General features: G+C 41.0%; 3 protein-coding genes across 5 annotated transcripts in view; all 3 read left to right on the top strand.

Moving 5' to 3' along the window:
* The first annotated feature begins 17082 nt into the window (after window positions 1–17082).
* On the top strand, window positions 17083–51290 carry exo1 (exonuclease 1). 2 transcript variants are annotated; one of them, XM_079689605.1, is made up of 14 exons: window positions 17083–17701; window positions 18780–18976; window positions 19189–19308; window positions 22086–22209; window positions 23153–23290; window positions 24906–25118; window positions 25855–26042; window positions 26205–26307; window positions 26383–26596; window positions 26949–27126; window positions 28176–28713; window positions 28891–28980; window positions 30357–30455; window positions 46737–51290. In XM_079689605.1, the coding sequence occupies exons 2-14, from the start codon at window positions 18816–18818 to the stop codon at window positions 46830–46832; spliced, it is 2262 nt and encodes a 753-aa protein (XP_079545731.1). In that variant the 5' UTR covers window positions 17083–17701; window positions 18780–18815; the 3' UTR covers window positions 46833–51290. The 2 variants fall into 2 exon arrangements, with proteins under 2 accessions (XP_079545731.1, XP_079545730.1); XM_079689604.1 differs by having other exon boundaries at window positions 17084–17701; window positions 30357–30547.
* An 8910-nt stretch (window positions 51291–60200) lies between these two features.
* LOC307042780 (uncharacterized protein) lies at window positions 60201–62860 on the top strand. Of its 2 annotated transcripts, none has more exons than XM_079686874.1 (2): window positions 60201–61465; window positions 61650–62860. In XM_079686874.1, the coding sequence occupies exons 1-2, from the start codon at window positions 61037–61039 to the stop codon at window positions 62787–62789; spliced, it is 1569 nt and encodes a 522-aa protein (XP_079543000.1). In that variant the 5' UTR covers window positions 60201–61036; the 3' UTR covers window positions 62790–62860. The 2 variants fall into 2 exon arrangements, with proteins under 2 accessions (XP_079543000.1, XP_079543001.1); XM_079686875.1 differs by having other exon boundaries at window positions 61336–61465; window positions 61654–62856.
* Window positions 62861–70341: 7481 nt separating this feature from the next.
* LOC307043433 (uncharacterized protein) overlaps window positions 70342–72034 on the top strand; it is a 6773-nt gene continuing 5080 nt past the window's right edge. Inside the window, exon 1 of the mRNA XM_079687878.1 lies at window positions 70342–70418. The gene's annotated coding sequence lies outside the window, so the exon portion shown is untranslated. The remainder of the gene's footprint in view (window positions 70419–72034) is intronic.

Here is a 72034-nt window from a genome sequence, read left to right as displayed (position 1 = left end):
GTAAAGAGAAGATTTTTGTGAGTTTGTCAGAGGGAATCTGTTAATGTTTAAGCATGACAGAGGTCCTGCAAGAGGTTTTACTCCAGCCATCTCACACGGTTACACAAAGGGGTGATTTATGAGAAACTTGTGGTCAGGAGAAATGAGATGTTTTGGAGAGTAGACAGAGAGAGAGAGAAAAGTAAGGTTGTTTCTAAAATATAGAGAGTAAAAGTTATATAAAGTTAACTACTATTCGGGAGAATGTCATATTGTTGAATGAGTAACCTAAAATAAGTGAAGATGGTGAAATAGTTTGATTAAGGATACAACCGGTAACTACTGATTTAAATACACAGTGATGGTGTACATGAACATTGAGAGTAGATTAAGTTGTTTTGTTCTTCATGCTTTTCACCAGAAGTCATTTGAATTGTTATTATTTTTAAGTAGTGTTGTTTTGGGTTATATTTCTAGACTATAATGTACCCACATGCATGTGGTTTCTTTGTCCCAGTTCATTTTAAAGTCAGCCGCCTCATGGCTAAATCTATTTGACCCCATGAGGTCAAGAGTCATTCTGTTAGACCACCATCTTGTGAAAGACAAATCATTGTTCTTTTGTCACATTTTGAATTAGAAAAGAGTTCATTTTGCTAGATCAATTTATCTATAAATGTTGTAGTGGGAGTTTTGTGTTTGCTAACATTTTTAGGAACGACAACACTAGGAGATGAGTAAACTCAAGAATCCGTGGAGTGTAAATACATTAAGAAAAACACATTTTTATACTCTAACTTTTTGCACATCATAGACAAGGTATTTAGACAATATAAATAAATATTCACCAAAAGTAATAAGTAAAATGGAAAGTAGACATGGGCCTACACTTGAGTCAAAGTATATTACTGTGATCTGATCAGTGTGCTCTGCAGGTTTACTATTGTTCTAAGTAACAGTGGGATTTAAAATATTGGAGAAAGTATGGAGATGTTCTTTCGTAGTGTGTGAAATATGTAATGCTTGAAACAGGTATTTCAATTTATGGAAGAAAATGGTTTCCTGAAAGAGTCGGGTTGGGTAGATATGTAACAATGGATGAAACAATTTATAGAGGGAGTTTTTGTAATATCATTAGTAGACATTAATGGTGTTGTTTAGATGGCATTTAGCAACTAAGACATATAGTATGATTAGAAAGAGACAGAGTGGAAAGGGTTGGATTGATTCAATCTCAGTGTGCTAGATTTCTTATGGATAATGCGTCCCGGGACCTGGACTCCCCCTCTGAGTTAGAAAGGCTACGACCCCGTCCCTCCAAGCAGACAAAAGACCCAACCCAGAAGGAGGCTCCTCCTTCTCCATCAAACAGACAGAGAACCGGAGCTGAACCGTCTCCGCCTGAGGCATCCAGTACCAAACCGCTTGCTGACATACAGAAATACTCTCATCAGTCCCTCAGACAGGGCATGAAGCTGAGCCACGAGATTTGGCACAGGAGCAGAGTGGGGGACATGAGAGCAGAATCCGCCCTCCAGGAAGCAGCAGAGAGGCTGTAAAGGGGAGATGAAATGCTAAGCAGTGCAAAGAACAGTGGCATGATGTGGGCTGCAGATGTGACTGGGCCAAAGGCTGCCTAAAACAGTTACAGCGGATGGATTCAAGAGCTGATGGACTGAAGAGAAGACAGAATCAGAGGAGTTGGCATAGTCGATTTGAAGTGAGGAGGTCGGGGTCACGGCTTGAGACAACCAGGGGAGGAGAAAAGGAGAACGGGAATGAGTGAGTTTACACATAAACACACTTATTCACAAAACGCGCATAGAAGACACCACATTTAAAGAACTTGAATTGACTTGATAAATAAGTAAAGATAAAAAGAGGTATTAACCATGAATTAATCGATTGGTAAATTCAAAATAGCAGTAAAGAGGAAACTATTAATGTAAAATGAGAAAATCATCCTAAAAACACACTGAGGGTTAAAGGGGGAGACATGAGGGAAATATGCACTACACTTTAAGCAGGGGGTGTTTTGGAGTAGCACAGTGTAGAACCATATTCTTCAATCTTTCCATCATATTAATAAATTATTCTTCAAGAGATTTTTATTCATGTGTGAATAAAGCAGTGATTTCATTTGTTACAATATTGATTTCACCATTGTGGCATAGTTATTACCATAGGAGGGCTTTAGGATGGAAACTGTTTTTAATCCTTGATAGAGTAAAGGGTGATGGTTGCATGTTCGGACACCCAAGGTTCCACACACTGCTAAAGAGTTTAACATTGTTTTTAAGTAGACCGGAATTGAAGATAAATGAGTATAATGAGCTATGAAATGCAGAGCTACACAGATCCTAGTAATGTTTTGACTTAAGATAATAGTTATGTACACAAGTTTCTGAATTAGATTTCTTAGACATTTTAGTACTACTTAGGTGTAAATAAATTGCAGTAGTAGTAGTACTATTATGAAGTGAGTTTTGTACCAAGTTGCAGGAAATGTGGGAAGCAGCCGTCCCGATGACAAGTTAGAGATATCTGACTTAAAGTGGTAATCGTGAATTGATAAATGATGGCGCTCCATATATGACTGATTTTTGTAGACAAAGGATACTGGCCTATGCTGAAATATCAAAGTCTCTGCAGAGCACGACACATGGCCAATGAAACTGAGACCAAATGACCTTTGACCCTGACTGACAGTGTGACTTGAGAAAAGCACTATCAATGACTGACTCTGGGGCTGACCAAACTTGACTTTACAACCTGACAGTGTGGGTGTGAATGAATTTCTGCATGTGATCAGTGTAACTGCATGATTCTAAAACAATAACTAACCGAGCATGTCTTTGGACTAATACATTATTTTGGAGCTCCATGGGAAACACAGGTTTCCTACAATTCCACGCATTTGGAAAAATGCACATGTGACCCGTTTCTAATTCCCACAGGAGTTGGCGGTTTGCAAACGTAAAACTCAAACTAAAATCTAAAGATTCTGTTTCTTTTAGGACTGCCAGCTGGAAATGAACACTTATTTTCCCTGGAGTGTTTACTGTGAAAGATGATGGATATACTTTTGTGAATGATGTTTGGTATTTTCTTATAACCACTGGTTACCTGAAGGTTTTCTTCCCATACAGGATTTTATTACACATGTTTACATGTGTAAAAAGGGGGAGTGCGGGATATTTTCATTTAGGGACTGGAAGAAACCTGCCGCCCCAACTCAGATGTTCAATCTGACCATTGATTGACAGTTTTAGATTTAACCTGCTCCATATCTGGGGATAAGATAATGTTTGATTAATGTTGACATGTTTCTAATATTGATTGAGTTATAACAGGTAACACAGATGCAGAATCAGTGGCCAAGGGGCTACTGAGAGAGGTCATTCCAGAATGAGAATGAGAAGGTGAACTGTGATAATGAAAACAATTTTGTAATATTTCAACAGGTATTAAAGTAACTGAGGTTTGAAGTGTAGAAAGAACATATTACAGCTAAGTTAAAACATAGTAATGTAATGAGATAGAATTTAATTTAGACAACATCTTGTAACTAGCCTGGTAAAGAAGTAAAAGCCATAGACTGTTTAGATCATTATGGGGATGTACATTTAATTTAAATTCATAATAGAAAGACATTTGATGACAGTATGTTGAATTTCTGTATTCATTTTTCAGCTTGATAATATCCAAGCAGTGACAGGTAGAAGCAGTCTCGCCTGGAAATTATTCACTTTGTCAGTATCATGATTTTAGTTGTTTTTAATCCATAACATTAGTGTGTTTCTTTACCAGAAACATTAGCAGTTCATATTATATTTAGATTTTAAATGGGATCTCAAGGATTTCATTTATAATAACACAGATGCTTGTCAGGAATTCAGAGCTATTGAGATATTTAGTTCACCTGAAGATGTTGGGGTTTATTTTGTTGACACAGGCCAAGTATTAGAATTCTGAAGCGGCCTACCAGCGGTGGGTCAAACACCTGAGGGCCCAGAAGCACTGAGCGTAGACTTGAGGGGTGGGTATCAGATTTCTCCACACAGGTTGCTGACGCCAAAAGGGGGACCCGAGGAGCAGGAGGCCGACACAGCGGAGTTCGTCTAGCTGAAGGTCGTCAGGCCTACGTGACTCAACCCCAGGTTCTCCGGCCTCTACAGAGTGACCCAGAGGACATCTCATGCCGTCCGCCGAGGAGCAAAGGGGGACATCTGGTACTACTGGAGCCAGTGTGCGGCGAGGAACACTCCGGCTAGGACCTTGGAGGACATCAGGACGGACCTGGCTATCGTCAACGCGGACATCCCTACAGCAGACGACTTGGAAGCAGGCATCAGCGGACTGGAGGAGAAGGACCTCGCGGACATCCCTACAGCAGACGACTTGGAAGGAGGCGTCAGCGGGCTGGGGGACTTCTCGAGGCAGCAGAGGAGTCTACTTCTCTCTGATCAGATTCATCAGTTCCACCTTTGAAGGAAAGGCCGCATCTCCCCCTCCCTATCAGCTGCCCTTGTTGCCGTATTCCGCTGAGGGGGGGCCCTGATGATTCAACAACACGCAAGGATGCTGCCGTCTGGCACTCAGGCTCTCACTCTGATAGTTTCTTCACTGTCATTGGAGGTTGTTTTCTGTTCTCAAAGGTTTAATGAAGGGGGACAGACACAGTATCAAAGAATGACAGTAGTTTGTTTCAAATGTCTTATGTGTGTTGGTCTCGTTAATGCGAGACCAAAAAGGGGGAATTGAAGGATTATTTGAATTATTTGAAGTATTAAAGTAACGGGGTATGACAGGAAAGTAAAATCTGGTATATTCATTTTGGTGTCACCTTATATATGTTCATGTGTGTTAAATTTGAAGGGACAAAGTATCCTTTCCTCCCCCAATATATTGAGGTGAATTCTGTGTGCTTAGAGAAGAGATGGGAGCAGGAGATCTCCATATTTGGGAATAGTGCCAGACGCTGGAATGCTTCCCTCGTAAAAGAAGGGGGTTGCGTGGCACAATCTTGTAGCAGATGTGTATGTGTTTTCATTGAAGTAAATATAAATGCTACATGATTACTGGTCAACTATACCTCTGTTCTTATTCTTTCATGTGTGGGTACTAAATGGCTACAAACATTGTGGAGAAATTAGCTTAAACATCTTTTATTACTCTATATGAAATGGAAGCAGTTTTTTATGACAGGGACGAGAGAGGTGGGGGAGGGACACATTCCAGGAGTTTCAGCATGTCAATTGTCAGGGGAATCGACTTGTTTTCAATAGAGGTGTGTGGTTAGTTACTTTGTGTTAATAATAGCAGTATGTGTAAAGGAAGCTGGAAATATACAATGTGAAACCTTTTATTTGAAGTAAAGATGTGAACAATAGCTCAAACAAATGGAAGGGCCATAGGTAAGCCTGAGAAGTTTGACTATTTGAAAAGCATCTCTAATACTGCTTAAGAGCATAGGTAATGTGTTCCTCGTTGTTATTGATATGAAAGTAATTAACATGTATTACGTATATTTAGCCAACTATAACAACTATATCTTAAAACATACTTTTAACTTGTGTGTGGCAGTCAGGAGGCGGGAAGATGGACTCAGGGACACAGGGCCATAAAGGAGATGTGTGTGTGCTGGCTAAAAGCTGCTGTGTCGCACTGATTGGGTGCGACAGGCCATGTGTTGATCTCTGCCAATAAGATGACCTCTGGGGGAATGCACGTACACACCTCCTCCTGTGTTTTAGTATGAAAGCCTGTGTTTTCCTTTGGTTCGCGCTCTTGTTTTTCACCAGCCGTTCCTGAGACCTGTCTCACACACGTGGTAGAACCTGAGCCCGGAGTACTCTGCAGAGTGCTTCGTGATTTCTTTGTATTTGTATCGTTACTGTATATCATTAAAGCAGGATTATTGTTTAACTTGTATTCTGGTGTTTCTTAATCCCTCCCTTTTCCCGAATTCACCTAGCTTGTCAAACGACACGCGGAGACGAGGTTGGTTTGCAACATCCTCCAAATCTCCAACAACTCCTCCCTTCGATGCAATGCACTTCCGTTTTGGCGGACTGGGTTTGTTTTGCTAGCTAGCTCCGTTGTGCCGACAAAGCACTGATATCGCAGAGACAAAGAGGATATAACAATTACAACATGAAGAAAAGTGGTTCGGGAACTACGTGTGCGGTAGTTGGTTGCAATCACTCGAGAAAGCACCTGAACGAGTGGTTAGATAGAGAGTGCTACGACCACAAACCAGCACCCAGCACCCAGCCATGTTGTTCATTAAATACAGATAAACACAACAAATACTGCATGCATTGTATTTTTTAATATTATATATGAATATTTTCATAGTGATGTAATTGTGTGGGCTGCTTTTATATTTTAATTTGTAATACATTACATTACATTACATTACATTGCATTTAGCTGACGCTTTTATCCAAAGCGACTTACAATAAGTGCATTCGACCAGGAAGATACAACCTTTAAGAAAACAGAATCATATAAGTACATCAGGTTTCATAGAGCCAAACATTTCAAGTGCTACTCAACTGGCATTTAGAAAGCCAGCCCTTTATTAGTATATAAGTGCTTTGTTAGTAATTCTATCGCTCGAAGTGGAGTCTAAAGAGATGAGTTTTCAGTTTGCGTCGGAAGATGTGTAAGCTATCTGCTGTCCTGATTTCAATGGGGAGCTCATTCCACCATTTTGGAGCCAGGATAGCAAACCCACGTGTTTTTGCTGACGGGAACTTGGGTCCCCCTCGCAGTGCGGGTGCAGCGAGCTGTTTGGCTGATGCAGAGCGGAGTGCACGTGCTGGGGTGTACGGTTTAACCATGTCCTGGATGTAGGAAGGGCCAGATCCATTCGCAGCATGGTACGCAAGTACCAGTGTCTTGAAGTGGATTCTAGCAGTTACTGGAAGCCAGTGAAGGGAGCGGAGGAGCGGTGTGGTGTGGGAGAATTTGGGAAGGTTGAAGACCAGACGAGCCGCTGCATTCTGGATGAGCTGCAGAGGTCGGATGGCACATGCAGGTAGACCAGCCAGGAGGGAGTTGCAGTAGTCTAGGCGTGAGATGACGAGAGCCTGGACCAGAATCTGCGCTGATGTCTGGGTCAGCTGGGGACGTATCCTCCTGATGTTGTAAAGCGTGTATCTGCAGCAGCGGGTTGTAGCAGCGATGTTTGCAGTGAAGGACAGTTTGTTATCTAGGACCACACCCAGATTCCTTGCAGTCTGAGTCGGGGAAACAACAGAGGTGCCGATGTTGATTGTTAGGTCAAGAGTGGGACAATCTTTTCCCGGAAGGAAGAGCAGTTCAGTCTTGTCAAGGTTGAGCTTGAGGTGATGAGCAGACATCCACCGAGAGATGTCTGCTAGGCAAGCAGAGATGCGTGCGACGACCTGGGTCTCTGAGCGGGGAAAGGACAGAATTAGTTGGGTGTCGTCAGCGTAGCAGTGGTATGAAAAACCATGCGGGCTAATGACAGACCCGAGCGAGTTTGTGTACAGGGAGAAGAGGAGGGGACCAAGAACCGAGCCCTGAGGGACCCCTGTAGTTAATTGACAAGGGTCGGACTCGGACCCTCTCCAAGTAACCCTGTAGGTGCGGTCGTTGAGGTATGAAGTGAGGAGGGAAAGTGCAGTGCCTGAAACTCCAAGTTCTTGGACAGTGCGAAGGAGGATCCGATGGTTCACCGTGTCGAATGCAGCAGACAGGTCCAGAAGGATGATGACAGAGGAGAGGGAGGCTGCTTTAGCAGTGTGCAGTTTGTCAGAGACAGCAAGGAGAGCAGTTTCTGTTGAGTGACCTGCCTTGAAACCAGACTGGTGCGGATCCAGAAGGTTGTTCTGATGGAGATAAGAGGAGAGTTGTTTAAAGACAGCGCGTTCAAGTGTTTTAGACAGGAACGGGAGGAGAGAGACGGGTCTGTAGTTAATAACATCAGACGGGTTGAGAGTGGGTTTCTTTAGGAGAGGGTTTACTCTTGCCTCCTTGAGACTGTTTGGAAAGTGACCAGAAGTTAGAGAAGTGTTGATGAAATGGGTGAGAAATGGTAGAATATCAGGAGCGATAGTCTGAAGGAGGTTTGAGGGGATAGGGTCCAGAGAACAGGTGGTAGGACGGGCAGAGGTAACGAGGGTAAGAACCTCACTTGGAGAGAGAGGGGAGAAGGAGGTCAGTGTGTGGGTGAAGGGAGGGTCTGGTGACCCAGAGGTGAAGGAGGTAAGTGTGTGGGTGAAGGGAGGGTCTGGTGACCCAGCGGTGAGTAAAGGTGAGTCAGAAAAAGAAGAGCGAATATCATCAACCTTTTTTTCAAAATGGTTAACAAAGTCGCTTGACAGAAGGGAGGAGGGGGGAGGTGCTTTGGGGGGGTCCAAGAGGGTGGAGAAGATAGAAAATAGTTTTTTGGGATTGGAATAGGAAGTTTGGATCTTATCTTGAAAGAAAGTGCTTTTTGCCTGAGAGATGGAAGCAGAGAAAGAGGAGAGGAGAGCCTGATAGGTTAGGAGGTCGTCATGGTGTTTGGATTTCCACCATTTCCGCTCTGCTGCCCGAAGGATGGTTCTATTAGCACGCAGTGCATCATTTAGCCAGGGAGCAGGAGGGGACTGACGAGCCGGCCGCGATGTGAGAGGACAGAGAAAGTCCAGAGAGGATGAGAGAGTCGAGAGGAGAGTTTTTGCAGCAGTGTTTGGAGGCAGGAGTTGGAACGAGTCAGAGGAAGGGAGGGCTGAGAGCACCGATGAGGCAAAGGTAGAGGGGGAGAGGGAACGGAGGTTACGGCGGACAGGAGCAGAGTTAGAAGAGATGAGGTTGTTATGTTTGGAAAGGGGTAGAGAGAATGAAATGAAGAAGTGATCGGATGTGTGGAGCGGGTTTACAGAGAGGTTAGAAGTAGAGCAGTTCCTTGAGAATATGAGATCAAGGACATTGCCAGCTTTATGAGTTGGTGGGGATGGAGACAGTGAGAAAGCAAAGGTGGTTAACAGAGATGTTAGTTCAGATATCTTCCCTGTCTGGAGGTTGAAATCTCCGAGAAGTACAGCGGGAGGGCCAGTTTCAGGGATGTGTGAGAAGAGATTATCTAACTCCTCCAAGAAGTCCCCCAAGGCGCCTGGTGGACGGTAGAGAACAACAATGGTTAATTGTATAGGATGGGTTACTGTGACGGCATGGAATTCAAAGGTGGAAGGAGTGAAATTAGGTAGCTTGAAGAGGGAAAAGCTCCATTTGGGAGAGAGCAGGAGACCAGTGCCACCTCCTCTGCCAGAGGGTCTGGGAGAAGGAATATGCTGTGGAGAGAGCTGCTGGGATGGATGTGTTGGATGGAGTGATCCAGGTCTCCGTGAGAGCAAGGAAATCCAGAGACTGCAGGGAAGCGTAGCCAGAGATGAAGTCAGCCTTAGGGACAGCTGACTGGCAGTTCCACAGGCCCCCTGAAACGAGATGTTGGATCTCAGTGGAGCATGTGGGATAGACGAGAGCAGGCCGGTGAGATCGATTAGGAGAAACACGAGGCCAGTGATAATTGCGAGAAGACACATGAACAGGAATGCAGAAAATACACATGATTATAGGATGAGGGGCTAGAGAACCCAAGATAATTGAATAAAACTAAATAACACCAGCGATACTTGGCGCAATCAGAGTAGGATTTGCCTCCTCTTTGCCTCCCACGTGACTCCCACAGGACTCTTAATGTCTTTGTCAGTCTTACTCCCACAGGACTCTTAATGTCTTTGTCAGTCTTCGTCTGGCTGACGCTGAAGCTGACGCTGACGCTGCAGGAAAACGCAACCTAAGATGGATACCTGATTGCTCAGTTCTCACAGCTTTGGGGGCACGCCCCTGTAATTAGTTAACTATTTTCTGCTGATGGGCGACAGCAGAGTCTTCCTGCCTATTGAAATGCACACTTGAGGGGCGTGACTCACTGAGACCTGAGTTACGCCTGGAGTTGAGCAGATCTGAGATTTTAAAATCTCTCAGAAATCGCCGTTTTAGCTACAATAACTACAGAACAATTATACAGAGTAGAATAAATGAAACAGAGAAGTCTATTTAAACAAGAATATAACTTACAGTGATTGCTGAGTCAGTATCGATAGTGTCCTCACCGAGTCTGGAAGCACACTGAGTTATTCTGATTTGAAATGCGCTATTTAAAATGTTTTTCAGCTGGGAAGCGTTTTGCACTTCACGCAATCAGCAGAGTCTTCCTGCCTATTGAAATGCACACTTGAGGGGTGTGACTCACTGAGACCTGAGTTACGCCTGGAGTTGAGCAGATCTGAGATTTTAAAATCTCTCAGACCTGTTAATACCTGTTAGGATTAAACATGTGATCTTTCTTGTTGAAGCCATTTCTTTAGTTTCCTCTCAACAATTAATTAATTCAGTGTTATTTATGTACAGTATGAGCTTAATATGAATGATGAACTGTGTTAAAAGAAATTGTAGCACTCTAAGGAACATATGAAATGCAATAATGCAATAACAGTGCAATAATGAAATGAAATTACATCAAACTTTATTTTCACTCAAACAGTACAGGCACATATGATATATTGCACAGCATAAAGAGATCATGTAAATTGTGCATTATGTAAACAACAGAAAACTGTTGGCTCCTGTGGGCATGACCTAAATAAGGCAGTTTATTTTGGTTTTATGCTGGGCCACGTCGTCATGTTATCCTCCCAGTTTTGCACTGAATTCGGGTGGGGGAGAGTAACGCCATCTCCAGTCAAAGAAGTAGAATCGTGTTCCCAAGCTAGCATCACTGTTAGCATCGAAATCGCTGTGTTTACACCAGTGCCCGTCTGACTGTTTACATCGGTTTACACCGACAGACGCTGTGCAAAAGACTTCCGGCGGAAATGAAGTGCATTTGTGTAGTGTCATGGCGCTACCCGTGTTTTGGCGCGTAAACTTGTCTATAGCAAAAGATGAACGTAAACGACAAACGATGTTTCTTTCCTGGTAAGTCAACAATGGGTCCTCAATGTACACGCCCCGGATTCCGATGACGAAAATAATAGAATGTCGCCAGTTGTCATGACTCAACTTATACTGTAACACCGTATCGTCTTTATAATTACACTCGACGCAGCGGCGTTGACACAACATTAAACCGTTCACACACACACGCCGAAATAGTACCAAAAAAAATGTGTGCAGTTTGGTGACAAGCTATGTACTAATAATGATAGTACTAGTCTTAACATGACCCAGTTTGCGCATTAGTTTGCGCTAATTTGGTAATAAGCAGCTACGCCAGTACACAATAGGAATAACTTTAACACATTTCAGTGACAATATTAAACCAAGAGAGTAGGCTTCTACCCGCAAGCAACCAACTATCGTCATGTTTGAGCTAAATCTTGCGGTTTAGCTAACAGTGGAGCCAGTGCATCATAGCTTGGTTTGGTTTGGTTAAACAATTTAGGTGGAACATGTTATATCTGACATTGTACATTATTTTTATATAAGAAATATAACTTGTCTGAATCACACTTACCATATGTCGAAATCACGTCTCAAAAGAAAAAGGCGGCACATGTGACGGTGGAAAGATCTGGCAAAGACGTTGACGTCATGACGTCACACGCACGTTAGATGAGAGAAACTTGATTGATTTGCTTTCACTGATAACAAAATAGCAAGTCAAATCAACGAACAAAAAAATCACATGAATACAACCCACAAAAGTACATTGGAATCTCTAAAGCATAAATCTGAATCAGATGTATTAAATGTATTAAGTTACTTCAACTTCTATCAAGTACACTTTTTAGAGTGTACCACAAAATGGTTCTGAGACTTATTCAGAAATGTCAAAGGTTCATCACAAACACTGCAGCATTTTCTGCTTCTACCGTATTTCATTGCATGCTTCAGAATAGATATATATATATATATTGATATATAGTGCTTGTGAAGGAACAGGGGACACATATATAAAGAGATATATATATATATATATATATATGAAAACAAGAGGGACATAATATCACAAAACAATTAATGATGATGATTATTTCAGCCATATGTATAATAATGTTAATATCTATGAGATTTAAACTAATAATAATAATTCCCTGCAAAAGCACTAATTACAATACAATAATGGCAAAAATAGCAATTCGATATATAGTACAAATCAATCATTGTCATGTGAAGAAAGGAGTGGTTGGACCCAAATGCGGAGACAGCAGAAAACTTAACAAAAATGTATATTTAACAGGCAGAACAGGAACTCAAGTAACAACAATCAACACGGAAAAAAACAGAACTTCATGACATAGACAAACAAGGAACCGACAAGAACAGGACAGAAAACCAGGACTTATATACTAACAGGGTGACGAGGGGATGAAGTGCAAGTGGACACACAACACAGTGTGTAGCTGTGATGGAGATATTTTCAGTTTAGCTGAATGCCATGGCACACATGTATGACATACATCCCAGGTCTTAGAACACCGAATGTATAACTTTATCAGTTTAAAAAATATAAATAAACGAACCTGAAAACGTGATCAATTCCCAATTATGCATTTTCACGAGAATTTTACATTATCCGTTGCTAGGTTTTAGATTATCAGAAGGTAAAACTGGTATCAAAATTAGTCAGTCGGAATATTTTATTACATTATGGCCAGGTACTCACAAGAACATATCCTAGATGTCTGAGATCATCCAGAGATTACATTATAAACTTAATTTTAGCCTCTTCACCTTATTGGAGTCAAGAATTACTGTCAAGCTCACCAAGAAACAGCATCGTGTATGAAGACGGAAGGAAAATGGATAGATACATGTTGAAAAGCATTGTAATTAGTAAAAGAAACAAGAGCATTTTTTAAACTTCATGCAGATATTAATAGCATTTCAAGCTGTGCATGTTCTCAGGCAGCAATGCATAGTGCATTCATCTATAGCTTTTTTTTGTTGCTTTCCTACAGTATGTGCTTATGTACCGTGGCACTAATGAACAATGTTAAACTCAGGGATATGTTTTGTAATATATCAATGTCAACACATTATGTTTTCTTTAAAAAAACATTTAGTGGCTATTATTGAATTCCCCCACGAGGTCTAGACTGTTATTTGTCGAAAACACGTCCCAATGGATGACTATATAAAGCCCAGTCACCGTGGCAAAGTGCAGGCCACAAGCGGGCTAGTAACTGTCACAACATCAATGAGAGAGACCATTGTTTAAACTAAGTAATTTATTTAAGGAAAATTCACTTAAATACTGCAACATAAAAACATAGGTACACACATATATACACTGCACACTAGAAAAATGTGCAAAGTAGTAGTTTTAAAAAAGGCAATTTGTATGAGTTCAAAGGGCAAAGAACAGCCTGCAGGGGAGCCGCTGTGAAATATGTGTCATGTCCGTGACAAAATCAGACAACATTCAATGTTGCCATGAATGACAGTATATTTTGGATGACGTCCAGTCCAAGATCTCCTCTACGACCAGCAAGAGGATCAAACTGTGCGGTGAGTTGCTCCATGTCCTCATCGCTTAGCAGGTGCTGGTTTCAAGGTACGGTGACCCTCTCTGGCCAGTCCAATGCAACATCCCCTGCATCAGCTCCACCCTCTTTTTCTGGCTCCTCCTGAGCATCTCCTTGTCCTCCACCAAAGAGGCTCTGCATGGCAGAAGTGGTCTGGCCCTGCCGTTCCAGGCAACCTTGGACAAAAAGTTGTATGGGACTCTGGTGTCTTTCGGTCCTCAAGCCATGATTGTTCCACTGGTCCAAAAAACCCTGTAGGTCATGGTTTATGCGTGGGAGATAGACATAATGCAGGGCCCACATGTGCATTTCATTGTCTACGTCTATTGTGCCTTCACTTGTTGAAGAGGTCATAATAGACGTTGCTCACACCTCGCCACAGGTCACCCCAGAGCCGTTCTATTCTCTGGTTGTGAGTGCTTCTTCCACGGAGAGCACTGCCTCTGTGAGAGCCTCTGAAGATGTCATTAGGCAGACAGCGTTGTTTTCGCCCCCATGGTCGGTTCTGACCCTCGAGGGCACACTATACTTGGCCACCGCGTCCATGAAGCTCATCATCAAGCTTCATGGACAGTAGTTTGGGACAGTAGTTTGCACGAAGACATACTGTTTTGTGGAGAGCTACCAACACGAACTACGGCTCAGGAATGTTTCCGCTGCATGGATAATTACTTCACTGAGAACGGCCTGGACTGGCAGAACTGTGTCGGGGTGTGCAGTGACGGTGCAGCATCAATGACTGCCAGGCATCATGGTGTCATTAGACAGATCCTTGATCGTGCACCAGAAGCTAAATGGACACACTGTTTTCTCCAACGTGAAAGCCTTGCAGCAAAAAAGATGTCACCAGACCTCCACCAGGTGATGGATGTAAGTGTGAAAACCATAAACTTTATTAAAAACAATGCTGTGAACTCCAGATGTTTTGCTAAGCTTTGTGAGGACATAGAAGCAGATCATGTCCAACTGCTATATATCACAGTGAAGTGAGATGGCTTTCCAGAGGACTGGTCCTCAATCGTTTGTTTGAACTGAGGAATGAGGTCTTCTCTTTTCTCAGTGAGAAAAAATCTAATCTTGTAGATTACTATGCTGACACAATGTTCACAGCAAAACTTGCCTACCTCTGTGACATTTTTTCACTACTGAACCAACTGAACACCTCACTTCAAGGAAGAAACAGCAACATATTTTGTGTTGCAGACAAAGTTGAAGCTTTCAAGAGGAAACTTGCTTTGTGGACCAAGAGGGCCCAGGAAAATAGGATGGACATGTTTCCACTTTTGTCTGACATTTTGGAAAACTCCCCTCAGGTGAAGATCAGCGACTCAGTCTCCCAGCACCTCTCACAACTGGCAGAGAAATTTGGTGACTACTTTCCTGAGGATCCCAGAGAGGGAAACATGTGGATTTTGGACCCATTTTCAGTGGATCCCACTGCAAATGATGTTGCTTTGCCCTCACACCTGGAATCCCAGCTTCTGGACGTTTCCACTGACAGCACTTTAAAGCTGCAGTGGGGCAAACTGGACCTGGGCTCATTCTGGGTTGCTGTCTCAAAGGAGTACCCATGTCTTGCACTGAGGGCTGTGAAACTCCTTCTCCCATTCACAACTACGTACCTGTGTGAATCAGGATTCTCCATTGTGGCCACAACTAAGACTAAAGCCCGAAACAGACTCAGAGCAACACTGGAGTCTACTCTGAGAGTGAGCCTTTCTCCCATTCCACCCAGACTGGATCTGATTATGTCTCAGAAGCAGGCCCAAGTGTCTCATTAAGAGGTCAAGATAAAAAGGGAGTTGTATTATTGTTGTTATTGTTGTTCATTGTTGTTATTATTTGTGTCATTGTTCATTTGTCACAGATATAAAGATTATTCTGGTTCTGCCATGCAAAAATGGAGACTGCTGAAGCAATTTTCAAATAGCTTTGCAGATTATAAGGCTATAGTTTCATTTGCACTTTATTTCAATTTCATTTAGTTTATTTATTTAATTTAAAAATAGATTTATATTATTTGAATGCATTTATTTTATCACCCCCTTTTATTGATTGATTGATTATTTATATATATATATATATATATATATTTTTTTTTTTTATTAATTTAAAGTAAAATCCTAATATTGGTCTTTTTTATTATTATTTAAAAGCCTGACTTGATCCTTGACATTTTTTCTTGTCACAGCTTGATTTGGTCCAGGAATTATCAGCCTGTTCGGTGTCTTGATACAGTATGTGTAGGTTTACATACACATGTTTAATAAAAGTATTTGTGATGATCCCATTTTATCATGTCATTTTATTTGATAAGGTTTTTGCTTGTTAAACAGTTAGTGGATTTGGTTTATTATTGAATACAAATCAAACCGAGAATGAGGTCAATTAAACTTATACAGTGTTAATATTTAATGGGCCCCGGGCCACTTTGTACTATAAAAATTGGGCCTCAAGGTCAAAAAGGTTAAGAACCCCTGCTCTAAGGTGAGTGACTTGGCATTTCTAGCAAGACCAGAGGCTGAACATTTTGATATGTAACACCATGCCATGTTATAAGAAGTACATTTAAAAAGGTGATTTAAGGAGACATCTAAAAATTGAGAAAATACCCTTTACTTCACACTCCAGAGGGATCTGGTTGTACAATCTGGGATAATGTACAATTCACAGCCTCACAATGTCAGGAACTTTTCATCTACAGATTGCTTTGGTTTGGCTTTACTCTTCACTGATTCGTTACAGAAACGTTGAACTCATTGGCTATGGAAATCAGAAGGAGGGGCTCATTATCATATGAAAAACCGCGCGAAAATACGCCCGTATGTTCGCCCGTTTTTTCGCACCAACTTACGGGCCTCCCCGAAACTACGGACGAACATACGGGCGTATTATGGCACCTTTGGCTTTCGATACCGCAGTTCCTCTCCACGGGCTGCGGAGGCGAAATGCTTGATGGGAAACGAGTCGCTGGTATCTCGAGCTGAGCGCTCATTGGTGGTTTTTACCCCGTGCTGCTGGTGAAGCTTTCCATTGGCTCGGCAAAAGTTTGTTGTTGTTTTGTGTCAGTTTTACGTCGCCACTCCCATTTACATTTTTCATCATTGTTCCACAATGTTTATCATCATGAAATTAATATCTATATATGTTATACTATACTTGCACTGCTTACCGTTTTCATACTTTATATATCTTAGCATATTCATACACTTCATACTGCTCACAGGCTGCTGTGTATATTCATACCCCTCACTGTTTATTCATCATTCAATTCATTCTATATTTTATCCTGTAGATTGTGTACATTACTTTTCACTGCTTGTTGCGCTCCTGGTTGGAAGCTAAACTGCATTTCGTTGTCTCAGTACCTGTAATATGTGCAATAACAATAAACTTGAATCTAATCTTGAGCAGGAACAAATGTGTTTACTTAGTACATATCTGACATTAACGATTAAACACATGTGTGCATTCTTTATAAATGCAAAACCGAGTCAAGCCGACTCCGGAGGTGGCGGTATGCACCTTAAAGTGGTTTGCAATCCGCCAAAAAACCGAGAGAAGAAGAAGAAGAAGAAGAAGAAGAAGAAGAAGAAGAAGAAGAAGAAGAAGCCGACTCGGAGCTGTCCGACTTCAGGCGAGCTTTTTGAGACCTCCCCCGGCTGCGATCGGCTATTCTCGTCTACTTTCGAGGCGAGCCGCAACGCGTCTCAAACAAGCCTAGCTGTTTTGGACGTCATCTTCCTCCTGAGAGCGCCATGCTCATTTGCATGCTTGATATATTCACCAGTGTACCGCATTTGATATATAGACGAGGGTGGGATCATCACTAGCCCTAACATTACATGCTAAAGGTTGCACATAAAGCCATGTTATTTTATCTCAATCAGGTCATGAACAGAGAGAAACAGCTAGTGTGAGACTCGCAGAATGTAACCAAGAAACAGGTCTTTAGTAACTAGCCTACATAAACATCCTAACGTGAGTAGCCGGATGAAGCGGTTCAGTTTGGGAACGGACCTTTTCTTCCGTTGATCCCTCCCTCTCGGTCCATCCGGCCAATTGCAGCAGCTCATGTACGGAAATCCTTCTTTTGCCGCTAAAACCAAACTCGCTCCAGTTTCTGCCGTTCCAAGCTGCCTGAATGTTTTGATTACAAATAACAAAAATAAGTAAGTTTTTCATTTACTTCATTATATTCCTTGCTTTTGCATGTTGTCTAGGTCAATGTGTGTCATCGTTGACTGCTTACAGTTCACACGGACAGAGGTTTCAGGCACCGTTGAGACTGTCCACTGTGTTCAGTTAGGATACTTCGTAAGGTTATATAATATGATGAACTCATCAAGACACTAACTGAACCATTAAATACTGAAAAGTCCTTTCAAGTCATCTTGTCATAATAGCTAATTATGTAAGAGCAGGAACTAGTACACTGAACTCAAAAGAAAGGATGTCACTTTCCTACGTTACTTTTGAACGTACACTTCCGATTTAACGTTTGCTTGCTTACTAACAAATAAACATACAAAGATCTTGTTACACAAATGATAAATAATTTTTAGAGGCGTAATGCTAAATTCCTCGCACATACTTTCCCAGAGGTAGGTATTTTGTAACCTGAAAACTCAATTTTCAGAACTAAATTCTCTGTTGTTTGTGTTTGCTAGCTTTAGCCCTCTCTTGTCTTTGATGAACGAGGGCTACGTTACTTTGCTAGCTGGGTTAATCCTCAAATGAGGGAACTGGGTTTACTTTACATTAAAGCTGGGCGGGATGCGGTTAAAGGGTTGTAATGGGCAAATGAAGTATCTGTTTTACAAAAAAACTCTAATAATAACTATACATAACTCATCGTTTCCCTTTGAGTGAAACAATAGACCGAATCTGTCTCTGTCAGGAAAAAAAACAATAGATCAGGAGTTATTTGTAATCTGTTAGTAGCTCTGTCTTCAGTGGACTGCACATGTTGCTTAGATTCAAGAGCAAATTAGGTTGCATGTCCTTTGTCCTCTCTCTCCTCTGTATTGCCTATCATCTCTCAACTGAGACGTCCAGTCCTAAAGCTGAAGTGCTGGGCAGCAAAGGTCACCCAAGGGCCTAGATGGCCAGCACCACTAGGCAGCAAATCTACAATGTCCACATACTTGGCATGTGTGAAAACTCCTATATGCAGCTGTTTTGTGTCATGAATATATCTTTGCTCAATTTCGAACAGTTGTTCTATCAGTATTTCTGATTGTTCTACAGTCTCAAAATAAGCGTGGCTGAAATCACCAGCTGAACATGGGAATCTCTGGCCTGCTGCAGTTCATCAAAGATGCTGGAGAGCCTATCAGCGTGAACAAATACAAAGGCCAGACAGTGGCAGTGGACACATACTGTTGGCTGCACAAAGGAGCATTCTCTTGTGCTGAGAAGCTCGCTAAAGGAGAACCAACTGACCAGTAAGCATTTTTATTATTCTAGCTGAAATCAAAAGGAAAGTGTTCATAGCTAGGTAAATATTTTCTTTCTAACGGTTAGTGGGTCTATTATTACCCAATTATTTTATTTGTCTATATTATCTATATCCTCTTTTTTTCTATTAATGGGTAATATTGTTAGAATGGTTCAATGTTTAGAACTGATATTATAATTTGTATTTATCCAATTCTAGGTATGTGTGGTACTGCATGAAATTTGTGGACATGCTGTTGAACTTCGGTGTCAAACCAGTTTTGGTGTTTGATGGACGCAATCTGCCTTCAAAGCGAGAGGTGGAAAAGGCTCGAAGAGAGTGAGTATTAGCCTGTATTGCACTTAAGTGTATGGCTGGGTACATGACACATGCATATTATTGTCTGCGACCTCACAAGTCCTAGTAAAGCCATCAGTCGGCTTCTCTCCTCATCAGAGGTCGTCTCCATGTCCCAAACTGGGACTAAGAGCACGTCAAACTGATCACACATTTTCAACAGTCATAAACACACAGTATGGGTGTGAGCTGTCTTACCTTAAAGGGGGCGCTTTTCTCCACAAAACTATTCACCCCCTACAATCAAATATTGATGATCATTTACACCAGTTAAACTCTTTTTGTATTGTAATATGTTTTTGCTATTTTTGGAGCCGGTAGCTCCCTAGATTATGTTCCTAGAGTTAGTTTGTTGCTAACTGCTTGTTGCCCCCATTGTTGTGAAGTCTAGCTGCTGCATGCACATCACTTTTGTACTGTGCATGAGCACTGATGGATAACTGCATGCTTTCAGGCAAGCTCTGGCAAAGGCTCATCTCGTTGGAACCAGAGTTCTGTGATCAGAGAATGTGAAACACAGGAATAGGTTAAAGATGGAGGGATACGAAAAGGTTAGCCTTGAAGTTGGCAACTATAAGGCTCAGGCTATTTTAAGATGGACCAGCCACTTCAGCTTAAAGAAAAATAGCTTTTGCTTACACAGAATTGTTGTACCATGCGTTAGCAGAGATGGCTAACTGCATGCTTTCAGGCAAGCTCTGGCAAAGGTACAGACTGCAGCACAGAGAGAGAAAGGAGGAGGAGAAGAAGAGGTAGAAAGCAGGCCTGTGTTGCAGTTGTGTTGGCCCAGTGACATCATGGTTCACAGGCTGAGGTGTTGGGAAGTCAGCCTTGGCTTAGCCTCCTTAGCTGATGGCTTGACCAGGTATATGGAGCTAACAGCTAATGATTCACTCTGAGCTAACCGGTCACCATCCATGCAGTTTAAGATGCAAAAACAATGTCAAGTCAAACAACGTGGTCATTTTACAATCTTCACTTGTCATCCTGGTTAATAAGGATTAATAATCCTGTTAATGTTGCTTATCTGGGTGTTTACTGTGAACAGCTACAAACTGGCAGTAGTGGAGTATGCTCATCTGCTTAAAAACTAATAACAAATACTGAAGCTAACGTTGGGAAAGGAGCTAAAGCAGAATTGCACCATGAATCAAAGCAAAACAAACTCCACAGAGAACCCTGTATGAAAGAAAATAAATGTGACTATAACGGAAACATGACAGAGAATGACTGAGGGCCTGTTCCAAACACAATAATACAGTGGTATGCATACCTGCTAACAAACACGCTCAAACAAAGCTTGGTTTATTAGAAGGAATGCATTCCACAACCGCAACAGAGCAGCATTGTTTATGTGTGAAGGTGCAGAGCGGAATGTACCGACCTGCCAACAGATGAGACCAAACAACCCCCCGCAAACAAATAGTTGAACATCAAGGTCCTACACCTCATTATTATCTTTAACGAGGAAGCTGAGCTCTATCTGACTGTCCTACTTGTGTCTTTGCTTACAGTGGTGCCACACAATCACTCCCTCCAGACAGTTGCCTTTTAATTTTTATTTATGTCGTTCAATTTGTCCAGAAACATAGCCTTCAGTTTTAGGAATAATCAACATTCTTTAGTTAGTTTGGATTTGGAATCGTTGTTTTGTTCAAAAGAATAATCTCAACATATAAAACTTCCCTTTTAAAATATTATTTGTGTAAATGCAATCGCTAGATGTAAAAAGTTAACGTTAGGCTAAAAAGGAACTACAACACATTCACATGACTTCACGTGACCACCGCTTAGCTCAAGACAGCTAATGCGTGGTGTTATGACATTGAGTCCCCCTATTTAGCCCCTTGTCAGCAACAAAGACATCAGTCTCTGCTTCCGCTAATAGTACATAAGCAAAAGTAGAGACTGATGTGTTTATGGACTCTCTTATTTGGGGTTCCAACCCTTATGAACAACCTGTTTTGATCAACAGATCTGAAGTGTGCTTTTAAAGGTCCCATGTCATGGCCGTTTCTACTGATCATAATTCCATTGTTGAGGTCTACTAGAATAGATTTACATTGTTCAATTTTCCAAACTCACTTTGGTTTCTCATACAGCATCTCTGTATAGTATGTGTTTTCACTCTCTGTCCTACACGGCTTGTCGGAGCTCCTGCCCCCCCCTCCCTGTGCGCCCAGTGGCCGTCTGCGAGACAGCGAAATCCAGCCCGAACACACACACAGACCCGCAGCCTGGCTGGGAGTTTGTGTGTGTGCTCACACGCCGCGTCCCGCCGTCTCAGGGAGGAGGAATCGGCGGAGCTGCAACTGAGAAAAGATTGAGTGTGTGTGTGTGAGGAAGTCCGCTGATTGGTCCATTTGGACTAATCCACGGACTTAACGTAATGGCTCCGCGGACGTAACGTAACAGCTCCACAGATTGGTCTATTCGGACCAATGGATCAATTTGGGTATGGGCACGTCATTCTGCCCAGGAAGAAAACAATGGAAAAAGAGAAATCTCCAATGAGGCGTTCTGGGGCAGCATAGACAGGTCTTTTCTGTGTTAGAGTTTTACTCGCTACAGGGTGTACTTTGAGGGTTTGTGACTCTGCAGACCATTTACATGCAGAAAAACCTCCATAACACACAAGGGGACGGGTAATAACCGGAAAAGCATATTATGGGATCTTTAACACTGACAATATATTGTGCTAAAGAGATTTAGTGTAAAGCGTCCCAATATTTATTCAGTTTCTTTCTTTTCCGCTTTAGACGCAGAGAAAGCAACCTTCAGAAAGGCCGGCAGCTGCTACGTGAAGGCAAACTGTCTGAAGCCAGGGACTGTTTCACTCGCTGTGTGAACATCACCCCCTCAATGGCTCATAACCTTATTAAGGTGAGGACTTCCTATCTTCCTATCTCTCCTATATAACATACTTATATGAGTGTCTTTACTCTGGGGCTGCCCACTGAAGTGGTTCAGAGTCTCCTCGCATTTTTAAGAGTCTGTCTTTTTTTATATTGTAAAAATATATTGTAGACTGATATATGAGTTTGGTGTGGGGCAGCTAAACTGACATTTCCCATGCTGATTGATTGATTTTTACTTCATATAATCCAAGATCAAAAAGTCAGTCTGTAATAATGTTGAGTGTTTATAAAACTTGTATATCGGTACACAATAATGGTATGAACTAAATATACCACAAGCACTATATGACAGTTCTTAATGCTCTAAACTTCACATATTAAATATTTATCCATTTGAACAAGTCAATGTTAACAGTTAACAGAACATGTAGCAACAATAGGGGAGGGGGCAAACGGGTTCCAAGTACATCATAGCAGACTCTCTGAATTCTGAAACATGCAGTATATTCAAACATGGCAATAACATACAAGCTCATATTAAGAGTACACTGAAAAAGATTCATGAATAGAGGTGGAGAAAAGGAACGCTTTGAAAGAAATCCCCCTGAAAAAGAATGGGCTTTTCTTCTTCATGTGTATGTTTTGGTACATAGAACTAAAATTATACAAAACATTTCTGCTCAAAGTAAAAGTTGCCAAAATATAGAGTAGATTATAAAGACAGTAAACTAGAATCTGTAATATCTCTTCACAAGTATCCATTTCAATTGATTTTCTTTTCTTTCTCTTTTTTTTAAATCAATTTGTGACACATGGCCTTCAATAAGTATAATCTTCAAATAAGACCTTCACCAAATGTTTCTTTTTGTACCCCACAAATGCATGCTTTGGTTTCTTCTTTGTGGTCACATACATCATGTTGTTGTTCCATGTTGGGGAAGTGATGTATGACATTTTGTTTCAACCAGGTTGCTAGGGCGAGAGGGGTGGACTGTGTGGTGGCTCCATATGAAGCTGATGCTCAGTTAGCTTACCTTACCAAGAGTGGCTTGGCCCAGGCTGTCATCACAGAGGACTCTGACCTGCTGGCATTCGGCTGCAAGAAGGTAAGGAGTGCAAGACCCAGGGTGCATTTCCAGCTGCATAAGTATGTAAATGCTCAAAAGGAAAGCCCCTTGGTTGGTATGTGGATTAGAATGATCCAGACTATGTTGACGATTTAACATGAGCCTGGCCTTTTTTGTTGTTCTTTGAAGCTGGTTTTCAATTCATGTGGAATTGCATTCATATCTAAAAGACCAGACTAATTGTCATTCTGCTGGATCATTCCCAAGACTTTTAACTGTGGACCACATACACAAACCCAACCCTGGTGTAGTTCAACTCATGATGTGGTTTGTTTGAGAAGTAGTGAATGCAGTAATCATTCTCTGGTGCGAAACAAAACAACAGGTTCAAAGAGGAGGACTCGGTCCGCCAATTGCATGAAATCAACTAAAATGCAGGAGTATGAGCCACCTGGAATTGTTGAGTTGGAAAAAGGTTAACAATGGTGGGCCTAAGAGATATTTTTAGAGCATCCAGAATAACCAGAGGCTTCCTAAACACTTCTCAAATGTGTTATGTAGGAACAGCAAAACATGACTCGTATAACAAAGACTTCTGCGTGTACATTTCTTTCTAACCAAAAGTTTGTCATCAAAAGAGAATCTAACTAAATGTAGTTTAGGATACTGTGAGCAAAATGAAACACACTTACATAGGCTTTAAAGCTGCTTTTAAGATATATTAGTGAGGTTGTGTTTTCATCACAGGCTGAATAAGAATCAGCAGGTTATTTGAGCCTATATTGACTTGTTAGCCTGCATAAATAAAGCTAGATTTAGATAACAGGGCTGTGCTGGTTTTTATTGAGATAAGAGTACTGGTATTTTGCCTATTTTCATTATTCAAACCAGTTTCAATTCTGCTTGGCGGATAAGATTTCCTATGCTTACTTTGTGTAAGATCAATTCAGTTGGCCAACCAGCACGGATGATATCAGAAGGGCATTGGCTTCAGTGTTCATCCTGTTTGCAACAAACCATGCATTAGACAGAAGCAAAAACAACCTTTTAACAGGGTGTCCGCAGGGTCTTAAAAAGTATTAAAAGTTGATAAATCAATTTAGCGAAAATTAAGGCTATTAAAAAGTATTAAACGGCCTTTTCTAAGGTATTACATTTTGTAGCTTGTTTTCAATAAGTATATAAATTGTCCAAAGAGGTTGTATTCTACAGTGTGCCTGAATGTAATCATTGCGTAGGTGTGTAGTGTGATTCTGTGTAGTTTATTTATGGCATCCCGTTGGGTTTGACGTCATCTGAACAGGACATCACACGCTCACTGCTTGATAGCGCGCGAAGGTCAGTTTACGCCGGTTGTTAAACAACATCGTTATGGGGAAATGCAAGTTTGCGTCCAAATGGTTGGAAGATAAGGAGGAAGGACAATCAATACTGTATATAGTAAATGTGAGGTAGAGTGTGTCGCCAATGTAACCGGTTAAAACTCAAAGTGGCGATGAGGTCTTAAAATGTATGGAAAGGGTCTTAAAAAAGGTCTTAAAAGGTATTACATTCGTCTTCAGGATTCCTGCATATACCCTGTTTAAGAAATAGCCTCAGATACTCCCACTGCTCACACTATGCTTCGAAATCACTTGTCTTTCACATCATGCAGGTGATCCTCAAAATGGACAAGCAGGGCAACGGCCTGGAGATTGACCAGGACAACATGGGCCGCTGCCGCTCTCTTGGGAACGTGTTCACAGAGGAGAAGTTTCGCCACATGTGCATCCTCTCTGGGTGCGACTATCTGGCCTCCTTACATGGCATCGGCCTGGGCAAGGCCTGCAAGCTGCTCCGTCTGGCCAAAGACCCAGATATCCTCAAGGTACCTCACTTTTAACAAGGACAGGTCAGCATGGTTGGCTGCACACCAAACCTGCTTCTAAGTTTAACTCTATTGATTCAAAGTGGATCAAATCTTCCAACGGCTTATGATCCAAATGGCATCTTAGGTCCAACAGATTTAAAGTGATACTAAATAACATAAAGTTGAATTAAACCAACTTATTGCTTTATTAAAATACTTGATATTGTTAAAGGTAGGTATTCTTTAAGTAGATTTGTATAATTCGTATAAATGATTCCCCTTAACGAATGTGGCATTACATGTATTTATTGAACTTGGAAATATTAGTAGTTTAACCCAACTCCCTTCATGCAGGAAGAACAAATTTCCTCTTATTAAATTTGTTCTTTCTAAATGTTGTTCATTTTCACCATTTGTTCTTGTAATCTAAGTTATATGTTATAAGTATATATATATATATATATATATATATAGGACACAAAAAACTTGCACAATATAAAGGTTTTACTTTTTTTTTAAGGCATATGGTTTCACAATATTTATATTGAAGGTAATCGATTAAGTGTAAACTGTAAAAAATAGAAAGTTCTCGACACAATTCCAGTTTTTTATTATTCAAATATTGGTCAAAAGTACTAAAGAACAAAGAAAGTGAGTCAGTAGTTACACACTAGCACAAAAGGTTTTGCGTCAGTCGAACCATGTAACTGGGTGCAGTGGCAGACATTTGATTGTGAGCTCTTGTTCCCTTCAGGTGATCAGGAAGTTGGGTCAGTACCTGAAGATGAACATCACCGTCCCAGAAGAATACATTGAGGGATTCATCAGAGCCAACAACACCTTCCTCTACCAGCTGGTGTTTGATCCTGTCAAGAGGAAGGTGATTCCCCTCAACCCGTACCCAGAGCACATGGACCCGGCCACCCTCAGCTACGCTGGACTGTATCCTACCATCATGAATCGCTCCTGACCAAATTACCACTGTAAATAGTGGAAATGATACAGTGTCCAGCTGTTATATTTTATTTAGAAATGTGGAATTGTAATTAACTCTCATTCACTTGCACACCATCCATTCCTTGATGATGATGATGATGAACTCAGTAATCTAGGAGATGACAAAGGCTCGCAGATGGCCCTGGGAAACCTTGACATCAACACCTTGGAGAGGATAGACGACTTCAGCCCAGACAAACCCATTCAGCAGGTACCAGATCAGCTGTTCTTTTGAAATAAGTGTCATATTTCATAAAGAATAACTCGGCAAATGTCCCTTTTTTAGCTTTCTAAACCCTGCAGTCGCAGCTGGAACAGCTCAGCAGCCCCCACTGGGCCCAGTATCTGGAGTGGAGGCCTAAAGGCAGCATGTGTTGCCCCGCCCCGGCCTGCTGCCTCCCCAGACAGGCCGTCCTCCACCAGGGGGAAGGAAAGAGTCGTCAGCCTGGTTGGTCTGAGGCTTCCCTGCAGAGAGCTGCAGGTGAAGAGACCCAGAGAAGGTGAGCTGTTAACGTGTGATGTGCAGTTTTCTGAATATCTTTTAACACACTGCACCCATTTAAACCTCCCAGTAAACACACAACAATCTGAATAATAGTTTATGATAAAGGATGATCACTGCAAGCTGTGGAACAATTTACTGACTATGCTTCTGAGAGTCCTTAGATAAATAAATATCTATATCCAATCCTTCAAAAATAACGTGTCTGCGATTAATGTATTTGTTGTTAAGTAAACAGAATCTCTGTGGCAGCAAACAGCAGAGCCGAGATAATAGAGCAAAACAAAGGAAAGCAGCAGTGTGAAGCCTATTATGACATGTTCACTGTACTTCTCTTTTCCTCCTTAAAGACTCTAGTGTATCGGACCAGGATGTGCTGCAGCAATACTCGTCCCCCACTCAGAAGAGATCCAGGTCAGACCAGCTTCCAGAGAAGCCAACAATAACCAGGCCCCGCAACCGCTTCGCTACCCTGCTGCAGAGGAGGAACCAGGAGCCTGAGGAGGACGGCCAGGCCACATGCAGCAGGTGATATAATGGAGGCCCCTTTACATCTTGCATTTTAAAGTGTTTTGGGTGATTGGGTTGCTACAAAATAGTGCTTGTTCATATGAAAGGAAGGGTGTAAATACACAAAAAACAAGACAAAAAGGCAATTGTGTTTTCAATCTGCATACATCAAGTCCAAACCCGGGCAGTGCCTAAGTTTCAGCCCAGCCCATCAAACATGCAGCAATCAGAGAAATGTCCAAAGAGAGGGGGGAAAAGAATCATGGTGCAGCCCTTTGTGGTGTTGCTGCTAAGAGCAAGGAGCAGAGAACAATGGCCTGGTGCAGGCACAACACATGATCCATTCTAAATAATTTTTTTCAATTTAGCTATCATGGCTGTCCGTGCTGGACTGATGTTGGCACTGGCGAGCGGCAGTCCCATGTCCTGTTGCACACCACTGTTGTATTGACAGGCATCTAGTGGCACATTATACACACATCCAGGGTTTGAATTGTTTGTCTTGAAATCTTTCTCTTATGATCATGTTCAGGTGTATATCAGTATGTAGTGTCTCTACTGTGACATGTCTCCATGCTTTAATGTTCAAAAAGCCCTTTATTGTTCTCATACTACCTGTGCTGCAGCACCTCTTTTCACCCTCTGTCTGAAACCAGAGCCCAGTCTGCTCTGATTGATTAGCTGGCCGGCTCTGTTGTGATTGGTTAGCTTAGAGATATCCCGCCCCTTGTACAATGTGTTTGAGCTCTAGCCAATAGAAGCCTTAGTGTTACGTTGTGATGTCACTATTTTCTGGAAGTAAACAAAGGAGTCCAATGGAGGCAAGGAGGTGTGTGGGAGAGAAACTCCCTCTGGAGGGAACTCTGCAGACCATTTACATGCACTAAAACATCACAGGGAAGGGAAAACCCCAAAAGTAGAACGGGGCCTCTTCTTATTGTTTTTTTATTTATTTTTACAATTAGGATGTTTTATTTCACCCACCTATTAATCGAAAGATTTATTCTTGTGCCCACATTTATAACTGCAATCTAATGTCCTGATGTGGTTGTGTTTATTCTGTGTAGATTCTTCCGCAGTTGTAGCTCAGTAGACAGTGTCAGCATGAAGGAGTGTGCTCGGGAGGATCTGCCTCAGGATGTGGAGTCCACAGCTGTGAATCAGGACAGTTCTCCCAACAACCAGACCAATGACAGCGACGCTCCTGACATTCCGTCGGTTGACACCCCCAGCCCACCTCCATCGCCTAGCACCACATCTCCCAGTTCAGCCAGTCAGGGACTCAAGCTGTTCCGCTGGTCTGGCAGCTCATGTTCTGCTGATCAGAAAACACCTCAGTCTTCTGCAGGCCTGGTCGCCCTTCAGCAGTTTCACTACAAGAAGGAGAGTTCTTCTTCGTCTACAAAGACACACAGATCCTCTGGAGACACGTCACTCCCTCCTCCTTCTCCCACTGACCCAGACCCAGAGGAAAGGGAGGACCTCCCGGATTCACCCCCTTCTCAAGACAGCGCCTACTTTACCCAGTCCCAGCCTCACCCCACTTCCTGCCACAAAGAGGAAGTCCTCACCTGCAACTTCTCCTCCTCCTACCAGGAGGAAGCTGTACGTACTTCATACACATTTCCACTTCCTTTTGAAATGTTTATGCAGTGCTTGTGGTTGGGCCAGCCTTCACACATTCATCATCAGCAGAGTTTCATGGCTCATGAGTGGGTGTGCAGAAAGCTATTCGTGTAGCATCACTTTGTCCTCTTATGCATCTTTCATTTGCTTCCTCAGGAAATCAACTCAAGTAAAGATTCTGAGCCAGAGCAAAGTCCCGCCCACTCAGCAGAAGCAGATAAGAGACCTGACATGCTCAGACCAAAGGTAGGATTTGCTGGTAACGACGTTACAATAACAAACTGATAATGTCAATCAAGTTCACTTCTCATAGCAGTTTAACAATGTGTTTTTTAGGGATGGGAATGATTATTCGAATATTCTAAATGAGTCTGGTATTCGATTTAGTAGTTATGAAAATGTGTATAGACAAAAGTATTGGGCCACCTACACATTACACCTACAGGAGCTTTTCTGACATCCCATCCCAAATGATTTGGCATTATTTTAAGTTGGTCCCCCTTTGCAGCTATAATAGCGTCCACTCTTCTGGGAAGGCTTTCTCCAAGATGTTGGAGTGTGTCTTTGAGACGCCCATTCATCCAGAAGAGCATTTGTGAGGTCAGACACTGATGTGGGACGAGAGGCTCGCTGTCCGTTCTAGTTCATCCCAAAGGTGTTCAATGGGGTCGGGGTCAGGGCTCTGTGGGGCCAGTCAAGTTCTTCCACACCAAACTCATCTAACCATGCTTTCATGCAAGGACCTTGCTTTGTGGGGCACAGTCATGCTGAAACAGAAAAGGGCCTTCCCCACACTGTTTCCACAAATTCGGAAGCATAGAATTGTCCAAAATGACTTGATAAGATGAAGCATTAAGAAAAAGAAGGTAACTTTCTCCTGGCATTCACCAAACCCAGACTCGTCCATCAGAAGACAGATAGAGAAGTGTGACTCTTTACTCCACAGAACACCTTTCCACGGCTCCAGAGTCCAGAGGCGGCGTGCTTTACACCACTCCATCCACCGCTTGGTGATGTAAGGCTTGATGCAGCTGCTCGGACATGAGAACCCATGGAGCTCCCACTGTTTGGTCTGATATTAATGCCAGAGCTGGAACTCTGCAGTTATTGAGTCAGCAGAGCTTTGGCCACTTTTACGCACTATGATCCTCAGCACTCTTTCCCCCCCAACACAAACATCTCCGTTTTGTAGCGCAGCCTCTCTTCTCGGAGATCAGAGAAAACCTGTCCGAAATATATAAGGACGAGCCGCTGATGATACCGCTGCGGTCGTTGACCATGCGCTCCTGGTTGAGGGCACCAGCGCAGCCAGGGTCAGACAGCGAGAACCAGCCCAGCTGCAGCAACGACCGCAGACCCGCGTCTTTCCATCCCGTTTGGGGATTACTATTTCACCGCAGACCCAGAATACAATGATGTAGAACTCTATTTCAGTGAGCCACCACAGCAAAACCGACTACAGTGGTGGTGTGTATAGTACTAATTCAATTATGTTAACTGGATAACCGTTTTTTTTGGGGCTGAATATTCAAATATAAATTTGCCTTCCAATTCCCATCCCTCGTGTTAATGTCCCTCAATGTTCTAATATTATCTTCCACTCTTGGTCTTTCTACCTCCAGGTTTCAGGTCTATCGCGGCCTAAGTCCAGCAGCCAAAGTCCAGCTACAAAGGTGCGGACATTGGGCCCCGCCAGGGCCAGTGGACTCAGGAGAAAGCCTGTGAGTTCTGGGAAAAAAAACTCCAATAACGAGAACAACCCGGGTGTGCAGGCCACCATCAGCAACCTGTGGAAGAACTTCAGCTTCAAAAAGTAAAACAGAATTACGCAAGTTACTTTGTAAATAAATACAATATTAAAGGTCCCATGTCATGGGCATTTCTACTGATCATAATTCCATTGTTGAGGTATACTAAAATAGAGGAAACTCATCCTGAGCACACAAACACTCAAAGCCGAAGTAAAAACAATAAGTGTGGCTTGATATTGATTAAGAAAAAGGTTTATAACGCTGTGAGAATGAGTCTGCGGAGAGCATTTCTCCGCGATCCCAACTTGTCTATTTCCAGCGTTCAGGGGGCAAGTCAAGTGGACTCCCTGTTAGTTAAAATGTACGCTAAAGGTCATGGGGCCTCATGTATAACGTTGTGCGTAGGATTCACGTGGGAAGGTTGCTTACGTAGTAGAAATCCGAAAAATAGGTACATAAATGTTCCGACATTTTCCGATTCACCGAGCATTGCGTACTGGCGAGGAAAGTGCGTACGCCACTTCTTACGCCGGTTTCCCTTTTATAAATCACAATCGACTCGAAATGCGGTGCAGCTTTTGCGGGCTTCACTTAACGCCCATATTTGCCTATAAATAGTCAAAGAAACGCCCATTCATTCATTCATTCATTTTGACTGACTACATGAGGAAGATCGCAGGAAATGACGACAGAACAGCTAAAAAAAGACATCTCACACCGTGTCAGATTTAGGTTATTTTGGGGAGGTCGAGATAAAACAAATTGTTTGGTGGATGCAGTTTGAACCAGAGTAGCAGCATGAAAGTCGGATCGTCACCAAAATAAATAAATAAGTGGTCCGAAAAAGTCTAATGACAAAATAAATACACATGGCCTTCCTCAGGCAGTGTGTTTGTACCGGGGACAGGAGACACCCCCTTGATGAGAAACTAAGAAATGATCGGGGAATCCCTCCGGAGTGGAGTCATTACGACTGGATCTGAATTATGTTTGTATTTGGTAGTTTGTTTTCCAGCTGTTGATCAGCAACTATATATCCATAATCCACCAGTTAAAGGAAATACAACTAATGTGTTGTGTTATATTAGCTGTACAATTCTATCCTCCTGCTTACCGCATCATTTATGAGAAAACATTTCATAACATTAACACAACATATTCCAAGTGGTTTTAAATAACATATCCATATTTATTTATTTCTCTCAAGTTATGTTTTTGTGTGCACTGAGGAGTCGCAAACAGGCGTTTGTTTAATCATTTTAAGATTGGCTTTAATCAATGTTTGAAAATGAATTCTTCATATATGATAAATGAGAGGTAACATTTTATTCATTGTTTGTTTGTTTGTAGCCTTTATTTAACCAGGTGAAAAAACCCATTTAGATCAACGATCTCTTTTTCAAGGGAGACCTGCAGCACATTTGTTACACATAAAAACAACAGAAAACAAAAAGGACATCAATACAACATAATTACAGGGGTATACATTAGAAAACTATTCACAATGACAGCTATCTAATAACATTTCATCTATCCAAGCTTTAAAATGATGCAAGGGAACCAAAATGCTCAGTTTAAAAAAAAAATTGCATAGTGTTCCAAGCTAGAGGAGCAACACACATAAAATCTTTAGTACCTAAAACAGTCCTAGCACTTGGCACATGTAATAAAAACACATACTGGGATCTCAGGCAATAGCTATTTGCCACTCTCTGAGAGATCAAAGAGCATATATAAGTTGGTATTATTACCACATATTTCTCTCCATTCTTCCTTCTGCCAACAGTGTCGCAGTTTCTCGTCTCTCCCGTTTTTGTGCTTAGTGCGTACACATGGGTTAGAGTTTGCGTGGAGGACCGCACGTTTTCCCGTCAAGTTAGTATTTTATAAATCGCAAACATTGTGTAGAAACTGGCGTACGCCATTTTTTGAGCGTATATCCCTTTATAAATGAGGCCCCTGGTATGTGAGGAGCTCCGCGGATTGGTCCATTTTGGTTCCGGGAACCGCTTGACGTCATGCAGTTCCCGGAAGAAACAAATGGAAAAAGAGAAATGTCCAACGAGGCGTTCTGGAGCTGCATAGACAGGTATTTTCTTTGTTAGTTTTACTCGCGACAGGGTGTACTTTGAGGGTTTGTGTCTCTGAAAACCGTTTACATGCAGAAAAACCTTCATAACAAACAAGGGGACGGGTAATAACCAGAAAAGCATGACATGGGACCTTTTAATATATGAGTGTAATCACTGTCTTGCATGATTTAGGAAAATTAGTCTTAAAACATAGTTGCCTAGGAATTGTCATGAAACACATGGAAGTGGAAACACAAAAATGTTAAACAGTCATTTGATAGCATACCATGGACGTATTGCTGCATGAGGCATCCATACCAACTGGATGTCTCATCGTAAATCAGAATGTTTTTTCTTGCAGACTGTTTCAACTGAGGCCAACTAAACTGTCTTTAGTAGTTTCTATATTGGTGATTAACAGCTTTGTTATTCAGTTAAGACAAGAGGTTTAACAGCACACAGTTGTCTGGTGAGTTCTGTACAGCGGGAAAGGGTAAACAAACACAGTTACAAGTATCAAAGACTGCCAAATGAGTTTGCTCAGGATGGATGTAACATTTTGCATTCTGGTAACTTTACTGATGTATTTTCATTTGAAAGCGAGGAACATTTCAAACACTACCCAAAAGACAACAGATAGACTAAACAACTGAAAATCATCTTTTTTGCTGTGAATTAGAATTATAAATTCAACTAGAAAATGCATTTCCTGCAGAAAATGCGTGCGAATGCTGCACACTTTGAACATTTATGGCTGAATTTAGCTGAAAAAGCTGAATATGTTATTAGCTGAATGGTAGCTGCTTTTAGCTAAAAAATGTAGAAAAAGCTTAATATTTAAAAGAAAAGGTTTAAAAAAAGGTATACACGACAACATGTATAACCTTGATGTCCTGAAATAGCTAAATAATATAATAGTTGAATGGTTTCTGCAGCTGAAAATAGGCTGAAGGAGTTAAATATCAGATGTAAGTAGTAGTGAATGAATCTGTATTAAGATGAGAAAAGAAAGTAAAAAGGCCTGGAAAAGCAGCAGAATATTTGAACTGCAAACGTTTGAACTAACTTGATGGTGAATTATCTGTCGCCATGGCAACAGCATTTGATGACACCCCATAATACGCCTAGATGTGTTGATGGCTGCATCATTACCAAACCTGTGAAGTTTTGGGCCATTTCGAGCATTTTCACTGAAGTTATGAGAAAATCGTGTTCTATGGTGAGCATTGTGTTGCCATGGCAACGGCATTTGAAGAAATCTCAAAACTGTCCTGTAGATGTCTTCACGGCTGGACTGTTAGCACACATGTGAAGTTTGGGCACTTTTTGAACATTTTCATAGGAGTTATACATTACATTAGGAGGTTACATTACTCTCTCTCTTCTCTTGATCGCCCTTTCTCTTCTCTTGATTGACCTCTCTCTATTCCCTTGATCACCATCTCTCTCTTCTCTTGATTTCCCTCTCTCTCTTCTCTTGATCGCCCTCTCTTCTCTTGATCGCCCTCTCTCTCTTCTCTTGATCACCCTCTCTTCTCTTGATCACCCTCTCAATCTCCTATCGCCCTCTCTCTCTTCTCTTGATTGCCCTCTCTCTTCTCTTGATCACCCTCTCTCTTTTCTCTTGATCACCCTCTCTCTTCTCTTGATCACCCTCTCCTCTTGACCACTCTCTGTGTGTGTGTGTGTGTGTGTGTGTGTGTGTGTGTGTGTGTGTGTGTGTGTGTGTGTGTGTGTGTGTGTGTGTGTGTGTGTGTGTGTGTGTGTGTGTGTGTGTGTGTGTGTGTGTGTGTGTGTGTGTGTGTGTGTGTGTGTGTGTGTGTGTGTGTGTGTGTGTGTGTGTGTGTGTGTGTGTGTGTGTGTGTGTGTGTGTGTGTGTGTGTGTGCAAACATTTCGGTTCGGTACGTACCTCGGTTTTTAGGGTCATGGTTCGGTACCTTTTCGGTACAGCAGAAAAAATGATCACAAAATATATATATATTTTAAAATTATTATTATTAAACTGTGAATAATGTATTCACTCAAATAAATACAAAATAAAATAAACATTAAGGGTCAGCATTTCGATGAACTGAAATAATCTGTATTTGAACTTTACTGTACTAGTACTCACAAAACATAAACTATTAGTTTTGGGTTTTTAATTATTATTAAACTGTGAATATTCACAAAAATAAATACAAAATAAAATAAGCATTAAGGTGCACTATTTCGATGAACTGAAATAATCTGTATTTGAACTGTACTGTACTACTACCTAAGCAGCCAGTTTGACATTATGACTTGCTTGTCATTGTATTTTCATGTTTTTTTAAAGAAAAATTCACTTGTCCACATTGCTTTCCGAAAGGGCAGATCTGCTGGCACTAATAATGTCTCCTGCTGTGGAGAACACCCTCTTGCTAGGGACAGAGGTGGCAGATACAGCCAGGTAGCGCTTATCTAACATGGCAACATAAGGATATTTGGCGTTTGTAATAGCTTTGGCTCGGTCTAAACTTTTTGCGAGTGGTGGAGGCTTAGTGGAATAGTGGTGGTCTAATGGATAGTGGGCTGAAGATTGGAAGGTTGTGAGTTCAAATCCCGCCAGGAACATCACCACTAGTGTGCCCTTGAGTAAGGCACTTAGTCCTTAGTTACTCAAGGGAGAATGTCCCTGTAATCGGTAATTGTAAGTCGCTTTGGATAAAAGCATCAGCTAAATGAAATGTAATGCTTAAATGCTAGTGGGAGTTGGGTTTGCACTTCAGTCTTTTTTCTTTTGGTACCGTTGATATTCACGTTCGGGTGATGCCTTTTCAAATGAGTGTGCACTGTGAAAGTTTGATGTATTGCCAGCCGCGTAACCATTTTTAGTTGAACAATGCCGACAAACAGCTTTGGTTCGGTCCACCTGTCTTTGTCCGTCATCCGTGTATGTAACTGCGAAACCAAAATGTTCCCAAACCAGAGACTTCAATGATGCTGGAGGATTTTCGAGCTCAACTTTATCTGCGTTCGCCATTTTGACAGTTCCTCACATTACTGACTACATTTGAACGCATCCCTCTGACCAGCTCTCATAGTATGCCTCTCGACCAATGAAATGACTTGCTTGCTCTATGACGTGTTGAACCCAATGTGAGCAAATTACTCTGAATGCTGCGACGCAGCACCTGAGATTACTTCCAAAAAGTTGTTCACGTTCTCAATTTTTTACGTTTAACGTTATATTAGTTCGGTACACTTCGGTACACACGTGTACCGAACTGAAGGGCCAATGCTGGCACGCGTGCCAGGGGTTGCCGACCCCTGGTCTAAAGTGTACTCCTCTCTGTTCTGAAGAAAGATCCGGAACAATTTAACATGGGAATAAATTGGGAGCTAGCTGGACTTTTTCTCTCTTCATGCCCTCAAGAGGCATTTTGTTTAATATTCTTTCTTATTGTTTTTTAAATTTTCCAACCTAGGAGAGGTTTTCCTACGTTTTTCATGAAAAAATATGTCTGAGGAGTGTAGGGTTTGGGAATTATGGCAAGTTTAAAACATTTTTGGGGGAGAATTTTAAGCACTGCTCCACTCTGTTTTGAGATCAGAGCACTCTAGACTTAACAAGCTGCTCCCATCCGGTTTTAATGTTAAAATCTGAAAAAGGCCTCTCTACCAAGCTCCAAACTAAGTTCAATATCTCAAAAAGTGTAAAAGATATCAAATTCAATCAATTTTGAATAGCTGAAGGTCTTGTGATCATTTGAAGGTTGGAATGAAGTGTCTCGCTGAAAGTATGTGGAAGGAGTAGCATTTGGCGCAAGGTGTAGGAAAACAGGATTTGAAGGCATCTCCCATTGACTTCAATGTTAAAAAAAGAGTTTAAAGGTCACATGTCATGGCCATTTCCACTGATCATAATTCCATTGTTGAGGTATACTAAAATAGAAAAATACTGTGCAATTTTCCAAACTCACATTGGTTTCGCAAACAGCATCTCTGTAAAGTATGTGTATTCAGCAGTATTCACTTTCTCCACTAAACGGCTCGCTGCAGCCCCCCCCCCCCCTCTGTGATTTCCTTGTTCAGCGATACACAGCCAAACTCAACCTGAACACACTCAAAGTCACAGCCGAAATAAAAACAATAAGTGTGGCTTGATATTGAGTAAGAAAAAGGTTTATAGGTTGATAAACGCCGTGAGAATTGGTCTGCTGAGAGAATTTTGCGCAATCCCAACTGTCTGTTATCAGCCTGCAGCAGGGAGCAAAAATCAGCAGGGCTGCCTGCACTTAGTGTGTGTGTGTGGATTGGTCAATTTGGACCAATCAGCGGGGGCTTAACGTAACGGCTCCGCGGACGTAACGTAACGGCTCCACGGATTGGCCCATTTAGTTCCGGGTACGTGCTTTCGTAAGCACGTACCCGGAAGAATCAAATGGATGATGACTTCATGATGAAGTTTCACCAACGAGGCGTTTTGGGGAGGTATTTTCTGTGTTAGAGTTTTACTCGCTACAGGGTGTACTTTGAGGGTTTTGACTCTGCACACTGTTTAAATGCAGAAAAACCTTCATAACACACAAGGGGACGGGTAATAACCGGAAAAGCATGACATGTGACCTTTAAAAAATTAAATATTTCAAAAAGTATGAAATATTTTTGAAAAACTTGAAAGTTTCTGATCAATTGCTGAAAAGGCTGAATAGTTTAATAATTGAATGGTTTCTGTAGCTGAAAATAAGCTGAAGTTATGGAGAGCTAAAGTATTGGCTGATTTGAAGGCTCTTCCCATTGACTTCAATGTTAAAAATAGAGTTTAAAAAGCTGAATATTTCAAAAAGTATGAAATGTTTTGAAAAAGTTTAAAGTTTCTCATCAATTGCTGAAAAGGGGAAGAATAAAGATTTGAAGAACAATAGTGGAATGCTGTAAACAAAAAAACAATTACAATTAGTTAAAAGCTTTAATAAAAAGGTGAGTTTTAAGAAGTGATTTAAAAGATGTCACTGATTCTGCCAGCCTCTGATTCTCGGGCAGGGAGTTCCAGAGCTGTGGAGCTCTGAAGGAGAGCATTCCGTCACCTTTTATTTTTAGCCTGGTTTTGGGAATAGCCAGCAGGATGTGAGACTGCGCACATGGCTCGTAAGTGCACAACAATTCAGGGAGGTAATCAGGAACCAAACTGTTAAGAGCTTTAAAAGTAATCTGTTAAATCTTATTACTGGGATCCCTCAGGGCTCTCTTCTTGGTCCCCTTCTTTTTTCTCTTTAGACAAGCCACTAATAAGGATACATGTTATTTTATTCAAATGTATATTTGAACCTTACAAAAAACTGATATTTGAATATGGAAATTCATAATCTTACAGAACAGACAGGTAGCCAATGAAGAGAGAGATTAAAACAGGGGTGATGTGGTCTAGACTTCTGATTTGTAGAGATAAAAGCGTGGTTGACTGTCTCCAAATCAGACCGAGAGATAACGACTTGATAAAAACACGATTGAATAACTTTTGTGATTTGCAGATTAAAAGACCAAGGTTTCTGGCTACAGGTTTTATGTTTGAGGGCAGGGAGCCCAGATGTATTTACGGAGAAGGGGTAGGTTTAGGATGGCCAAGAATGAGTACTTCTGATTTATTGTCATTTAACTGAAGAAATCTTATGGGCCATCTAGCACTTTATTTCACCCAAACAAGATAATAGCTTGTTCACATTGCTTTTATCACTGCAGTTTCATGGGAAATATATTTGTGTATCATCCGCATAGCAGTGATATAGAATATTGTGCTTTTGTATGATATAATAATGGTCCAACAATAGAACCCTGGGGAAAGCTGCAGTGGAGGCGGCATCCCCAATTGAAACAAAATGTTCGATCTGATAGATAGGATTTTAGCCATTTGGGAGCAGTGTCCCTGATGACTACCCATTTTTCAATAGGATAACACGATCAACTGTATCGAATGCTGAGCTAAGATCTAAAAGGATTCAAATGGGGCAGAATCTGCTGCAATTAAAAAGTAATTTGTGACTTTGATAAGTGCGGTTTCTGAGGCGTTTTTTATTGTTTTAATGTTAAAGACACGGGCAGAGGTAGATGTTCGCACTGCAGGAGACAGATGTGTGAGGAGGCAGTTAAAAGTAATGGCTTTATGGTCAGATACACTTAGACTTGCCTCACACAGATCCACATTTTCAACATTAAAACCAGAAGAAAGTACTAGGTCCAGAGTGTGGCCTTTTACATGAGTGGGTCCACTGATTTCCTGGGGCATATTCAAAGATTGAATTAAATCCGAAATAAAAGAAGGTTACATGAGTTTTACTATTTCTCCACACTGGCTCTTAAATAAGCCTTGAATCTCAGGTAGCATACATTCATATTTCACTATATTCTTTATCAGTGTGATGTTTACTTGCGTATAAAATGCTTTGTAATTCCTTCAAACCCTAATGCCACCACTTTAGAATGAGTTTTGATGTTTTGTTCTAAGTTCCTTCATTTGTCCCACAGAGAGGACATGTATTAGTCATTGTTACATAGACCCTCCAGAAAAACGCGATGCTGCGATCGCAGAAAATACCGCATAATCAGCAAAATGGCGCAGATTTTTAAAAGGCCGCATATTTATCAAAAGGCTGCATAATCCCCCCATTTTTCCACACAAAGTTGAGAGGAAAAAAAGTGAACTTGACGTGAAGTAGTGATGATGACGTGACGTCATCAGCTCGCGCATCACAGAAGGTAAACAACATCGTTGAGTGAACGTGTGGAACTCACACGAGAGAGAAAACACCAAGATGAAAAAATCTGTTCCATCTCATTTACCGACGAACATTTCTGCTAAAGACCGGGCAAAGCAGCACTCCGATGTCTTTCACGAAAGTGGGGGGAAACTATTCTGCACCCCGTGCAACTGTGTGTTGGAGCATAAGAGAAAGTTGATGGTGACGACCCACTTTGATTCATTCAAACATTCGAAAATGCTTTCTGCTGCTGCGGACAAGAAAGCCAAACAACTCACGTTCACCGAGGCATCAACCTCCAAAACCCTTTCGAGGGCTACAAGAAACGGTGTGTGTGTGTGTGTGTGTGTGTGTGTGTGTGTGTGTGTGTGTGTGTGTGTGTGTGTGTGTGTGTGTGTGTGTGTGTGTGTGTGTGTGTGTGTGTGTGTGTGTGTGTGTGTGTGTGTGTGTGTGTGTGTGTGTGTGTGTGTGTGTGTGTGTGTGTGTGTGTGTGTGTGTGTGTGTGTGTGTGTGTGTGTGTGTGTGTGTGTGTGTGTGTGTGTGTGTGAACATTTCTGTACTAGTACTCACAAAACATAAACTATTAGTTTGGGGGTTTTTAATTATTATCAAACTGTGAATATTCACTCAAATAAATACAAAATAAAATAAACATTAAGGTGCAGCATTTCGATGAACTGAAATAATCTGTATTTGAACTGTACTGTACTACTACCTAAGCAGCCAGTTTGACATTATGAATTGCTTGTCATTGTATAAACATTGAATGTGTTTAATTGATTAGGAAAGGGGTTTAACGTTAGTGGCAGGTTGTGTGTGAGAGAGAATAAATAAGACAGCCCAATATTTAAAAAGAAATCTATTCTTTTTCGCAACTTTCCGCATATTTCGCAACTTGCCGTAATTTCACCGTATAAAATCACATAAAAAACATGCATGTTTAATTGCATAATCAAGGATTTTAGCCCGCATAATCAAGGATTTTTGCCCGCGTTTTTCTGGAGGGTCTAGTTACAGCACAGGGACAGTACAGTTGAGACAAAAACAACAAAACAGTCATACATGAGGGGCAAGCACATGTTTACAAATTAAAATAAAAAAAAGTACACATTCAAGGTAGGAAAATATGAATAGCAGCACACTGCACTATGGATTAGACCAGGGGTTCCCAAACTTTTTCAGCATGAGACCCAAAACAGAAATGTTGTGGTCCTATGGGACCCAAGCTCAAAAAATGTCATGATTTTCCATAATATGTACATTTATAAACAAAGAATGCAACACACCATGAATTTAGAATGTGAATGAAAATATTTATTTAATTATAAAAGTGCATCGCAACAACCTTCCCTTTGAGCTTGCCCAGAAAAAATAAGGATTAAAGCAGAAAGACGAAACATGGGAAGTGCAGTCAAGTATATACAGTACAAATCACATTTAAATTATACAATTATCAAAAGTGCAATATTAAGTTTGTCGCTAGCTCAAAAACTATGTACACACAATTTTAAACTATTTTAAATGAACAAAGAACAAACATGTTGTAAACAGAAAGGGACAAAACACTAACTGAAGTGCAGTCAAGTGTATTCAGTTAATCACAGGTGAAACCAAATTTAAATGATCAGAAGTGCAACATTAAGTTTGTCACTAGATCGAAAACTATGTACATACATTTTTTAAACACTTTTAAATGAAAGGGCTGTTTTAAAAAACACTGAGAGACAAAGGAACTCCAACACTTGGCAACTGATTAACTTTTTTTTTGTGGAGGCTGACTTGATATGATGCCCTCATTGCCCCTCTGTTCCCTTTGAATGCCTGAAAATAACAGAGAAGATATTATCATTAACATTGCTGGGTTATTGGGTGATTTTTAATACCAGCCGGCGTACGCTGTATACCCAATGTGGACCTGGCAACCGCATTTATAGCGCATTACATTACATGTTACTTGTTAGATGCTTTTATCTAAAGCGACTACATACTGAATACTGTGGGGAAACCCCACGGAGGGATTTTGACACAGTTGTTGCACAAAAGACCCAAGCGCGCACAGAAGAAATCTGAGAGCAGACATTTCACGAGCGCACAGAAACAGCCTGAGTGCAAGGAGAAGGTTTTAAACTGGAACACAGGAAACCTGTAAGCGCAGCAATATATCTGAGTGCAAGCGTACAGTTTGAGCAGAAGCCGAGCAAATCTAAGCGCAAGCAGGCACTATTTGAGTGTGAGGACAGGGTTTGAGGGAAATAAATACACATTCTGAACGTGAAATCAATAAAGTATGCTCTCAAATTTAAAGACCACGCTCTTGAATAAAGATAGGGAATAACCCCCATATGTATTCCTATGTACATCACACTGCAGCAGTCACGTCCGTGCGGCTGATACTTTCTCTCGCTTTCCTTCTCATACTGCCTGTCACTTTCCCTCTAATCTTCCTGTGATTATTGTTTTTGAAACACCTCTCTGTGCCGCTGCAGAATGTAGTGGACTCGCGAGTAGAGGACGCCGGAGAGCGCGCAGCTGGCGGTCCGCTCCGGGGCTCAGTCTGCATTTCATCCAACTTTGCATTAACGAAACTATTTCACAACAGACCCTGACAAACTCACAAAAACACAAAACAAATGATTAAAATGAGTGACTTACTTTTCCGCCGTCAAAACACTGCTTCTTGAAAGAATTCTTTGCAGATGAAAAAATCCTTCGATTTGTCCCGATGCAGAGGATGTTTTGTTTGGAGATGCAGGTCCAGTTTATTCATTTTCAAGCTTTCGTTACTCAGCACCTCTCCACATAAAACACACTGAGGCCGCTCCTCTCCATTTCAACAGCTTTTGTGAAGCCAACGTTTAAAAACTCCTCTTTGTATCGTCTTTTTGCCATCATGTACGATCGGGATTAATCAACAGACAATAAACAGACAGCGCGAAAACTTTCGCGGGGGAAACTTCAGAGCTGATACAAATACAATCTTTTATTTTTAGTTTATTTGTATTGAGAAAATTAAATCATTCAATATACCATGCTATATTGCATAATTCCATTTTAAAAATAAAAAATAAAATACAAAAATTATAAAAAAATTGTATTTGCAACGCAGCCATCAGCTCTGACGCTGTGTGTGTTTAGCAATGCATTTAACTGGCAACCCAATCAAAACGGGTCCGCGACCCATCCCTGAGTTTGGGAAAGGCTGGATTAGACAATTGATTAGGATGTTGTTTTACTTTATTTTGAACCAAATCTAAAGTGATTTCCACATATCCATCATTATTCAACAGTGTCAAAGGTAATGTCATTCTTGAGTATGTCACTTAAATCTGCATCATCAGGTTTAAAGTTTAAGAGCTGCAGATTGTGCAGTTGTGAAACATCCAAATGAACAGTTTCTTCAAGGGATAAATATATTTCTCATGAATGTACACAGTGATTAGTACATTGCTGATGGAATGCCACTGATACACCCCAATGTGATAAGAACACATTTAGCTTGCCAGGTTGTGAGAAAACCCCCTGCCAGCGCGACGCTTGCTTTCCTTTAATCAGCTCTTTAGTCCAATAGAGTGTGGGTGTGTTTTACAACACATTAGAAGGTTTTTTCACCCTGAAGCATAAACTCAATTCACATTGTTAAAAACATTGTCTCTGAAGGAGAGAGGAAGGTGTTAGGTTAGGCTGGACCCACTCCAACTTAGATATATCAAGAAATGTAACCAAGCTGACAATTGTAACGTCGTGACTGTGATTCAGTAACTCTTTTCAGTAGGGATGGGAACGATTAACCTCTTAAGCCCGAGGGTCCCCCCAGTGGATCCCCCCCCACCGTTTTTTTTATCAGATATGCCTCAGGGCTTCTTAACATTTATGAAACTATTAATGTTCCATACCCTTTTAACGATAAGAAACTAATCTAACTAACAATATGAACAATTTTTAGCTAAAAGAAACACAAGAGTAATACCAAGCCTTTGAATTAGCATGGAGCGAAAAAATGCTAACTAATGCTAACAGACTTTTGCACAGCACTCACGGTAGCAATGCCCTTATTACTTATCGTCACTGCACAAACAAGATATCCGATTAAAGCTGAGACTCCACAGATTCCACACATGTAATGTCATCACTGTACGACCCCGAATTGCGGAGCTATCAGCCAGAAAAGAGACAGTAAACAACATCCGGTTTCAAAAATATTACAATAATTACGTCTTACCTTTTTTGATTTGTGATCAAAAGTTGTGTTCACCGGAATAAAAACGCCGCTCAAGGTTAATCCAATGTCTTTGTGTCACGTTGACATTTTTACTGATAATCCACCATCATATTTATGGCACTATACTGGGTATAAAGTTTTGCCATCCAGGCTTGTACTTTCAGATGTGCTTAGTTTGCTTCTCTATTACGTCCGCAATGGTAATGTTTACGTGGATTTGGGAACTGCCCATCGATTCTATTGGATGTAATGGTTAAGGAAAAGGTGTAATTCGACAAATAGGTTCCAGGGATATGGTCCTGCGTAAAGTATGAAGAATGCCAGCCAGCGTAAGCACTTTACGAAGCAGACTTTACTTATGTTTTACTAAGTAAGGAAGCAGGAATTGCAGGACCCAGAGCGCACGGAGCACAGAGTGGACAGCAGATAACGGAATTGCAGTTTTATTGCTTATAGATTATCAGAACATTTCAAAGGGGACACAGCCACATTGGATATTAACCTATTAATTAACTACATCATCGTTGTTATCGTTTTAATGCCATTGAAGACCAGTTTAGACCAGACAAAGACAAAGGTAAGCCATGTTAGCATTGTTTAGCTACCTAGCGCCACTTGTTTTGATGTACGTTTTTGTTGATAACGTCGCGAGTTTGTATCTTTCAGTGTTGAGGTGGGCACCGTTCGATTCTGTGTCTTTACGATCATAAACGATGTGTTGGATGTGCAGCTAGGATAAGTAATAACGGTGCTAGGAGTGATTTTCGGTGCAGTAATAGGTTAGCATTTTTCGCTCGGGGCTAATCCAGAGGCTCAATGTTAGCATTGTGGGGCCTAAGAGGATAACCGAGTATGTTTTTTTAATTTTTTCAGAACAGTTGTATTTGGATGGAATGAATACCAATAGTGATAATTCCAAGTAATAAAATCATTTTTACAGTGAAAAAGGTCAAATGGAATTGATGGTTCCCAAATTACCCAGAGGTGAGTCCGCCAGGACTTTATTTTTCTAAACCTCTCTAAAAAGGTCAAATTTCACTTGTTTTGCATCAATATTGATACAGGGTACTTATTATATGTTATATAGACCCTCCAGAAAAACGCGATTCTGCGATCGCAGAATTTACCGCATAATCAGCAAAATGGCGCAGATTTTTAAAAGGCCGCATATTTATCAAAAGGCCGCATAATCCCCGCATTTTTCCACACAAAGTTGAGGGGGAAAAAAGTTGTCTTGACGTGACGTCATCAGCTCGCGCATCACAGAATGTAAACAACACTGTATAGAGTGAACGTGTGGAGCTCACACGATAGAGAAAACACCAAGATGAAAAAATCTAATCCATCTAATTTACCAACGAACATTTCTACTAAAGGCCGGGCAAAAAGTGGGGGGAAACTATTCTGCACCCTGTGCAACTGTGTGTTGGAGCATAAGAGAAAATCGACGGTGACGACCCACTTTGATTAATTCAAACATTCGAAAATGCTTTCTGCTGCTGCGGACAAGAAAGCCAAACAACTCACATTCACCGAGGCATCAACCTCCAAAACCCTTTCGAGGGCTACAAGAAACGAAGTGAGTAGCTTACAAGATTGAAGCTGGTCAGATAACGAACGTGTAAATGAAAACGGAATGAGTCGGAGAAGTGTGTGTGTGTGTGTGGGGGGGGGGGGGCGTGAGTGTGTGTGAGATTAAAAAAGCCCAATTGCTGTTGTTTAATTGAATAGTAAAGGGGTTTAACGTTAGTGGCAGGTTGTGTGTGATAGAGAATAAATAAGACAGCCGAATATTTTAATTTTTAAAAATTATTTTCCCCCGCATATTTAGCATATTTCGCAACTTCCCGCAATTTCACCGCATAAAATCACATACAAACCCCGCATTTTTAATCTCATAATCAAGGATTTTAGCCCGCATAATCAAGGAATTTAGCCCGCATAATCAAGGATTTTTGCCCGCGTTTTTCTGGAGGGTCTAGTTATAGTTTGGATTCCTAAAGCTTTTAGTCTATTAACTAACCCATCATTCAAGGGTGGTTTTCACTATAAGTAATGTTTTCTTTTTAGGCGGACATTAGAATTGACATGTTTTTACTATGTTCCATCTGAATTTACTTTAAAATAAAAACATCTATATGGATTCTGACACTTCTTCATCCAACTCACAGATGTAACCTTGCTTTGAGAGAAAAGATTATTAATTTACCCCTTTTAGAAGTAAAGATATAGTCTTCGCTGTGTTAGTGGCATTTTGGAGCCTGAAACCTGAAAGACAGGCTCAGGGCTTAAGAGGTTAATCGAATATTCAAAATTATTCAGGTATTCGAATATGAGAATATGAGTTATGAATATTTTTATTCTAATTTTTTCTTTTTTTTTTCTTTTTGTGGTAGGTGCCTAAGTTGATTACATATTATCAAATGGAATAATTCAATGTATACGCCAGTGCCATAGCTAAGTGTGTCAGGTCTAAAGGTGTGTTTTGCTCTGCTCACCGGTCCCTCACATCGGGCAGAGCTGCAGGTGCTGATCTCTCTCGCGTCCGGTTATACTTCACTCGCGTTTATATCCAAATCCATCAGATCTAGCTAGTTCTAGCTAATGATATGGCTGCTGCCCCTCCCTACACACAGATCACGCAGACTCAAACCTCATCTTACGCCCAAATTCCAGCTGAGAGGGTCTTCTCCACAGCTGGCCTGATTGTGAATCGCCTCCGCACCCGCCTCTCCCCTGAGTAGACATGATCATATTCTTAAAGAAAAATGAGTATTGAATAGCTGCATTCTGTGCATAGGCCCTGTTATAGGTTGTTGATCTCTGTTGTAATCGGGTTACGTTACCCTAACCCGTTATGTTGTTCGTGTATGATCCCTCTTTCATTTAAAAACCAAGTTATGTTTTAAGCATGAAAGCTGTAGGCCTATAGTCAACTGTTCAAACTGTGATCACCAGTTCAATCAATTTGACAAATTTCTATACTTATACTTTATGTATATATTTGAAAATGTATTCATTTATCTTTCAAAATTAAATTATTTTTAATTTGTTTTGGAAAAAATGTTCCCCATATATATATTTTTTTTTATAGGATATGTACATTTCGGTTAATCGGTTAACCGTTATTTTGGGGGTCGAATATTCGAATATACATTTGCTTTCAAATTCCCATCCCTAATTATCAGTGACATGGCTCATAATGCAACAACTCTGAAACCCCCCTGTTGTGTTTTCCAGAGATACCCAGAAGATGACTGCCGGTCAGAAAGGAGAACCCATGTCTCCTGTCAAACTCAACCTCAGCTGGACATGAACTCTACCCCCAGCTTCTAAAGGAAGCTTTGAGTGTTTTATTAAGAGCAGTGTGTGGAAGAGAATCTTTTTATCATCATACCGTGTATGTTAATGATTTTTCATCAACCTATGTTTTTGAATGTATAGTTTTAAATAAAGCAACTGTAATCTGATGCAATTGTATATTGTGCATCTTCTTGCTGTTATCTGATCCTGCTTCAACACAAGAGTCAAAGAATGTCACCTGGTAAAAATGTGCAATGCATACTTTAGTGTTTACTGAAAATGCCCTACCCACATGCGAGCTAAAGAATGTGGCGATCAATCAATGTTTATTTATATAGCCCAATATCACAAATGTTACATTTGTCTCAGTGGACTTCACAGTTTGTACAGAATATCAGTATGACAATACGACACCCTCTGTCCTTAGACCCTCACATCGTACAAGGAAAAACTTCCAGAGAAAACCCACAGTTTAAAGGGGAACATGGGAGAACCCTCAGGGAGAGCAACAGAGGAGGGATCCCTCTCCCAGGACGGACAGACGTGCAATAGATGCCGTGTGTAAATTGAAGAGATAATACATTTTGCAGCGTAGGTAGACCAAATGTTTGGGAATGCAAAGTGTCTATAATAAGAAGATGAACCCAGGAGGATATCAACAATCCTGTGGGAGCCATCAGGGAAGTAGTATGATGATCGGGAATTTACCACGGATGGGCTGCCATCCACTCGTCCTGCTTCTGCTGCTGTGGAGGCCCGCTTTCACCTATCGTGTGCTGAGGTGCGGAGGAGCTCTCACGGCTGAAGGCCCGCCATCCACCCGTCTTGGTTCCGCTGTTGGAGGCCTGCTCCCACCTGTCGCTGCTGTACGGGGGAGGATCTGCCACGGCTGTTCCTGCTTCTGCTGGTGCGGAGGCCTGATCTGGGGATACCGCGGAGAAACCGGAGCGCTGCCACACTGCTGCCTCGCCTGTTCATTGCTGCTGTCCTGACTTGGATTTTGCCCCAGGAACATCGCGGATACTGTGTGCTGGACCGGGAAAATGGCCCATATCGTGATTCTGCTGTACCTATTGACTGTGTTGGACAATGAGAAGATCGCTAGTCATCCTGAGAAGTCTACTGGATTCAGGTCTGTTCTACCGCCCGCAGTGGACATCCCCTGTACGGTTTCGGATGTGTTACACAAACAAACAATTACTGGTTGCCTTGTCGCGGACATTCATTTTGACAAATGTTTGTCTTCTCACTTGCCTGCTATGATGGTTCTTCAGAACTGTTTTTTGAACTCTAATCTCACTTTCGTGGAGTTTGCTGGTGACTCTAAAACAGTTGACAATGTATGTGTGTTGGTAAAGAGAAAAAGGTGCATGGTGTTTTTATTATTGTTACTATCAGGGAATGTGCAACCAAACCCTGGTCCACCCAGTAGTAGCAGCTAGCTACTCCTGCTGATTTTATTTCTAGGTCTGGGTTGGGATTAATTCACTTAAATGTGCGCAGTCTGTTACCTAAATTAGATTTTGTCCGTATTTGGGCGAGCTCGACTGATGCTGATGTCATTGTCTTATCAGAAACGTGGCTAGATAAATCCATTTTGGCCTCTGACATTTACATAAATGGTTATAGTGTATATCGCACCGACGGTCCTAAAAAAGGTGGTGGCGTTGCCATTTATGTGAAAAATAAGTTTTGTGTAACCAAGATGGTTTCCAAATCTATTAGTAAACAACTAGAATTTTTAGCCATGAATATCGAAGTAACAAAGGGTCAACAGGTCATGGTGGTGGGCTGCTACAGACCCCCCTCAGCTGTCAAGGACTCTTTATCTTCATTGGCAAAACTTTTATCTCAACTTGCCTACAAGGAAATAGTGCTGCTTGGTGATTTTAATTGGGACTGGTTAACTTCTGTGTCAGAGGATTTAAAAAACCTGTGTACCTCTTTGAGTATTACTCAGATTATAGATAGTCCTACTCGCCCAAATATTAAGTCCCCAAATAAATCCTCCTTAATTGATCTCATTTTAACAAATGTTCCACATAAATACTCATCTGTGGGAGTATTTGCTAATGATGTGAGTGACCACTGTGTTGTAGCCACAATTAGGGACACTAAGGTCCAAAAGGTTAAACCTCGTATCATCCTAAAAAGAGACAAAAAACACTTTGTGGAGCAGGGTTTTGTACATGATCTGTTTGATTTTGATTGGGATAAAATCGATCTGTGTGCTGATATAGAAACTGCATGGTCTTATTTTTATCTTGGTTTTATGGAAATTATAGATAGACATGCACCTCTGCGTACATTTAGAGTGAAGGGCCGAGACAATCCTTGGTTTTCTGCTGAACTGTCCAGTCTCCTTCATGAGAGAAACAATGCCTGGGCAAAGGCTAGGAAATCAGGATTAGAGGTAGAATGGCTACGCTTTAGGCAGCTAAGAAATAGCTTCACATCGCAAATAAAAAGTGCTAAGTCAAAGTACTATTTGTCAGTTACCATAGAAAACCTAAATAATCCTAGGAAATTTTGGAAAGCCATAAAATCGATTTCCACTGGTGATATCCCAAATGAGCTACCTCCGTGCCTCACCACAGTATCTGGCATTATATCAGACAGGGCTACGATGCTAAATTGCTTTAATAACCATTTTGTGTCTTGTGGCTCTCTGTTTGATTCTGTCACTGACTGTGCTTCTGCTTCTGTGAACACTCCAATCCCTGACTCTGAACAATGTGGTCTGGAAAACCCTTTCAGTTTTACTCCTTTAACTGTTGGTGTTGTTCATGAAGCATTATCCAAGTTAGATCCTAGGAAACCGGCTGGCCCGGACAACGTAGAACCTTTCTTTTTAAAGATAGCTGCAGATTTTATTGCTCCATCTCTTACTTCTCTTTTTAACCTCTCCCTCAGCACAAATACAATTCCAAAAGTATGGAAGTGTTCTTATGTCTTGCCTTTACTGAAAGGAGGGGAGGCAACTATTTTAAATAACTATAGGCCAATCTCTAAATTATCAGTTCTGGCTAAAGTACTCGAACGACTAGTGAGTGAGCAAGTAAAGGAGTTTTTATGTATAAATGATATCCTGTCTAAACATCAGTCAGGCTTCAGAAAGAAATATAGCACCATCACTGCGACAATGAAAGTGGTGAATGACATTACTAGTATTTTAGATAATAAGCAGAGTTGTGCAGCTCTGTTTATTGACCTTTCCAAAGCGTTTGACACCGTTGATCATCGCATCTTAAAGCAGAGGCTACTCAGTATTGGCATATCCAGCCATGCAGTGGGGTGGTTTGTGAACTACCTCTCTGAAAGGTCCCAATGTGTTTATTTTGATGGGCTGTCTTCTGAGTGGTTAAACATTTCTAATGGTGTACCACAAGGTTCTGTTTTAGGTCCACTTTTATTCTCCATATATATCAACAGTTTAGGTGATAATGTGGATGAAGCTACTTTACATTTGTATGCGGATGATACCGTGATGTATTGTGCAGGTACCTCCATTAAGGAGGCGGTTGTTCAATTACAGGCTGTTTTTAACACTGTTCAGACTCAGCTCTCTGAACTAAAGCTTCTTTTAAATGTGGATAAAACCAAGGTAATGCTCTTTTCAAAAGCTAAAAAGACACCAGAGCCTGTTTTAGATATAGTAACTACGCAAGGGAAAAAACTTGAAGTGGTAACCTGTTACAAATACCTTGGTATCTGGCTTGATGACTGTCTCTCTTTTAAACTGCATGTCAATAACCTGCTAAAAAAAACTGAGGGTTAGGCTAGGTTTCTTTTACAGAAACAAGTCCTGTTTCTCACTTGAGGCCAGGAAAAGGCTAGTCACTGTGACCTTTTTACCTGTGCTGGACTATGGTGATCTGTTTTATATGAATGCACCGGCCAATTACCTGATCAAGTTAGATGCCGCCTATCACAGTGCACTGAGATTTGTGACAAACTGTAAAGCATTAACCCATCATTGTACCCTGTATGCAAGGGCAGGTTCGCTTTCACTAACTGTACGGCGGCTCAATCACTGGTATCTTTTTATTTACGAAGCAATGTTAGGGAAACTTCCATCCTACATCTGCTCCCTGATCTCACGGCGTATTGTAAATGGCTACTGCCTGAGATCGAATGCTGTGGTTGTACTAAATGTGCCAACTGCTAGGACTGTCTTAGGGAATACAGCTTTTAGATGCGCAGCTCCGCTAATTTGGAACAGTCTGCAAAAGGAATGGAAGTTGAGCAGTTTGGTTCCATTACATGTTTTTAAAGCAAGGTTAGATGCTATCCAATCGGAAACTGTTGGTATCTGTAAATGCTACTAGCTATACAAACTGTAGTCAATGTAAATATGCCATATGATGTCCTCTTTGTTTTTCTGTCATGTTTGTATTCATGTTGGAACCTACTTGCAGCAGGTCACCATTGAAAAAGAGGTCAATGATCTCAACGGGTTTTCACCTGAATAAATAAAGGTTTTGAATTGAATTGAATGAGTCAGGCAGGACCACAGTGACAGGTTCAGCCACGACTCGAAGTCCAGGACGATGAGACTGCTGACTTCCACAGCATGTGGAGTGTGTCTTCACCTGTTTGCTTTAGCACAGGCTTTGAAGTGTTGAGGTGAACAGAATGAGTTCTCTCAGATTGAGTGTGTGCTTTTACATGCTTTTTTATCCTTTTGATTTGCCAGAAATGCTCTCCTTTGTGTCGACCCCCACTTATCTATGAGTAGTTCAACCTGTTTACTCTTATGATGAGGTGATATAAGACAGTGCTTCTCATACTTGACTTTATGATCACTTAAGTTACGTTTTTTGACTGTAATTTGAATCCAAGGCAGGTTAAAATAAGTGCATGCAAATATGTGGTTCAATTAACGTCATCAAGCACTACATTTAGAGCAAATAGGAGATAGTGAAAGTGTCAATTTTGGTTGAATTGGGAACAGATTATTTTAAAGTCTGAACATAAGACTTGTTGTTTAAAGATCGAGACCTTCACCGACCACCATCTGACTGAGACGGTAGCATGTCGATGGCTGAAGCGGAGTGTAGTGAAGAGGCTGGGATGTTTGGATTTACCAATGTAGGATGGGTCCGAGACCCAATACCAGATTCAAATAGCCACTGGGGGGCATATTTTACAGTAGCTATCCCCTGGTAGCAAAAAAAAAAATGTAAAGTGATAAAAAAAAAGTGGTGACAAAAAAAGCAAGAACTGTAACTAATGGTACCTGTGAATGTATTACTTAACTGTGTTCAAGATATAATGATTTTCCTCCTGAATAGTGCCAATGTGTCCACTCGCACAAAAACCATGAAGCGGTAGCTGGCTTAAGGAACATCTCTGGAGAGCTGAAGTTCTTCTATTAGCTATTGGCTACTTTCTATGTAATTTCCAGTAAATATCAAGATATGTAAAGTGTTTCAAGTAGAAGTTTGCAGGAAGATTGCAAGTTCTACTCTCCCAAGGTTCTTCCTGCAGGTCTTGCACACAGCTGATCGGTATGTGATTTGTTTATTTAGCGTGAAGGGCATGCACACTTACTGTAAGGACAGGGTGTCCTTATGGCTGTTGTTGGAATAATTCTTTGTTCAGCTTGAACTTAAGTTCCCTTAATTTCAATTCATAAAAGGGACTTTGTATGACTCTCATAAGTCATGCAGAGCATTCAGTGAAGTGGAAATGGTGAGACTCTGTAAGGCAGACGGCTGTGGTAATACTAAATTGTTCTAATTGTTAACAATTGATTATTAATTTCCATATTCAAATATTTGTTTTTTGTAAGGTTCAAATATACATTTGAATAAAATAACATGTATCCTTAACAGTGGCTTGTCTAAAGAGAAAAAAGAAGGGGACCAAGAAGAGAGCCCTGAGGGATCCCAGTAATAAGGCTGTAATGCGGGGCGATGAGTGGAGGAAGAGCCGACTGAAAAACGGAGAGTTACGACACACACTCACAAAGGCCCTTAAAGAAGCAGGGCTGTAGCCAGTGTATGAGGGTGCTCCAATGCTCGGGGATATTTCTTTCTTTCCTTTACTGGCACCAATTCAAGTTAAACGTATGGGTGACTTTAAAACAAGACCATTTCATTTTTGAAAGATATTGCTATTTTTTCCTTTAACAAATAAAAACGGAACTCATTCATTCGAGCCATTCTTATTAAGTACACACATTGCATTTGCAATGTGTGTACTTAATAAGAATGGCTGAATGTAAGAAATCAGGCAATTTGATGAGAACTAGAGCAAAAGTAAGCATTCAAATTGCCTGATAAAGTGTTTGGTTCCTGACAATATAAGAACAAGCAGGGGCTTTTTGAGTGTAAGGGTAGGGATGCTTCAAAATCTAAATGTGAAATTAAGGAGTAATGCTCATAAAATGGAATAATGCAATCTCAAATAAAGAATAAAAATGCTCCATAGACAGCATGCAACAGAGCTTATTACTGTGCTCAAATTGTTCAAACCAACCATAAAAGGAGTTGAACTACACCAGACTAAAACCGATTTAATGTTGCAATGAAAAAGCGCCTTTAAAGTCACAAAGTCTCGCTTCAAATTAGCAATCCCTAATGCAGGATTCTGGTTCTGTTCACAAGACAAGGAGCAACATCTGAGCGCGTTGATCTTTCCTCTCCGTATTAGCTTAATCTTTAGTGTCATCTTCTTTGACAACACTTTTAGAAGATGAATGTGTATGGTATGAGTTGTATTACATTAGTCATTCCACAGTGTAGCTCTGAGGCAGAATACCTAAGCTAATCCAGATACCAGGCATTTTTCCGTCTTTAAACCAAGTTAACTTATTGCTCAAGGCAGTGGCATCCCTGACTGCTTTAGCTAGCACGTAGATTTCTTAATAAGGACACAATCTACAGCACACTACTTTTAAGGACAGTAAAGAGTAAATAGAAGCACATTTGAGGTGGTTTTGTCTTAAATCCCAGTTATCTTCTTTGCTATTTTCTTTAATTGAAATTTGGTCTGTCACCATGCTGCATGAACACATGATTTATGGATGTATAAATGTGACAATGTCATCTTGAATGACATATAACAATGCAGAAGGCCACAAGTGTAAAATAAAAAACATTTCATGACTGAGTCAAACCAAACCGCTCCTGGATTAATTAATATTTTGTGCAAGATGGTACTTGCTGTGCTTCACCCATCATTGTCTGGCTGTAATTCAAAGAGGAGTGAACATTGTTGCACAATAAGAAGTAATCAAGCCTATGTATGGCTGAGAAGCACTGAAGAGATATGTAACCTGTTCATTGATTATTTCTTAATTATTTCATGTTGGAGGGTTAGTTCATTTAATGTCCTGCTTCATGCTGGTGCGGATCTGATGATGGATATATGATTAACCAGTTTCTGGTAGAATGCTTATGGAAGTAGAGGTGCTGCTGGGTAATAAATGCAGAATGCTTTGAATGCCTATTGTACTGAATTACATTGAGCGGATGTAATTTGTTACTGTAGAGGTTATGTGTGTTTTTGACGGTGTAGAGACAGTGAGACGTATGTGCGTCTCTCCGCTGCACAGTGAGGGTAAGAATGCAGTTGGACAGCATTCACTTTTCAACACATGAAATGCGCAGAGACGGTATCAAGACCTGCTTCATGGATCCAAGTAAACAAATCCAGTATCAATCATGTGCCAATAAGTGCATGATTACACAACACTAACTGACTGAAGCAGACCCCGGGCTACACATGCAACAAACTAAAATGCAAAACACAAAGACATTAATAATCATATAATCATTATAAAGTTTACATTGTTTGGTGAAAACTGACTTTACTCATTTCAGGAAGCACAGAAGTGTTGGAATCTGAGCTGTGTATTTCCGCCCAACCGGAAAACAAACTGTTACTCTTAGCATGTCAGCATTGAGTTAGAAAATAGCTTATGACATTCAACATTAGTAACTAATTCTCAGTTCTGGGCAGGTTCCAGTCATCTAACATCATTTTTTAAAACGTATTAATACACTTGTTACATAGGCCTATTGGATGACTGTATTGAGGACTGATACCAGATAACGTGTCCACCGGCTGCTCTGCATCACACTGGTTTATAGCTCATAGTTTGAGATGTTCTTTTAAGAGTGCTACAACTGTCATGGTTAAATATTTAAAAAAAAAAAAAATTAAATTGAGATCATCATGGTATGGTTTTACCACTGAAAATACGTAACATTCCACCTTGTAATGACACCTTCTATAGACAGACGTTTTCTTACTATCTATTTACCACATCCTCAGAATGAGGAAACATGTGAAGGTTACCTCGTGTTTTAGTTTTGGTTGGGTGTTGTACTCTCTACTACTGTAGCCTGAAAATTCAAACAACATACATATAAAATACATTTAATTTACAAAGTTGAATTACCTTTAAAATAACTTATTCAACAGTTCAAAGTCCCACATGTTGTCTTACCAACACAAGCCCAATGAGAGGCTCCACGCGTTTCAGAGCCTTGAAGGCCTGAGCGAAGTGCTAAAACCTGGTATACTCTATCATTTAGTTTATTAGATTCTCCCAGGTATGGAAGATGATTAGGGCCACATGTAAGAACAAATAAATCAAAAATCTATTTGATCATTTCAACTTCTCTTATAGAATGAATCTTTTGGCTTGCCGAAAAGCTCTAAATGCTGCCATGCTTATGAGAGCATGGAGAAGAGTCAGGACTACAAATCAGAGATATAGTCAATGCAAAAACCTTTGTCATGACATTTGAGAGCAAAACACAGCAGTTGTGGAATCCGCCCACGATAGACTCAGCCTACCACCCACACCCCCCTCCCAACCCCACCCACCCCTGGAGCAAGCTGCAGCTCAGAACTGATAAAGGACGAATTTTGCTTTGAACTGAGAAGAAGGACAGCTATGAGGAGAATGCAGTTCACCGGCTGGACGACAAACCCCTCTGCAGAACCTTTAGCCTAGTTAGCTTGACTGACGCAACCATAACATCTGTGCAGTTGAAGCAGTGTATCAGAGGTGTTTCCTGTGTTTACGGGTGCTTCTTTGTTTGGTAGACCCAAGCCTGCTGAGACTCTTCCACAGGTATTCATTAAAAAGGCACAAGTTGGGACCTGAAAAAGAGGCAGGGAATGAAACATGAATCCAGGAGCCATGTTTTTCGCCTTCTCTCTGATTTGACAGAAAGCAGCCGTGGGCTAACAGACGTGTACGAACAGAAACACCTTCAACGCCTCACTGTAGTGCAGGACCTTTTGGTCGTTTTTACAGTCAAATCAAGGTGGTTACGTATTTCAAAATCCATGATTGTTAGAAAAGACAATCTGAATCTGCTGAATGTTCATCCTCTCTTACACATCTAAAACATCAAGTTTAATCAGAGAAATCTCAAACAGGCAATATGGATATCTGTGGACGAGCAGTGGTGCCATCTAACTTGCTTTTTGGTCTACCATACACATGTAGAACTGTTTGAACAACCTGCAGTTATGCAACAAATCCCTTTGAGGTTGTTTGTTTTCATTTTGCCCTATTCTGATTTGTTGGGGTGTTCCCTCTCCTGTAGTGTGTTATATGTTTGTTGTGCATGTAAATGGTCTACAAAGGCTAAAGGTGTTCCCCCCAGAGGGAGTTTCTCTCCCCCCCCCCCTGCCTGAAACGCCTCCATTGGACTTCTTTGTTTGCTTCTGGAACATAGTAACATAACTACGTAACAGTTGGGCTTCTACTGGCTATAGAACTTCAATACATTGTACGTGATAAGCTAAGGGGCGAGACATCTCTAAGCGGTTGACCAATCATAACAGAGCCGGCCAGCTAACCAGGGCCGCCCCTCCCTACACGCAGAACACACCTCATCTTATGCGCAAATGCGGCGCAATTATGCGCGCCACGGTTTCCCCGCAGCGAGGCTCCGGTGCTAACAGTTCACGAGCGTGCTCTAAAAATTAAGGTAAATGTCTATAATCGAAACTAGACCATGTAGTTGGGCATCATGCTTTCAAAACTCAGTCAAATTGGGTGGAAACCAGATCAGTGTTGTACACTAAGGCAGTGGTTCTCAAACCTTTTTCAATAATGTACCCCCTTTGAAAAAACAATGCAGGCAAGTAGCCTACCCCCTGATCAGCGCAAACAAAAATGTTAGGGAAAAAAATGCCTATATAAAGAGGTACAGTACAGCGCTGCACCATCGGTGTCTGATTTAGTAAAACAACAACATTGTAACTGAGAAACACTTAAATGCTACATTTCAAGTGTTTACAATCCATCACTAAATTCATGGCAAACCAATTTTAACATAATGCAATAACACTGAGACGACATTAGTTGCATTGAACTGATCTTTTTAATAAGTTGTACTTACAATGTAGTGAGAAACATGTGCTTGTGCTTCACTGAGGACCTTTGTCATTCTGACAGGGAGGCAACATGAAGTTATTACACTTCGAGTTTTGAAATATCTGTAGGCTGTTAATATAAAACCCACACTGCTCAAACTTCGTTACTTTTCCTAAAATTAGTATATTTATTTATTTATTTTGGGGCGTGGGGAATGAAGAGAAAAACATATATGAGCATTTTATGAGCATGGGATTTTTACCCCTCATATAAACAGTGCTTGAATTGGAATAAAAAAGGGGCCAGTACTCTAAATCAGCAACTGTTTCAAGTCAATTAATTTATACAGCCCAAAAACAAGTATTTGGCTCAAAGTCATATAGTATATTCTATAATGCTGGTGGGTTTGTCTCTTTACTGTATATTTTAGAAAAGCTCACTGGAAGTAAACAAAATGACTTAGGGTGCATCTGAGATTAGAGGGGGTGCAGTGGTAAAGTGCTATTTTTATAAATGGGGAGTGGACCTGACACCCTAGCGGGGTCCGGGGGCATGCTCCCCCGGGAAGAATTTTTAAAAATATTGAAGTTAGATGCATCAATCTAGTGCACTTTGGGAGCAAAAGGAAGATATATATGGATACTTCTCAACATCCATATGAAACAACTGTAAACAGATGTACTTTTTCTTTATGGATATAAAAGAAAGTAAAGCCTGACTCCTACTGGCGGCTGGTTAAATGACTCCTCGTCCCTGAGTACACTCACCATCTTTCAGCAGGAAAGGAGAGAGGGAATCCTTGTCCGGCGACAACCGCTGTCTTTTCGCACTATTATCAAGCCAGGCTAACATTTTCGAAATGCTAACGTTATGTGATGTCTTTTCTGCTCTAGTCTATTGCTGCGGTGCGTCATAGATGCGTCATGAAATGCCGCCGGCTGGGCATATTTGCCGGCCGCCGGCTGCACCTATTTGTTGTCATGACGTGCCGCCGGCGGCTGAGTACCGCCATTTTACTGAGCACTGGCACCTTGCCGGTACTCAGTAAGAAGTGCCGGTACCACATGGGTAAAAATCAGAAGTGCCAGTACTGCGTACCGGTGAGTACCGGCCCAATTCAAGCACTGCATATGCATAATGCTGCGCCACACGCCGTTGCCAAGCAACGCTTATTGTTTAGGTGTCCTTTGATAAGCAGGCAGTCATATCATTAGCTAGAACTAGCTAGATCTAATAGATTTGGACATAAACGCGAGTGAAGTATAACCGGACGCGAGAGAGAGATCAGAGATCAGATCAGCTGCTGCTGACGGAGAACACGCAGCTTTTCCGGATCACAGCTCCGCCGCTGTGACGGACCGTTGAGCGGAGCAAAAATACACTAAGAGTTAGACCTAACACACTTAGCTATTTCATCTACTCTGAAACTAGCTAAACTAGCTATACATATATTTATTCTTTACTGTCGGGTCACTTATTACAGGTTCAGCGAGCTGCACGAGCCTGACGAGCTGTCAGGAGAGGGAGAGGAAAAGAGAGCACCCCGTTTATTTTTTCCCATTTTATTATCTAGAATTACTGTAAACCTTTGAAGAAAGTAGTTAATCTACTATTAGTAGTTTGTTTAAATGCATTAATTACCTTTTTTTTTCATTAACATAAAATAAATCTCACGTACCCCCTGCAGTACTCCAACGTACCCCTAGTGGTCCGCATACCCCCATTTGAGAACCACTGCACTAAGGAAAGAATGTAGCTTCAAACTGACCCACACAACGTGACGGACTGCGAACATTTTCTCCACACTCAAAGCTGAGAGAACTTAGTGTGGGAAAAACAAAGACTCAATGGTGCTGTATATTTTATATTTTAAAAAGGGATAAATATGCTAATATTTTGTTTAAGGAAGATGTGAGACTGGTTGTTTTACGAAGAAGGGGCTTCAACTGAGCTCAAATGCTTCAGATGTGGCAGCAGTTCCAATTGGACAAAAACACACATTTGTAGACATTTTCAAATCAAAATGAAGGCCCTGTTACGCAGGATACTGCATACTGTTCAACACTAACAGTCACAATGCAGTGGTGGAAAGTAACAAAGTACTTTACTTGGGTATTTCCATTTATTGCAATTTTATACTTCCTAACTCACTCCTCCAATGGCAGATGTCGTACTTTTTAATCCACTATCTTTATTTTTTTAACACTTAATAACACATGATGTGCCGATTTGGTATAATGCAGTACTCTAGTACTAATCTACACAGTATTTATAGTATGTACATTTGGTCCACATTGACAAAATACAATACTAAAATGCTTTAAAAACAGGATAATTGAATAACCATAATAATATAATACTGTGAAAGATCACTTCTGCATAACGAGTCATTTTACTTTTAATACTTAAAGTACATTTAGCTGATAATACTTATGTGCTTTATATTATGTAGAAATGGGCTATTGTGCAGAACAAGTACTTTTACTTTTTGTACTTTAAATACATTTTGATGCTAATACTTTTCTACTCTTACTTGAGTAACATTTAGAAATCAGGACTTTTACTTGTAATGGAGTATTTGAAGACCATAGTATTTGAACTTTTACTTAGTTAAAGGATCTGAGTACTTTTAGAAACACTACACAAATGTGATATGATGAAATAAGGTCAATATCTCACAGTCCTTTAAATAAGGAAGCTTCTCTGAGCTGTGTTCTCTGCAGCGATGCATTCCTCCATCTGACAATCTGCCTGGGGGGCTGGGAGGACAGAAACTGAACCCACAAATTGTTCAAATTCATTCACCTGTCAGAGTCCATGTGGGAATACACATGCAAATAGGATTCTTCAATCGACACACCCAAACAGCTACAGCCTGGTGGGGGGGGGGATGACATTTGCCCTCAATACTGCTTCTGAATGGCTTTACACATGTGTATGTGAGAGTTTGTGGATTTTTAAACAGCCCAGCTGGTCGTTTGTCACTGCTGCAGACACACACTTCATTCATTCTTACTCACACACACTCACACACATTCTTCAATTGTTAATGCTTTTTGGTCTACACGGAACTACACGGACCACTATTGCGGTAAGCATGTTGTAACTTCCGGTTGTTGTTGTCATCTCCGGGTATCCCGTGTGCCTGTTCTGTTGCTGATAGCTTATTATCTTAACTTAATCGATCGTTTTAAACTCTTGATCACGGCAACTGCCTGACGTTGTAATCACACGTTACTACAGCTTAAGCACTCACAAACTCTCCTTCTCTTAGCGACTGTAACTCCACAGTTGCCTACACTCTTTTCGGGTTTGCTAACGGTAGCTACTTTAGCTTGATAGCTAGCCATGGCTCTTTCCCCACCCTCGGGTGCTATTTCCTGCTCTAACTGTCTCATGTTTGGTTACTCCCCTACCTCCTTTACTGGTACCGATACATGTGTTAAATGTAGTATAGTTGTTAGGTTGGAGGCGGGAATCATAGCCATAGAAGCCCGGCTCCGCATCTTAGAAAATAACTCAGCTACAGTAAAGCCCATGTTAGCCGGTGCGGACCGGCAAAAGGTAGCTCCTCTTAGCCGTCCCCCGGCAACTCCCGAGCAGCAGGGAGAATGGGTGACTGTTCAGAAGGGGCATAACACGAAACCCGCAGGTCCCCACCAACCCGTTCACGTATCTAACAGATATTCCCCACTCAGCGAGACACCCGCTGAGAAGCCAACTCTGGTTATTGGTAGCTCTATAGACAAGTTTACGCGACAAACCACGGGTAGCGCCATAACCCTACACAAATGCACTTCATTTCCGCCGGAAGTCTTTTGCACAGCGTCTGTCGGTGTAAACCGGTGTAAACAGTCAGACGGGCACTGGTGTAAACACAGCGATTTCGATGCTAACAGTGATGCTAGCTTGGGAACACGATTCTACTTCTTTGACTGGAGATGGCGTTACTCTCCCCCACCCGAATTCAGTGCAAAACTGGGAGGATAACATGACGACGTGGCCCAGCATAACGTACAGCAAAATTTGCTCCTACTTCGTTCAATCCATGGCAATAGATGGAAAAGCAATGGACAGTCTGAAGGCCTCCAAGGCATATCAATATTTGCACAGCAACAAAGTTGGTTGTGTCATGTCATACAAACATGATCGTTTTGTTTATCTAAAAGCAAAGGTAGAGCCTAGCCAGTGTTTGAACAATGCATGGCATAATGCTTGGGTGCTGGTAACTGAAGCTGGAGAAGTCAAAACTGCGGGATGTACGTGTGTTGCTGGACCAGGGAGATCTTGTTCCCACTCAGCTGCGATCCTGTGGAAGGTAACTAGATTATTTGACCATTGTAGCCTAGGCCTATGTCTTTTGTTGTTGGTATCCGAACTACATCATAGGCTACTTGGCTAGAGTGCAAAGTGTGTGTATGCCATGATGTATTATATCATATGACATGTTTGCAGTGAACCCATTATAATATCTATGCACTGTTTTTACTCTATCTCTCTAGGTAGAAAATGCTGTGAGACAGGGGAAAACCGGGCTTGCCTGCACAGACAGACAGAACCAGTGGAATGCTGGGTCTAAAAGAAATGCTGGTCAGAGGAAGATGAAGTATGTGCGCTTCAAACGACACAACAGGAAGGATCTCTACCAGCCGCCACCAACTTCACAGCCATCCTCTACCACTCCAGAACCGGCACAGGAGGTGACACTCTTTAGGACTCATGAAGAGTGGAGGAAGAACACACTTGCCTCACCAATGGCAGAACTTTTCAATTGCCCTGGGAATAGCCTCCTGCAGTTCTGCTTTAATGCTGATACCTCTTCCATCACCGAGCCAACACCATGTCCACACCTCCATCTCCTAACCCATGATGAGCACCACATACCACTGGCTTGTGTAAAATGCAGAACCTTCTATGATAAGTACATTAACATGTCCACAGCCCGGCTTGAGGAGATCGAGAAGGTTACAAAAGCACAGAGCAAAGAACAGGTCTGGCATGATGCGCGGAGAGTGCGCATCACAGCGAGCACAGGTAGAAAGGTGCCCATTCGCTCAACCACGGCGCCCGACAAGTTTTTGTCAGAACACTTACACCCATCCTTCCGTGGCAATGCTGCAACCCGTCAAGGAGCGGAGGGGGAGGAACTTGCAAGGGACTATTTGGAAACTCTGGGCAACAGCATTGAAACCAAAGGCTTAGTGGTGTGCGACAAGGATCCGTGGCTTGCAGCATCTCCCGATGGAGTGATAAACAAAGACATTCTGTTGGAGATCAAATCACCTGTGTTGGGAAACAAGTCACTTGCAGAATTTTTGGCAACAAAGAACTGTGAAATCACAACTGTGGCAAACGGAAATAGGATAGATTACCATATTGCCTGCAATGGTCCAAAAGGCTACTATATGCAGGTACAAATTGGGATGCACTGCACAGGGCTTCAGCACTCCAAGTTGGTGATCTGGAACAAAACTGAGCACCTAGAAATCGAAGTACCCTACGACCAAGACTTTGTCCAGGGGCATATCATAAGGCTCCGCACATTCTACTTTGCCCACATGCTCCCGAAAATTGTTGACGATTTTGTTGAGGGAAGGTTACAGTTCTGCAGTAAATATCTCAGCATTTTAAAACCAAAATAAACTGCCTTATTTAGGTCATGCCCACAGGAGCCAACAGTTGTCTGTTGTTTACATAATGCATAATTTACATGATCTCTTTATGCTGTGCAATATATCATATGTGCCTGTACTGTTTGAGTGAAAATAAAGTTTGATGTAATTTCATTTCATTATTGCACTGTTATTGCATTATTGCATTTCATATGTTCCTTAGAGTGCTACAATTTCTTTTAACACAGTTCATCATTCATTTTAAGCTCATACTGTACATAAATAACACTGAATGAATTAATTGTTTAGAGGAAACTAAATAAATGGCTTCAACAAGAAAGATCACATGTTTAATCCTAACAGGTATTACAAATTAAAATATAAAAGCAGCCCACACAATTACATCACTATGAAAATATTCATATATAATATTAAAAAATACAATGCATGCAGTATTTGTTGTGTTTATCTGTATTTAATGAACAACATGGCTGGGTGCTGGGTGCTGGTTTGTGGTCGTAGCACTCTCTATCTAACCACTCGTTCAGGTGCTTTCCCGAGTGATTGCAACCAACTACCGCACACGTAGTTCCCGAACCACTTTTCTTCATGTTGTAATTGTTATATCCTCTTTGTCTCTGCGATATCAGTGCTTTGTCGGCACAACGGAGCTAGCTAGCAAAACAAACCCAGTCCGCCAAAACGGAAGTGCATTGCATCGAAGGGAGGAGTTCAGGATGTAGAGCGGAAACGGCTCAATAACTTGTGTATTATGAGACACGTGAATTTAGAGACCGAAGCGTCCACAGTCACATGCATTCCGGGGGCCAGAGCGGGCGACGTTGAGGCGCATCTTAGACTGCTGGCTAAAAATAAACGTAAATACAGTAGGATTGTTATTCACGTCGGTGGTAATGATGTTCGTTTACGCCAATCAGAATGCACCAAACTTAATGTGGCGTCGGTGTGTAGTTATGCTAAAACAATGTCGGACACCGTAATCTTCTCTGGTCCCCTCCCCAATCTGATCAATGATGACATGTATAGCCGCATGTCATCATTTCAGCGCTGGTTGTCTTGGTGGTGCCCAGCAAACAATGTGGGCTTCGTGAATAATTGGACAGCCTTCTGGGGAAAACCTGGTCTGATTAAGAGAGACGGCATTCATCCTACTTTGGAAGGTGCAAATCTCATTTCTGCAAACATTTCAGGGCTCTGTGGACTTAATCCATGACAAACTGGAGTTGAGACCAGGAGGCAGAGTCGCAGTCTTACACGCTTCTCTGCGCTCTCTCCTAGGCAGTCATCCATAGGAATCCCGAACCCAATAAAATACCCAATATTAACGGTGTGTGTGTCTGCCCAAGGACAATTTAAGGTAAAACCTAATAGAGGTGTCATACATAATAACCTAATAAAAGTAAATGTAACAACTACTACAGTGCAACAAAACAGGAAGATTAAATGTGGTCTCTTAAACATAAGATCTCTAGCATCTAAAGCAATACTGGTAAATGATTTAATATCAGATTATAATATTGATATATGCTGTCTCACTGAAACTTGGTTGAGACATGAAGAATATGTCAGCATAAATGAGGCCACTCCACCCAGCCATATCAATACTCATATTGCCCGAGGCACGGGCCGAGGAGGTGGAGTTGCAGCAATCTTTGACTCAAGTTTACTTATCAATACTAAACAAAAATTAAATTATACCTCCTTTGAAAGCCTCATTTTCAGTCTTACGCATCCGACCTGGAAAACTTTGCAGCCAATCTTATTTGTTACAGTGTACCGTGCACCAGGTCCTGCTTTATCCGACCATTTCTTAGTAACTTTTGAAGTACTGTTACTAGACTACAAAGCATTAGCCAAAAGCTCCTGCAGCAGAAACCTATCTGTTAGTGCTATAGCCAAATTTAAGGAAGAGATTCCACCAATACTTAACTCGATAGCATGTCTGCATGTAGGGGAGGAAACTTATACAAAATGTACACCACCCCAAATTGATCATGTTGTTGATAGTGCTACAGATGCGCTGCGAATAAAATTAGACTCTGTTGCTCCTTTGAAAAAGAAGAAAATAAAACAACATAGATTAGCTCCATGGCATAATGCCGAAACCCGCAAAATAAAGCAAAAGTCGAGACAACTTGAAAGGATATGGCGTTCCACTAAACTTGAAGAATCTCGTTTAATTTGGCATATTACACTCAATGAATATAAGAAAGCACTGCATAAAGCGAGAGCAGCATACTACTCTTCATTAATAGATGAGAATAAGAATAATGCAAGATTTCTTTTCAGCACTGTAGCCAGGCTGACAGAGAGCCACAGCTCGACTGAGCCTTCTATTCCCATAGCACTCAGTAGTAATGATTTTATGTGCTTTTTTAACGATAAAATTGTTACTCTTAGAAACAAAATCAATGACCTCTTGCCTTTAACCAGTATAGTGTTATCAACAGCTCCCGGAAACGTAAGTTCTAATAATATTACACTAGATAGTAAACTAGAATGCTTTTCAGCCATAAACCTTGAACAATTAAATTCAATGATTCTCTCTTCTAAACCATCAACGTGTATCTTAGACCCGATTCCAACTAAGCTGTTAAAAGAAGTTTTTCCATTAATTAGCACTTCTTTATTAAATATTATGAATATGTCTTTATTATCAGGCTATGTTCCACAATCATTCAAAGTAGCAGTGATAAAACCGCTTCTTAAAAAGCACAACCTCGATCCAGAGGTTTTAGCCAACTATAGACCTATTTCTAATCTTCCGTTCCTCTCAAAGATTCTTGAGAAAGCAGTCGCAAAACAGCTGTGTGATTACTTAAAAAACTATGATTTATTTGAAGATTTTCAGTCTGGCTTTAGAACACAACATAGCACAGAGACAGCTCTGGTTAAAGTCACAAATGACATTCTAATAGCCTCTGACAAGGGACTTGTCTCTATTCTTGTCTTGCTCGATCTTAGTGCTGCATTTGATACTATCGACCATGATATCCTATTGCAAAGACTAGAGCACTTAGTTGGCATACAGGGAACTGCTTTAGGCTGGTTTAGGTCCTATCTATCTGAACGCTCTCAGTTTGTACGTGTCAACGATGAATCTTCCATGCAAACCAAAGTTAGCCATGGAGTGCCACAGGGCTCAGTGCTTGGACCTATTTTGTTCACCCTATATATGCTTCCGTTAGGCAATATTATAAGGAATCATTCTGTAAACTTTAATTGTTATGCGGATGATACTCAACTATATTTATCAATCAAGCCTGATGAAATTAATCATCTAAATAAAATTCAAGACTGCCTCAAGGACTTAAAAACGTGGATGACCTTAAATTTTTTGATGTTAAACACGACCAAAACTGAAGTTATTGTACTTGGCCCGAAGAATCTACGAAACAAATTATCTAAAGATATATTAACTATGGATGGCATTAATTTGGCCTCCAGTGAGACTGTAAGGAATCTTGGTGTTATATTTGATCAGGATTTATCCTTTAACGCCCACATAAAATCAATTTCAAGGACCGCCTACTTCCATCTACGTAACATTGCAAAAATCAGGCATATCTTGCCTCAAAACGATGCAGAGAAACTAGTCCATGCATTTGTTACTTCAAGGCTGGATTATTGTAACTCCTTATTATCAGGGTGTACCAAGAAGTCAGTCAAGTCGCTTCAGCTGATTCAAAATGCTGCAGCTCGTGTACTAACCAGAGTTAGGAAAAGGGACCACATTACTCCTGTTCTGGCTGCCTTACACTGGCTCCCTATAGAACACAGGATAGAATTTAAAATTCTTCTTCTTGCCTACAAAGCCCTTAATGGGCAGGCGCCATCTTACCTTAAAGAACTCATTATACCCTATTGTCCTACTAGGGCATTGCGTTCCAAGAATGCAGGGTTGTTGGTTGTTCCTAGAGTCTCTAAAAGTACAATGGGAGCCAGAGCCTTTTCTTATCAAGCTCCACTTTTGTGGAATCAGCTTCCAGTTTGTGTTCGGACGGCAGACACCCTATCCGTTTTTAAGAGTGCGCTTAAGACCTTCCTTTTTGATAAAGCTTATAGTTAGGGCTGATTAGATTCAGCCCCTAGTTTTGCTGATATAGGCTTAGTTTGTCGGGGGACATCTTACTCTTCCTTCTCTCTGTCTATACCTGTGTACTCTCATGTTCCGATTAACCCAGCTTCCCCAAATGTCTTTCTTTTTGGTGTCTATATACGCCGGGATCCGGAGTCATGGATGATCCTGCGGTCCTGTGTCATGGATTGCGAGTCCTGGATCTTGAGTCGTGGCTGTGGTCCTGGATCATAAGTCCTGGATGGATATACTCATGGATTCATCTTCCTATTATACACACATGCATTTCCAAACATTTGGACTACCTATGTTGCAAATGTATTATCTTTTCAATTTACACACGGCATCTATTGCACGTCTGTCCGTCCTGGGAGAGGGATCCCTCCTCTGTTGCTCTCCCTGAGGTTTCTCCCATTTTTCCCTTTAAACTGGGTTTTCTCTGGAAGTTTTTCCTTGTACGATGTGAGGGTCTAAGGACAGAGGGTGTCGTATTGTCATACTGATATTCTGTACAAACTGTGAAGTCCACTGAGACAAATGTAACATTTGTGATATTGGGCTATATAAATAAACATTGATTGATTGATGATGGTCTTTCCTGAGTCCCATATATTTTTAAGAGATGTATAATTTGATGTTAATAACTTGTTTTGGAACAACTTGCAGTTTGGCAACAGTTTCCTTTTGAGTTTGGTTGCTTTAAATTGCCCCTAATATGATTTAGGGTGCTTCTTAGCGGAAGCAATACGATCATTTTCAAGTCAATACAATCATTTCAATTCATATTTGAAGTCAAGTTGTTAGTTTGTTCAGTTTGATCACCCTGTCGGGTGTTCTTTTTCCAATACTGACCGCCTCGCTGCCTATATCCCTTACGTACGTTATAGGCTAAGGGGCGGGACATCTCTAAGCGGTTGACCAATCATAACAGAGTCGGCCAGCTAACCAATCAGAGCAGACTGAGCTCTGATTTCAGACAGAGGGTAAAAAGAGGTGCTGCAGCACAGGCAGTATGAGAACAATAAAGAGCTTTTTGAACATTAAAGCATGGAGACATGTCCCAGGAGAGACACTGAGTACTAATATGAACCTGAAAATGAGCAGAATATGCCCTCTTTGACTGAAAACTCTCAGACAATTTGTTTATAGCTGATAAACTGACATTAACACGACTTCCATTTGTGTAGCTAAAAAGCTGTAGATGTGCTTAGAATGGAAGTTGTATCCATGAGGAAGGGACTTCCCGGCTGTCTAATCAGTGTTCTGTGACCTCAAGGTGGAGGATGGATTTTATTTCAGACCTCAGACATCAGTTAGCATGTGAGAGTCTTTACTAGCACACTGACTTCCTGAAAAGCTTCTTGAAAAGCCTCTCACATGGTAACTCTCTCCTCCGAAATGCTGAAGTGTAGTTTCTGTGGCTCATCATGGCTTTTGTCTCACACTGACCCCACCCTTCTCCTGCCCTGTACACAGTCATCACATTGTATTGATTGGTTGGATGGGTTGGGTGGTGACTCATGCAGCAGAGCTCGGTATGCTCCACACTGAAGACGATATTAAAGCAATATTGTATCAAAATAACTGGTTGGCCACACAACAAAACCACAATGAATTTAGCACAGGGTTTAACCAACACACCCGTGAATGTAACTTAATTAACATCAAAGAGGGTGTATTTCTACAATTGCCATCACATAGAAGGCCAGGTATTGAAACTGAAAAACTGTTGAAAAATGGAATGTATACAAGACCACAGAAATACAAAACTGACGATTTACTGGCAACAAGAGCACGTCAAATGTATGATGATGCAAAATAAATTATAATCAGGCAAGTTTAATTGAAGTACCAAAGTAAAAACATACATTTTTGAAGAATGTAGGGATCATTTACTGTTGTGTTGGTGGGGGCGGAGCTCTGTAAAACAATAGGTAATACCTTATATGGTCATTATATCCTAAACAGTTTACAGAAAGAGTAAACATTATTAACAGAAGAATAAACGCAAATGATATTAAGTAAAAGTAGGTTGCTCATTATTCAGTATCCCCCATGTTAGTGAATTATTATTATTATTAAGCAGTACTGCCGTTATAGGTTTGACGCCGTAACTATGAACCGTCCATCTTTTGGTGGTTCAATCTGTATTTAAAAAACTATCCTACATTTATGTATTTAAAAAGCTTTGTATTATTTTCAGCCACAATAAATAATTTCTGAAGCATTTGATTTAAATTGCTGCTTTTCATGATGAGCTGTGGTGTATTCGATTTGTGTACGTGTTATTGGAGCAGTCCTGTAAGCTGTTGATTCACATTCATGTTACTATGGTATGTAGATCAGGGGTTAGGAATATGAAACATGTCTGCTGTTACTGTTGTTAAAAACTAGTGCAGTAACAAGTGTTGATTGATTTGCAAAGTCTGCACCGTGACAACACGCCCAATAAAAGCAGACATGAATCTCTGCAACTTTACATAATGCACTGAAATGAATCAAAACGCAGTATCGAATCAATAAAAACAAATTGTTTACATTCCCTAAAAATCAAGTGTATAACCGCAAACAATCAATAGCTCTTTGTCATTGGCAAATATCTTAAAAAACACTGCTAAGATCCGTAAAACTACTACAGACCCTTAGAGCAATTCATAAATAAATGGAGGCACAATTCAATGGCCTTAAATAAACTAAATATTTCCCATGTTTTGGTTCCTTTGTGTACAGGAGTGCATTATCAGAGCCAGCATCGCTCCAGACACTCTGAATACCTCCACTGGAAACCATCCACCTTTTCACAGCCTCCCAATTTTCTCCTTATTTGCCTTTTATGAACAATAACCCTTGCAAAGCAGAGTTGTCAACATGTCTTGATAACTGCCTTAATCGGGGGCCAATATTATTCCACTATTTAGCTCATTCCAGGAATGAATCAAAATGTGGGGTGGAGTAAGTTAAATTAGGATTTAGAAAAATTATAATCTTTGCTTATGAGATCAAATTGGTGTGCACGAATCATGTCCTCAATATATGTATTTTTCTCTCTATGGACACAAAAGCTTGTCAGCAGAAACGTCACAATAACCTCAAATCCACAAAACGTACACACGCCATTATAACAGCCAAAGTGCCAACAAATGTTATTAATATGTTTTAAACATTAAAGTCAGATATCAGATGAAGTTTGTGAGTGAAGTTTAAGTGTGTGTGTCAGGGTTGCTATGTGTTTCTCTTAGTAAACCTGGTTAGTCCTGTTAGAAGGAGTGGTGTGTTTCTCTTTGAGCTCTCGTCAAGTTTCGGCTGCCAAAAGGCCTGCGAGACGCTCTCTGTGACATACTTTGAATTTGAGGCGTGTGTGTGTGCGTGTGTGGGAGTGTGTGTGTGTGTTTGTTGTAAAGGGAAAAGGGGGCACTCACAGAGGCGGTACTGATGCAGCCTAACCTGTTCTGTTGGCTCGCTTAAACTGATGGCATTTAACAGATCCATCCCATCCTGCCTGACAGAGCAGCCGTGACACACGGAGCAGGACACATCGCTTTCTGGGCCAGCAGCACGCGGTGAGTCCATCCAACTCTCTTTTACTTCATGTTATACTAAATTATCCTTTTATCTTGAAAACTGATAGACTTAAACCGTAAGTAGTGATTGGCTTTTGTAAATACAGCACAGACAGCTTGTACAGTATGAATATTCATTTCAGTGCATGTGATGCTGATCTAGGGAAAAGAGTTTAGACTTGACTTTATGACTTGAACTGAGGTTTGGAGTGAGGATACAAACTGGGTTTAAAAAACACTTTATAAATTGTGATTACATAATGTCTTGTAATCATTTCAACAATTTCCTTTTGAATGTTGTTTGAAAAAAAAAGTTGATGTTCGAAAAATTGCCCCAGTTGCACATTCAAGGTCTCTGGAAAAGTGTTGCATTAAGTGAGGATTCAAAACTAAATGCTAAAACTGTAGATTGAGAATAGTCAGAAGAATTAAAAGTCACGAGTGCTGCTGTCAGTGCGACTCACACCCTGCTGTGAGTCAATGTAGTTGGAATTAATGTTAATGTTGACACCCTCTTTTAGTGGATACACCTAGTGACCATACTCTCTGTTCTTTAATTGCATATTTCTGGTTTGGGAAGTCTGCACTGAGCCTAAAGGAATTGAACATTCATGTTGTTAGTCTGTATTTATTTTTGTTATTTCTCTGAAATCAAGGTGATTCTAAAAAGTGGTTATAAGATAACACTAGTGGCATGATTTTATATCCTTAAAAGATGCATGAGGTGTAGCTGACATCAAGTTGCGGATTCTTTTGAATGTGTTCTCTCATTGCACAAAGCAAGGTTGTTGATGCTTCTAAGTATAAGAACATTGGTAGGGCTGAGTTGTTTGTCCGCTTGGTCATTAATGTTGCATCGACACTGATCTGTGTAGAAGGTTTACTAGTAATAGTGTTATTGAACGGTTTGGGGTTTAGGATTAGGGTTAGTAATACTGGGTTTCACAATCCAATATTGCAACATTAAATGTAAAACCTAATCCGTCTTAATTTATGCAACTATGCTGCAAGTACATTTCATTTGCATGTGAAGATGTTGGGGTGTGGTTGAAGGAAGGGCTGTGTATTTGAGCTGAGCGATGTGGTGTCATTCCGTATGCATCCAAACCAACTGGTTTAGATGCTTACATTCCCCGAACAAACCGCTTGGGATTCCTGAAGTGTGAGGTGATATGGTGTGGGTGTTGTTGTTTCTGTCACTCAGCTCGAAGATGAAGGAGATGCTAAGACAGGTGAAGAACTCTGAGCATAGGCGTAGTGAGAGCTACAGCCAGCTGATGGAACTCTAGTGCTATGTGACTTTCAATGTTACAGGTGTATTGTGGGTAGCATAGAACATGAAAACAATCCATTAATCAAAGCAAACTGAATAGGTAAATTGGTTAAAAACTCAAAATATATGTCTGTTTGAGTTTGAACCTAATCTGCATGTCGACACATTTAAAGTACCTGTTTTTTTAAGAATAAATACTTCAAACCTAAATCAGTTTAAACTGAAAAAACCCTAATACTTTAAACCATCACTTGCAAGCATTCACTAGCATATCCCTTGTTAATGAATTGCATATTAGATAGTTTACATATAGCATGAAAACCATGTACATTTATTTGAAAAA

The sequence above is a fragment of the Notothenia rossii genome (assembly GCF_949606895.1).
Source record: "Notothenia rossii genome assembly, chromosome: 6".
NCBI classification, from domain to species: Eukaryota; Metazoa; Chordata; class Actinopteri; order Perciformes; family Nototheniidae; genus Notothenia; species Notothenia rossii.
Note: the sequence above shows the minus strand (reverse complement) of the source record. Positions and strands in the feature narration are given on the sequence as shown.

Excerpts from the sequence above, each read along its gene's own strand:
- exo1 (XM_079689604.1), top strand. The coding sequence starts at position 18,816 with ATGGGAATCTCTGGCCTGCTGCAGTTCATCAAAGATGCTGGAGAGCCT. Across the intron at positions 19,309-22,085 it reads GTGGAAAAGGCTCGAAGAGA|ACGCAGAGAAAGCAACCTTC; the intron begins GTGAGTATTAGC and ends TTTCCGCTTTAG. Across the intron at positions 22,210-23,152 it reads TGGCTCATAACCTTATTAAG|GTTGCTAGGGCGAGAGGGGT; the intron begins GTGAGGACTTCC and ends TGTTTCAACCAG.
- LOC307042780 (XM_079686874.1), top strand. The coding sequence starts at position 61,037 with ATGCTAACAGTGATGCTAGCTTGGGAACACGATTCTACTTCTTTGACT. Across the intron at positions 61,466-61,649 it reads CAGCTGCGATCCTGTGGAAG|GTAGAAAATGCTGTGAGACA; the intron begins GTAACTAGATTA and ends CTATCTCTCTAG.